At 34.1% G+C, this 72,089-nt stretch overlaps 1 protein-coding gene across 1 annotated transcript; it reads left to right on the forward strand.

The window, feature by feature from the left end:
- Positions 1-13,900: 13,900 nt before the first annotated feature.
- LOC145662600 (venom carboxylesterase-6-like) lies at positions 13,901-51,108 on the forward strand. Its single transcript, XM_081728316.1, has 10 exons — positions 13,901-14,148; positions 27,291-27,440; positions 35,054-35,207; positions 35,828-36,013; positions 37,627-37,817; positions 40,939-41,104; positions 42,192-42,376; positions 45,348-45,501; positions 48,217-48,349; positions 50,138-51,108. The coding sequence occupies exons 1-10, from the start codon at positions 13,954-13,956 to the stop codon at positions 50,436-50,438; spliced, it is 1,815 nt and encodes a 604-aa protein (XP_081584442.1). The 5' UTR covers positions 13,901-13,953; the 3' UTR covers positions 50,439-51,108.
- The last annotated feature ends 20,981 nt before the right edge of the window (positions 51,109-72,089 follow it).

Here is a 72,089-nt window from a genome sequence, read left to right on the forward strand (position 1 = left end):
GGGAGATTTTGCATAGGACATCCCTGAAATCATCACTATTATATAACCTAACTATATAGCCATGAAGAGGCTCTGGCATATACGTATTAGCCCCTATAAGATACAAACTGGTACGCATGTCACAATATATGTAATACAGTAATCGTAAAAATACACTTATTTTTGTAAGTTGGCCACTTTTTCAATGGAACAATGGTGGCCAACATAGACCGGCTTCGCTGTAATAACTGGTGTATTGAGTGTTAGATACTTATCAGCCCTATCCCATTTTTTCCAAAATAGTTAAGAAATCAAAGAATAAATTGTATATTCTTTGTGTACTATAATTTCTGTATGGGACTTTCCGGAGTACACAAGCTAGTGTTTAGCAAACTACCAAAAGTTTCTGAAGTGTTCTTCATTTTCGCTTAGTTTTTATCTAAGCTAATGGAAACATAATTTAATTGAAGATACATCCTTTCAGAATTAGGAACACATCGCCAACACATACTATTCCACTTAGTGGTATTTTCTATGTGCTAAATAATTACCTGGAGAAATTTTAGGATTAATTTTTACTTTCCCAATACAATAATACAACCTCAATTTAACTAGTTGCTTGTTGATTTTGTATTTATCTTAATAAGACATAAAAGAAATTTACAGTATAAAAGAAAGACTCACTAAGATGTGTGATATGAAATGTTAACATTTTAACCTATTTTGGTTTCTAAAACAATAAGTTTGTATGATTTTGATTGGCGCTTTTAAGAATTGTTCATTTACAAACATTACAAAATTAAGAAGTTTAAATAACCTAGAAAACATCGTGCTTCAAACAAATTGATCACACGTTTGGGTTTTCTCTTTCAACTTTGTAAATTATATTTACGTTTTCTAAGAAGGAATCAATAACATGTTAAAAAACTTGAAGATGACCTGTAAAGAGTATGGGATGAATATAAATGTTAGAAAGACATATTCCATGGTGATTGAAACGAAGCGCTCGGTGTCAAATATAGATATAGGAGGGTCCATCGACCGCTGGAGTCACCCGCTCTCCTCTCGATCTAAATTGTCTGTCGAAACAACGATTCATAGCGTACGACAAAAACTAAAAATTGGCCGCTAGGTGGCAGGGACAGCCCAGGCTTGTTCTCAATTTCAATGTAGCTATAGGGTAAACCTACCTAACTTCGTAATATACCTTATTTCGTGATACGAGACAAATTATTCTTCACAGAGAAAGGTATGCATTATATATAGAGTTACAGCGGTGCTCAAGGGACGGTAGGAATACTGACAAGTGGTGAAAAGGTTTTCCAGTGGCAACTGTTACCTTGCGGACGTCACTCACGATGTTAGTTGGTGCACAGGGTAGAAAGCGGTTTTCAGTCAACCGAACTTCGAAGATCAAATATTTTTGTGTCTGTGTACGGTGTTATTGTGTAGCTTTTGTTACAGACGTTTGCTCTAAAAATACTCTGGTTGTCATTTTGTGTGAAATCTTGAAGAAGTAATGCAACTGTAAAGCAATAGACGCTTATCAAGTTGCATAAATTTTGATGGCTCATGGTCGTTTTGAGTTTCACTCTCTCTTCAACTTTTCCTTCATTAAAGCATTTTCCGTAAATAATATCATATCTGGCTTCACTAAAACGGAAATATTTCCTCCGAATCCTCACACAGTATCTAGTGAAGCACTTACAACAGCCCCAAGACGTCTCGATTCCTCCCTGAACGCAACAAGGTCTGTATGCGCTTAGAACAGTAGTTCTACATCACCGATGGATAGTTTTCTCTGTGTACCGAATTTAATCCTGCTGACAAAAACAATACTGGGATAATCATAGGACGGTACACTGATATATATATATATATATATATATATATATATATATATATATATATATATATATATATATATATATATATATTCTATTGTGTTGAAATTCTGTACACCGGCATGAGAGGCGGCAAATACTTTGGTCGGTGTCGGGCGGCAAAACATTAAATCCGACACCGACTCTACATGTATTTTTTAGCGAACGACGCGCTCCACTCACTCCAAATCTCAATAATAATAATAATAATAATAATAATAATAATAATAATAATAATAATAATAATAATAATAATAATATACGAAACATACTGGAAATTGTTCAATACTCATTTTTAGAGTTTCAACTTTATTTCTGGAAATGGGTTTGAATTTGAAAGAAAATCAAAACTTGTTTATGCCTTGTTTATGCTTTCTGCATATGTTAATAATAGCTTCTCAAATTGTTTCACAATTATTTCTGGTAGCAGCAATTTGTACTTTTCTTCACTGTGATAGTTCAACAAAGAGCATTCCGCAGAACTGCAAAACATAATGGCTCATGTATCTCAGTGAATGTACCGATTTCTTGAAATCCGGTATAGCAGCCTCAACAAAGTCTTATTCCTTTAATGAGATGAGCGTAACACAGCTTAGAGTATGGAAGTTCACCTTTCTAGGTGGTTCTTCTAGGCGTCTATTACTAATATTCTGAGAACACATTGAGCACAGACTTGTTTCAGCTTCTGAACTTTACACTAAAAAAAATTACAGAATGTTGACAACAAACAACAAATCTGTCTGGAGAAATTCAGCTACTTTCCTTCATATCACCATGTCTTGATATTTTACTTAACCATTTTTCTGTAGTTGAATACTCGATGGTATTTGGTAAAACGATACCCCAACGTATTCTAAAATGCCTCTTTGTGCCTTAGAAAAGGGTATACAACGGTAATACATTTTAATTTGCGAAAACACTGAACCACACAATATATTTTGAGATTTATACAAACAAGACCCGCTTAGTGCTGCACTCATGCGGTGGAATTCGGAAAAATATTCGTACTGTGATCTCCATGTTATTTTAGTGGCCACGGTGGCTGTGGTAGAGCGTTCACCTCTGGTGTTTGGGGTCCCGGGTTCGATCCCAGCCCCTGCCAAGTGAACTTTGTGGTGGACAAATACCGTGTGCGTTGGTTTCCTCGGGGTTCTCCCGTTTCTTTTCACTTTCTTCATTCCACCATTTCATTCATTACTCATCATCACTGTCTCCTTTGACTTAACCGGCGTAACCGTGGGACGTAAAACTCAAAGATTTCATTTCATTTCTCCACGTTATTTTTTTGGTGATTCGACAAGCAGTATAGAGGATGGAGCGGGCGGTGGGAGGTTCAAAGTAGAAAAGGTAACTATAGTTTTCGATAGTGAGGTAGTACTATTAGTGATGATACGAAGTACGAACAACGAATAAAAGCAAGGATAGGAATGGGGAAAGAAGCCTTTAGAAGTAAGAATGTTATGTGGGGCGTTGAATAAAGAATTGAGAAAAAAAAGGCTCATAAAATGCTTTTTGTGGAGTATTGTACTGTGTGGGTCAACAAAATGGACATTACACAAAAGTAATGACAAAGGACTGGAAGCTTTCGAAATGTGGATGTGGAAAAGAATGAAGAGAATTCGAGCGGAAAAGGAATGAAAGGGTATTAGAAATTGTGGGGGAGACAGAAACAATTATTGAAAAGAGAAAGAGAAACTGGTTGGGGCATTGGTTGACAAGGAATTGTATCATGAGGGTAAATTGACGATAAATTGATTCAGAAAAAGATAAACATCTTGTCACTATTTATTGCTGTTTATGTTCTATACCGATGAACACTGAAACGGTAAATGTTTAATTAACACGATTTCCGGTTTGAATAGAGTTAATTGAGAAAATAGAGAAACGCTGAATCGAGTTTAAACGACCGCTTCCGCTTCTAGCTATCTCTTACCGTTTCTGTTCTATGGAGATCAATATTGAAAACAGGTCAATTTCTACTGCTTTGGGTGTTAGTAAAGAGATGATGGTGAGGATGATATGTTTCCTTGAGATGGTAAATTGATTCTTAAAACAAACTGTTGAGATTCTTATCTATTACCATTTTTGTTCTATAGCGATCAAAGTTGAAATTGGAAATTGCTAATTTCTACCACTTTCGATTTGCATAGGGAGTTAACGGAAGAGATGGAATCTATTCTTGATACATTGAATGATTCCACGTAACCGCTTCTCGATATTAGTTACATTTTTTGCTCTGATACCTGTCAACGGACAGAACACAAACGAACGTAGCCGTTCTATAACATTTCCTATACGTACGGACACTATGGTATAGAAATCTAAAAGGAAAAGTTCATATTATTACTGTACGAATTCTCATACCTGGAGTTTTGTAACGCTGCCAGTGACGGTTCTAGCCCGGGGCCGGGTGTAAGGGCGCCGATTTCTCTGTAACTTTCGGGGGCTCATTCATAAATATATACAAACGTGTGCAAATTATTAGACTAAAGTTGAAAAAATGAAGAATCTTAAACATAATTTTAAATAAATCCGGAATTGCTGCGTTCTTTCACCTTGTTACAACCTACTAGTATTTTGTACGCATTCCTATCGATTTTATCACCATTTCTATACACTTTGGCATACTTCTCATTAACTTTACACAAGTATATTTCGCTTCCTCATCGCGATGCCATATTCTGATAAGTGCTGCGATGAAATCAATCTTGGTAGTTATCCTTTCTCTCTTCACTTTTTTCTTAACAATAGCCCACAAGTTTTCGATAGGGTTTAAGTCGGGACAATTTCCTAGCCATGACAGAACCTGAACACCATTTTCCCTTAGAAAATTATTTACAGTCATTCCTTTATGGTATGGGGCTCCATCATGCATATAAATAAAGTTCCCATCCGGAAACCATTCCATCATTTGTGGTTCTAGCACCTTTAGATATTGATTTTGTTTCATCATGCCTTTCACGAGATACAGTCTACCAGCAGCATACACTGACATACAGCTCCAGACCATGACTGACGGTGGGTGCTTTACTATTTGGGAAACACAGTTTGGTGAAAATGTTTCATTTGACGTCCTGCGAGGATATTGGGTACTTTCCTCACTTATGGAAAATATTTATTCATCAGAGACACATGCCTGGAAATAGTATAATGTATATCAGTGTATTGATTTTAAATTTTATTACAATATCATAAACCAAACATCATTTTCGGAGGAGCAACTCCTCTCATAAATCTTTGCACAATAAAGTTAAAAAATATTCAAGTGTACTACAACCTCCCAAAGATGTCCCAATTGACAAAATATACAGGATAAATATGTAAAGTTTGGTACTTTACCTTGCTCCAGTCATCCTTGAATCTATTTTTCATTTCCTTTGTCCATTCCAACCTCTTCTTTGCCATTGCTGGAGTTAACTTCGCCTTTGTGCAGGGCCTTCGCGCTGGTAAGCCAGCTGCACACAATTGTCTTCTCGCTGTAGATGAAAATATGTCACATCCATACGCCTTTTACTGATTTGACAAATTCTTGCTAGTAGCTCTTCTATTCGATTTGGTCATCTGTAGTAGTTTCCTTTGAACACGAGGACTGATTTTCGGTTTATGTCGACATTTATCTCAACGGTTTTGTGTATATGATGCACCGAGCTTCAATGCCCGACTTATTCGACTGACTGTGTTTTGAGAAATAGACAGTTTCCTAGATATTTCGTGCTTATGTAACGTTTTTCTTGCACAAGACATTCATTTAATGCAATTTTACGTGGTGATGCGTCTTTGGTTTTGCCCATAATTGTCACTTTCTCTAAAGCTCAAAATACAGAACGAAAGAAATTTCAATACTTTTTTCCCCACAGATCTTCAGCTAAAAATAACACTTAAGAAAGCAAACATGCATGTGTTTTGCACCTAATACACATTAAACTATTATTTGGAATATTAAAAACATAATAACATTGAAAGCAAATTTAATACGACGTATAAAGAAAGAGCCAACATGTGCTAATATAAGTATACAATGATGCAGTTGTTTACCATTGTCACCAGTTTCTTACCACTGTTGACAGTAAGGAATAAAAAGGGTCATTATTTTCTATTGACAAGGTATATATAAAGTCCAGAACATACTTTAGGTTTAAAAGATATCAACTATACACAATACAAATGAAAAAAAAAAATTCATCGAAAATCCTGAAGAATCGACATTTAGTCTAATAATTTGCACACGTCTGTGTATATATATATATATATATATATATATATATATATATATATATATATATATATATATATATATATATATATATATATATATATATATATATATATATAACAATACATATAACAATGAAAATACACATGAAAAAATACGTATTCATAAAAATACACAGGGGCTTACATGAGCTTTAGGGGGCCGGGCGCCCTTGGCCGGGGGCCTAGGCCCGCCAGTTCTTACAGTACCTAAAATAATTTAAGGTATTATTTACGTATATATTTTTAAAAGTTTATAGTGAACTCATTTTATATCTATCATAGCCTTGGTTCTGGCTTCCCTCGTCCCCAGTTTTTACCTTCTAGAACCGCTACTGACGCTTCGTCTAAATTTCTAAACATTCTATCGTTAATAAAATAGCAACAACTATCTTGAGATCTATATCTATAATAATTAAAGAATGTATTATCCATTTGAAGTTAGTGATCAAGATAATTGTAATAGTTGGTTTAATTGGTTAATTAAAATGTAACTTCCTTTTAATGCTCTCCATATTATTAACGAAATAATTTCCTGTAAATAATATGATACACAAACATTTGTGTAAAGAATTTCAAGTTCGCATGATACAAATAATTTTATTTCATTTCTTCTCATACTGTTATTAGCGTTACGCATCTCAATTAAACAACACTCAATTACGTTTTCAAAATAAACAAGGATAAACGCAGTAATGCGCAACGCGTGCTATAATTTGTTCCTGAAACGGAAGGAAATTTTTCACTAAAAATAATATTCTAATAAATGCACTTGACCTCTGTGAGACGGCAATACTTTAAGCCATAATTGTTTTACTACCGGGAATCCTTGTGATGTTTTTTCCTATTTTGCTGTAACTTACCTATTAAACTAATTTAAGTTTCCATGGTTAGTGATAAATAAATACTAGGTTATTTGTTAAAAAACAACTGCCAGCAAGGTTTTCTTTTACACCAATAATTATTTGGAAAAGTTATGAATATCGTTCTAATGAGATCAGAAATTTTAAATTAGATTTTTGTAACATGTCCAACCGAAACATATAAGGAAGCATTACAAGAGTAATTATTTTCCCAAAATATTATATAAGCTTTTTAGGAAAATGAACCACTATAAATGCTACTTTAGTCGTTTATATTATTGTTTCGTTTATGCTACACTGTCTTCAAAACGTATGATGTTGGGTGTTGGATTAAAAATAAACATTTTGAACACTAACCAACAGCGTAGGTTTCAGATTAAAGCCTTCGTAACGGTTATATGTGCAGCAGAATAACAGAAACTGTGAGTCCTGAACATTGGTGATGCTAGAGGGGGCAAGAGAGTATGCGCCTCTCCTCAGGTTTTGTCTTCCCTCCCTCCCCCCAGAAAATGTTGTATACAACAAGTAATATAAGACAATTAATTTCGGTTTACAAAAAATAACTGCTCCCCCAAAATATTTCTCTCCTATACTTTGGCCTCCCACCTTAAAGAAAATAAAGCTAGCGTCGTTACTGGTTCTGAATTATATTAATCATATCAAAAGTTGTAAAATCATCTCATCAAAATTTAAGGAACCTGTGTATTTCAGTTCCAGCACCGTGTCTACCTGAAAATAGTATAGAAAATAATGTTCCTTTCCTTTTGACTGAAGACGGTAGTTGAGTCATTTGATTTGTTGGTGACTTTTATTGGTATTCGTGTGCCTCACTTAGGGTTACTACCCATCCGTGTTTAGTCGGAATAATCCCAATTTCTAAGAAAATGTTCTTGTTAAAAGAGAGCAAAATTCGTTTTAGTCTCTTGAGCCAAATACTACTCATGAAGATTTGTACTCACCTATATCAACTAGTGCAGCTGAAGATCTATCGAGTGCTATATGTTTTATCTCGTTATTCTTTAATAATATTATAGAATTTATTTATTTATTTATTAGCAGAAATGAACAGTAAGCAACATGCAATACAGTAAAAATAATTTACTTTATTAAACTTGAAGGGTTTCTGAAATACTCTACTCTTTTTGAACCTCCGGAACATGTGACCCTTCTTAATTCGCCTGGGTTTGAAAATGGAAATAATTGTTTGCTACGCGATTAGATCTGGTGAAGTTCTATCTGTGCGCAATATTTGATAGCTCTAGTTAACTCGTTTCTATGTGAAAATCTGATGACAGAGACACATACACACAAAGACACAATACTTTTAGAACTTCCAGAACGTTCCACCCAATACAAGTGCATGCTAGGTATGTGTAAAGAACGTTCCTCTAGGTACATTGGAAGATACATGATAGGTACTTGAATAGAGAAATCATGTAAAAATCAAATGAAGGGAATAAGGTTACTTCTGCCCTAAAGTACGTGCTTGACACTTATCGAGGAATGTACCCGCTATGTGCATATCAAGTACCGGGAATGTACTTGACACATTTACTGGCATGTGCCAGAACTGTACTAGACATGTGTCAGGAATATTCCTTTAAATACGAGTTCACTCGTGACTAAGCGGTTAGCATACGCGTCCTTGGTGTGGGAGACCCGGGTTCTATTCCTGGCGGGAGCTCATGTGGTTCGAATTCCACGTTAATCAGTAGGTCCACGTCTCATATAGCCTCGCTGCTGAAATGGACGCTAAACTAAACTAAAATCAAATCAAAATCCTTTAAATGCATAGGTATATACCTGGAAGATACCAAATAAAGAAATTATGTGCTGTACATGTGCTAGAAACACCTATGTCCACTCTAAAGTACAGACAATGAATACAAATGAGTGTCGTAATGCGAAGCAACGTACGCGCAACAGTGCTATGGTACATAAGGTATGTGCTATTCACGTTCCTCACATTCCAGTAAAGCATGTAAATACCTTTCAAGAGTAAGAAATCCTCGAAGAGTACTTATCTAGCGACACATGCTGGGAACATGAAATGCACATTCCTCAAGTATCAGGTACGAAAACGGTTGGTATGGAAGTTACATGGTACGTGCCTAGAATGTACCTGGTTGGGTGGGGTGAGATCCTCCCCCAATCGCTGTTTGAGTGTAAATGGAAATAACAGCTTTGTATGTGATTTAATCTGACGAAAATTTATCTGTGTACAAAATTCAGTGGCTCCTGGTGTAAAAATCTGATGACACACACACACACACACACATTATTTTATGTGTTAGGATAAATATAGATAGTGGTTAAACCTCCATGACACATAACATGTGTCCACCACACTACCAAATTGTTTCAAAACTATCAATGACCATGAATAAAACTTAGTGTAACTGTCCCTCACAATATCTTTGCTTTATTATGGCTTCGTCTCTGTCTGATCTCCGAAAGATTTCTAATATTTTTGTATAGGAACAAATTAAATCTGTAACGAGTGAGTTCGAGAAATATAGGATGGACCTGATATGATTTCAGGAAGTTAGGTGGGAAGGAAAAGGAGCCGTGGAGACCGGAAACGTTATGTCTTTTTATGGAAAAGGAAATAAACAGAACTAGAAACAGAGTTTTTCGTTCACAAACGGATAATAGCAGCAATTAAACATATTTAATTTCTTATTGATAGACTTTCTTTTATTACTCTTAAAGTTCAGTGGCGGATATTGTCGTTCTAAATGTAAATGCTCTAACAGAAAATCAGGATGACGATATTAAGGACAATTTTTACTTTCTTCGTAAAATTTATTTAGCCAACTTCTACGATATATATGAAAATTTTATATAGGAGGATCTCCATGAGAAAGTAGGACAAGAAAATATTTTGAAACCTATAATAGGGAACGAAGGTCTATATAAAGAAAGTAATGACAACGACGTTATTTCGTGAACCTGGCAATGTACAGAAACCTTATCGTGAAGAATAGAAAATTTCCGCATCGTGATACTCATAAATTGAGTTGAGTTGATTTCTGTACGTTGCTTTCAGCAGCGAAGCTATATGAAACTGGACCTAACGATTAACGCGGAATCCGAATTACATGAGCTTCTGCTGGGAATCAAACTCGAGCCTCCCGCGCCAAAGGCACGTACGCTAACCGCTTAGCTAGGAAGGAGCTCGACACTCATAAATATCCTTGGACCTTGCCAGATAAATATATATATATATATATATATATATATATATATATATATATATATATATATATATATATATATATATATATATATATAGTAGGACGTCAGTAATCCAAACGTCAAAAATCCGAACGCGGTCCCTAAAAGCTAGTGACAGTACACTAATTCAATTTTCTTTGCGTGAAATCAGTGTTTTTGCAAAAGCACATTCATATGTAATTGTTTGTCATACATATTTCTATTTTTATTTTCCCTGAGTCCTATACAAGTTAAGTTTTAAGTGTGAGTTACAAGAACAGTGTAATTTAGTGTACGAGCAGGTTCCTCAGAAACATTAAATGTAAGTAGCCTTACGTACGGTACTGTAATTACTATATATACTGTATAATTACCATATAGATAAAAGAGTGTACCGTACAGTATATTTAAGCCGAAATGGCATTTTCTTGGTCATTTTCATTTGGAAATCCGAATTGCCTGTAGTCCCAATTAGTTCGGATTTTCGAGTTCCTACTGTATATATATATATATATATATATATATATATATATATATATATATATATATATATATATATATATATATATATAATCAAATTGGTCACGTTTTAGTGATACAAGGAGAGAGTTGATGTTCCTTAGTTTAGAGGGGCTGAGCGTGACACTGATTACTACCCGATAGTAGCGGTTATAAAAAGAGAGAGATTATCTTTGAAAAGAGAAAATATTCAGCATCTGAAAACGGAGAGATTTAAACGGAGGTGACAGGGGAATACCAGATTAAAGTATCGAAAGAGGACTCAAATTCCCCAGTGTTGAGGATATTTGGGTTACAATTGTGTAATGGAAATGGAAAAGGCTGAAAGTGCCACAAAGTAAAATTTCCAGTATTCAATAAAAACTTCCTAAAACTGTACTTTATCCTTTAAGGTGCTGCTCCTTGCGAGTGCTCTAGAAACTAGTAAGAATTTTTCTGGCACTTTGGACCTTCTCTAGGTTATTGGCGATGTCGTTTACAACACATTCCATGCAAAAAATCGATTTTTTATTTTTTGGCACTTTCAGCCTTTTCCATTTCCACTACACAATTAGGGATACCAATAAACTTTGAGCAAAACAGAAATTAGTACATGTGGAAATAACATAGAAACAATCCATGATTTGATCAGGAATGCACCAAACTAGCAGATAAGAGAGAAAAAAAGAAAAAAAACTGAAATGGCTACAAAATTCAAACAATAAAATTGCACAAGCTTCTGCTGATATCAAGTGGAAAATTTCCGAAATCGTTAGAACAAAAAAACGTGATTTTTTGAAAGTTAAAATTATTAAACTTGAAGATAATAGTAAAAATAAAAACATTTGGGACATGTATAAGGGTATCGATCAATTTAAGAAAGGCTACCCACCTCGCGCTTCACAATTTCCATTGAAGAAAGCAAACAAACAAACAAAAAAAAAAAATATATTGATACGGATAGTATTTTCAATAGATGGAAACATTTCTTTGGCAATGTATTTAATAGGCAGCCAAAAAAATCATATTCCTGGAGAAAGTGATATGCGGACATCAGAATAATATATTCCAGTTTAACCGAAAAGAAACAGACATTTTTGTAAAGAAATTAAGGAACACAAACCTCTGGGTATACCCGAAATTTCGGCTGAGTTAATTTTAGTTCGGGGGGGAGGGGGGATTGTGAAACGAGACTCAGACACTTATTATCTTCATCTGGAAAAAGAAAGAATTTCCACAAGAAGAGAAGGAATCAATCATTATTCTAATTCTCAAAAAAGGCGACAAAACTGATTATAATTATTATCGAGGCATATCTCCATTGTCAACATTCCATAAAATTTTCTCAAACATTTTGTTAGCAAGATTGACAACATACACAGATGAAATCATTGAAGATTATCAGTGCAGATTTAGGCGAAATCGATTAACTATCTACCAAACATTTACCATTCGTCAAATACTCGAAAAGAAATGGGAGTACAACACCTTGATACCGAACATCAGTTATTTATTTATTTCAGAGAATCGTGCGACTCTGTTAGGAGAGAAATATTATATAACAAGCTTACTGAACTTGATATTCCGAAAATGTTAGTTAGATAATTAAGGTGTGTTTAAATAAATCCTAAAGTAAAGTCCGCGTAGGAATATACTTGTCTACGAGCTTCGATGTCAAGAATATCATGAGATAATATGTGTTGTCGCCATTATTATTCAATTTTGTTTTGGAATACGCTATAATGAAAATCAAAGATAGCAGAAACCAGGATTTAGAGTAGAATGGACTCACCAGGTTATAGCGTATTTCAACATTCCCCCTCTTACGAAGCGTGTAACAGTCAAAATGAAATGATAAAGACATAGCAGTTCTAAAGTGCTTAACTATGTCAAAAAATTCATTCAAATGAATTCACCTACTTCATGGGAATCGTTAGGCTAAATTTTAATGAATACAAATTCGGAGTTTATAATATCACAGAATTTCCCCTCTCTTTCCACCTTTAGAAACGGAATTTTCGATAATATTGAAACATATTCTCAATTATTTTTAACGATGACTTTATACGTATCCCGATGAAAAGAATGAACCCCCTTCCCATCATTAGAGTGTATATTCCAATTACAGTAAAACGATAAACTCCAAGTTTGATGTGAATAATATAAAAATTTACTGTAAACGGTTCAGATGTTTTCTCACATTGTGTTGTATAATATCGGAAATTCAAATATAATACCTAGAAAGATATGAATTGCTCCCTTCCCTCCTTTAGAAACGAAATTTTCTAAAATGCTTTCACTTAGTTTTAATGAAGAGTCGAGTTTTATCTGCCAAACTTGAGGAACTTTTAAATACTCGAGTGTTACCATACAGCTTAAACCCTCTTAGCTTCTCTTAGAATGATAATTATAAACCATGATTGAACCAAGTTCTAGCCTCCGCCAAGTGAACTTTGTGGTGGACAAACACCGTGCTCGTGGGTTTTCTCGGGGTTCTCCCGTTTCCTCCCACTTTCATCATTCCACCATTTCACTCATCTCTCATCATCACCGTCTCCTTTAGCCTAACCGGCATAACCGTGGGACGTAAAACTTAAAGATTTCATTTGAACCAAGTTCTATACTCAAGAACTCACTTCAAAAGGATAAGCCATTTTCTCTTGAAGAGGTGACATACAACGTCCTTTCCATTTTTGTTATATAGATCCTTTTTTTTTTTCATATTCACGTTAGTATGTTACTGAGTCACAAATTCCATATATGTACGCTTATTTGAGCAATATTCTTTCCACGTGCACCAACCCAAATAAGCCTCATATGTGTTGTAAAACTACAAATTTCACACGTAATAAACAAGCTGATTTTTATTATAACAAACGTCAATTATAAAATTCAACAAGTGGAAATAATTCTTAAGTAACATCCGTTTCGCATAGGATTTCAGAAGAATTCCCTTGAACCCGTCAGTTAACAAGATACAATACATTAATATAACAGGTGAAGAACATGCCAGGCGGAAGACAGTACCAGTATCATAAAAAAGCGGAAAAACTAACGCAGAAGGTTAAGACAAAATACATTTTGCAATTTAGATTAAGGACGTCTCACAAAAATTATTGAATGTGAAAAGTGCAAGGAGAATAGTAAGACGTTGAGAAATTCATTTTTGATTAGTTTTAGTATAAAAGCAGCTCCATCAAAGTATTCAGTATCATTTCTAGGTAGTCGTTGAACGTTTATATTGCCGGCTGTAGTGTGTCAAGATGAACTACTGTCTGCAACTACTTTTGTTAGTTTTGTGTAGTCTTCTTGCAGCAGGGAGAGAATTATCACCTATTGTTAAAGTAGCTCAAGGCGATGTGCAAGGATCTGTTGAGAGATCGTTCTCCGGGAAAAGATACTTCGCTTTCCGAGGAATTCCATATGCTAAACCACCCGTACGAGAACTTAGATTTCAGGTACGCTATATTTGTTTAATTTATTTAAAATACTACCATAATAGTGACTTTTTTTTTTTTTAAAAAAATAAGGTTTGAAAATTTTTTTCAGTCGCCTATTAGCTTTATTGTCCTGTTTACTTGTTGCTCAAATCTTCGTGATTGGATATGATTATTAATATCGAAAGTGTTATGACATCATTGAAAGGTAAATCATCGTTGATTTAAAAGCTCCCATCCGCTACTCGCTTCGATATGAAGAATGATGTCAGTACCCTTCGTCCTCTATGGGTCTCGGTGGCTAAGTGGTAGAGCGTTCACCACTGGTGCATGGAATCCTGGATTCGATCCCAGCTCGCCCCAAGTGAACTTTGTGGACAAACACCGTGTGAGTTTTCTTTGAGTTCTCCCGTTTCCTCCCACTTTCTTCATTTCATTCATTTCTCATCATCACCATCTCCTTTAGCCTAGCTGGCATAATCATGGGACGTAAAACTTAAAAAGCTTTCTTCTTCCTCTGCCTTTACCTTACGTCCCATATTCCATTATATCCCTAATAAAATATTTTCTTTTAAAATAATCTCTTTTCCTATCTTTTCTATCTCATTCCTAAGAAGATATTTTCTTTTCAGTTAATATTCTAATCAGTTTATTTTCGTTTTTTATTTCTATTTCATTATATCCCTATTAAGATATTTTCAAACAATCTTCTACTCAGTTTATTTTTCTTTTTCTACCTATTCCATATAACTCCTAACAAAATATTCTCCATTCAAATAATATCCTTATCAGTTTATTTTATTTTTTCGTCTTTTCCATTGTATACCTATTACTTTCTTTTTAAATAATATTCTTATCAGTTTCTTTTCCTTTTTATATTTACACTATTATATTTATAAGTTATTTTCTTTTCAAATAATATCCTGATCAGTATAATTTCCTTTTTCTATGTAATTATTTATTCATGTCCCTAATAACATATTTTCTTTTCAAATAACATTCTTATCAATTTCCTTCCCCGTTTTCCATATACTCTATTATATCCTTAATAAGATATTTTCTATTCAAGTAATATCTTTATCAGTTTATTCTCTTTTATTTATCTATTCAATTATATCGTTAATAAGATATTTAAGTTTCAAATAATATCCTTATTATATTTTTTCTTGTTTCCATCTATTCCATTATATTATTAATAAAATATTCTCCATTCACCTAATATCCTTATCAATTTAATTTCCTTTTTACTGTCTATTTCATTTTGTCTCTAATAAGATATTTTCAATTCAAACAATGTCCTTATCTGTTTTTTTTCTTTTTCTTATCTATTCCATTGTATCCTTAACAGGGTATTTTCTTTCCATATAATTACTTATTAGTCTCTCTTTTATCTATTACATTAAATTCTTAATACGATGTTTTGTTTTCAAATAATAACTTTATTATTTTTTCTTTTATGCATTCCACTGTACCCCTGGCAAGATATTTTTATTTTCGAATAATATGCTTATCAGTTTATTTTCTTTTTTCTATCTATTCTATTATATCTCTAATAAGATATTTTAGTTTTAAAAGAACTATCAATTTCTATATTTTTTCCGTCTATCTCTAGAATAGTCCCTCTCTTTTCTAGGTTTTGTTAATATTTTCTCCCTCCCTTTTTTTTCTTTTACATTCTTCTTCAGGGCTACTTTCAGAGTTGTTGATTTTCAACGAACTTAAAAAGTTTGTTACTGAATTCTCTATGTCTCTCTCTCTCTCTCTCTCTCTCTCTGTGTGTGTGTGTGTGTGTGTGTGTCTGTCTGTTATTTGCGATTTTTTTCAATTTTGAGCCCTCCATTCGATAGAGCATCAAAACCTATTTGAAAAAGTGATGGAATTTTTAGCGTCACTCTTACCGTTCCCGAGATATTGGCTAAAAAATGTCTGATTTCCAGAGATTTAAGAAGCCATATCTCGGGAACCACAAGTTATAGAGAGGTGATTTTGGTGGCCACCACTTGTCCAATTGTGGCTACCACTTAATATTGTCGAATATTTTCCGTCCTCTTAGGTATTGATTAACGCTAATATCATCTCTCTATGACTTACCATTCCGAAGATAGTTGCCAAAAAATAGTTCGATTTCGGAAGATTTAAGGAGCCATATCTCGGGAACCTGGCGAACATTTTGGTACTATATGGTAACCAGTGGCCACTGGCCAACTGGCTATCGTTCCCCAGATATTGGCCAAAAAAGTTCGAATTTCAGGAAATTTAAGAAGTCATATCTCGGGAACCGTAAGTCATAGAGAGATAATATTTTGCTAGAAACAGAAGAAGGTACGGATAAAAAGATTTAGTTTTACACATAGGAACAATCACAGTTATACTTCCCTCTCCGTCTCTCAATTCTTTTTAAGTTCATTCTGGCATTGCTCTTGGAGCATTCTCAACTGGTTTATTATTATTATTATTTTCATTGATCTTGTGTAGTGTCTACGTTTCTGCTATAATACAATACTCAATACAAATGAATATGAACTTACAGTGATAGTTAACAAGTAGATTTTAGTGGAAATAAAAACAAAGAAGTGTCTTAATTTCTAAAACAAATTTATTCTTACCTTATAGTGGGAGCAGGGATAGATCATCGTGTAGTGGGATCATAGCTAGAAATAACGAGCAGGAATTTTTCTAAAAGAAAGCAAATTAATTGAGTTGAGTTGATTTTGAGTTTAACGTCCCGTTCAGCAGCCAGGCTATATGAGCCATGGACCTACTGATTACGTGGTCAGAACCACATGAGTTCCCACTGGGAATCGAACTCGAAAACAAATTGACTTGTTTGACCATTAAATATACATGGATGAAACTGATTTCTGGAGACGTTTATACATAATTATGAAATCTCTTAGTCTGCATTTTGAATTTTGGAATTTTGGAAAGCAAGTATTTTCTTTTGATTTGATTAAAACTTGACGGCAAAAAAGGACCATCTTGATTTTTCCCTGATGAAACCGAGGAAAAGCTTTCGAAAAATTTCAGTCGGAACAACCGAGTACTGAATTCGAACAGATTGTGAAACAAGAATGTCAACTACCCATTAAGTTTCATTAAGCAAACTTTTTTTTTTTTTTAAGATTCGCATAAATTATTAACAATATTTTGTATTGAAATACTATAATCGAATTAGAAGATTTTGATTACGGCTTGGGTTTAATTCGTCTCAGTTTTAATACATACTATGATGAATCCTTCAGAATTTGGCTAATCAGAAACTAACAAAATAAATACAATGGGACCTCATTAATAATCTTAATAATCCAGGTTCCAACCCTCGAAACAAGCAAGGGAAATAGTGGCCTGTTCTACTGCAGGAAGGCACGTACAAATGCACTATGTATTAAAATTATGTATTACATGTAGACACTGTAATTGGGCAGTAATGCCTGTTGTGTCGATAAATAAATAAATAACTCGAAGCTGAATGGAATAGATAAAAATTATCAATAATAGCTAAATAGATAATTCTTGTCGAGTTTTTCGAGTAAACAAGACTCGAAGTTGCCACAACAAAAATTCGAGATACTGAGGTTCAGCGTTCCGCATGAAAAGTGACTATAAAATCTCCATAACTCGAAATTTATTCATTCAACCTCTGTAAGTCGAAGTTGTGAAAGTCCCTTAAATTAAATAAGATTACTAGTAAAATTAAATACTACACATAAGTAAAACACAATTACAGTAAAATGGCAATTACGTAAAAGCAAAGAGCAATAGCTTATAGTTATCGAGTTCATATCAAGAGAAATTCGACTTATAGAGGTAAACTTTGACTCGTAAAGGTTCGCAGATACGAAAATTCAAGTTACCGAGGTTTTTAAATATTATTATGAAACCCTTAAAATTCGATTTATCGAGGTTGCAATGTTTAAACATTCAACTTATATCGATTATTTTAACATTAAGTGTTATAGAAAGTTCAAGGAAATGTTAAAGTACAAGATTCGAGTTATCAAGAAATTCGAGTTATCGATGTCCAACTGTAATTGAATATGAAATCAGGCGTGTAGGCCTATACTTGAAAGAGGAACAGAATAAGGTTTAAAGATGTACCTTCTTGTGGCCGAGTGACTTACACACGTACTTTCTGTAAACATGGTCTGAAGTTCGGCTTCCGTTGAAGTTACTAGCCTCGGATATAAACCCGAGTAGTGGTTCGAATCGTACTTTGAACAGTAAATCACATCTCATAAAGCTTCTATGCTGAAACTAGACGTTAAACTCAAATCAATCCCATCTAACAAGGTTTAAAAGCATTGGTAGTTCAAAATCTTAAAATCGAAAATTAATTCAAGTACTCTCATGTAATGAATGTAACTGATATGGTAGAAATACGATGACTTTTATAGCAATAGTCATTGCTTTCTCGTTATGTATGAGCATAAATGGTAAATTGGCGTTGTTTTGCAATTAAGAAGTTCGAATTATGTAGCCGGCAATTCTAACAGTTTGCTTTTTAGTGTTTTTCCCCTGAGTTTCACCAGGACAATAATGCTAACAACCTAAAATATAGAATCTGGCTGTTTTCAAAAATGTCCTTCCCACTTCCCACTATGTATTACATCATAAACTTCACTTGACTGAACAATTCCATACACTTTCCACTGCAGCGAGCACATTAATGACCTTTCATATAAAACATTATAATTGTTTTGATTCGTACTTTAACGTCTAAGATCCGTTAGAAATATTATTGTGGATTCTTCTTCCTAACGGTGATCTTTATGAAGTAAACTACATACAGACATGAAAGGAGAAAGTGAGAAAAACTTTATGTGTTTCCATGATAGTGAGAACACGTAACAGATAATTCTCACACTAGAAAGAAAACATTTTTTTTCCTTCTCATTTATTCTACATGCTCCACGTGTATGATACTGTTGATGAAATATATCATAAAAGTACGTAATTATTTCTTCGTAAACATAGATTGAAATAACCAGTGTTATGTGCTTGTCTTCTGACTGTGTATTCCATTTCATAAGCTCTTTTGATTAAGTAATAAGAACGAACAAACTGATTAATTCACAATCCAAAAGTGCATATTTCGTCAATTGTCAATAAGTGTAGAGGTAATTCCCTACAGGATATGATTCTCAGATATGCTTTCAATAGAGTTTTCAGATATACCCTGATTTCAAGAAGGGTCCAAAGTAGGCAGGAGGTAAACCTTGACAACAATGGACAACCAATGCTTCGGAGAGCAGGTGGAAGTGTTAGGAACCGGAAGCTTAATGTTTCTTTGTATTCGGAATAATGTGTGATGATATGTATTTCGTCATTGTATATTTCACGTTTTCTTCACTTATAAGCGTGAAAGAAAACATCGTACCATGCGTTTTCCCGAGTACGAGAGACCGTGCTGCTGACGATCCTTAACACTTCCGACATTGAGCCAAAAGATTTCATGTTCTCTGCTATCAACGTTTATCCATGTCGGTCCCTGAGTTCCCCACAGGGGACATAAAATATGAAGACATTATTATTTCTTTACAAATTTAAAATCAGACTGGCAACATTGAAAACTGTTTACAGGGGATGATCATAGATGGATCAACCCTTGCAAACAGTTTTCAATGTTGCCAGTCTGATTTTAAAGTTGTAAAGAAATAATAATGTTGTCATATTTTATGTTCCCTGTGGGGAACTCCGGGACCGACATGGTTATAGTTTGCCTACTTTGGACCAATCATAAAGTCGGAGCATATCTCAAAATTCCGTTGATGGCATGTCTGGGTATTTCATCCTGCAGGGAATGCTCTGTACACCTATTGAACATTAACCCTTAACAGTTCACTACCTTTAAAAATTATCAAAAAATTATGATATTTGCAGCATGTCGTCTATTTGGTTTGTATATCATTTGAAAGTAGTTTTCTAAATTTTCTCGCCAATAGTTTTCGAGAACTGAGTTGTGTCCAAATGGTTACATTGCACAGTTTTCCGCAAAGTGATTTTTGAGTACTTGTAGCCATATAGTAATAAAGAAAAGTAGTCTCATAAGAAAGGAGAAATAAATGAAACATGGTAAGAGTTGTTTACTTTATAGGATTTAATATCTAAATCTCGAATATTAATTTATAAGAAAATGTAAGGTACTATCTATGAGTCCACATAGAAAAAATATTTACATTTCGCTGAAAATACAGATTGAATAAATATAATATTCAAATATATGCGTAGTTTTATAGAATATTCTTCTTTTTTATACAATTTTTTATATTTTTAAATTTGAATATATCAACGTAGTGTAACAGTGACTTAGGGGTCTAGAAAGGATATCAATTACCAAGTGACAAAAACATTCCTTATCGTGATACATATACTTACAGATGGAACTGCATAAAGGAATTCTTCAGTGAGATTGTTACTCCCGACTTACAAAAACGACATCTTCCCTTAGATGTGTAGGCTCAGTGAGCAACAAAATCTTTCCTTGTATCATCATATGGTCACGCAGCAACAGGTCGACATATTTTCACTTGAGGTTCGCTCAAGCTTTCTAAAGATAGTCTCCCTCGTTTAGGCTTTCTGCATGATACTAGTGCAGATGCAGTATCAGCCTGAAATACTTTAAGATGTCTGGATGATTTCCCAAGTACTTTACGCTCTCTTTTGTAAGGTAACCAGCTGTTTACAACAACTAAATCTAGCATGTACCCAAAAATTCTAAAACACCATCAATTTGATTTCATTGGTGTACGGCAGAGTTCTATGAACATGTTTGACTTGTCTACACTTCTCATGTGTTTGCTTCAGAAGATAAGAAAAAAATATTATCTTCTGTCTCCTAAACGATTTTGTCTCATTGTTGGTAGAGTTGAGATTTTCATTACATCCTTCAAATATTGCATTAACTCACACTTGTAAAAAGTTATCAATGTACACGACTAAAAACTCACACTCCTCTCTCTTGAATGAGGACGGTGATTTCCCATAATTTTTCAGCAAGACGGAGCTCCAACTCACTATGCCTTATGTTCACGCCAATGGCTCGATAGACCATTTCCGGGACATTGGAATGGGCGACGGAGACGGATAGAGTGGACCAGATTTTACGCCACTAGAGCTCTTCCTCTGCTATCATCTGAGGAACCTTATTTATCAAGAATCCATCCATGATATTCACCATCTGATGCAGAGAATTTTGCAATGTTGTGAAACCGTTGACATGCTGTTGCGAATCCATGCGGATTCGCAGAGGCGCTTTGCAGCTTGCCTTACTCAAGGATAGCACATAGAGCAAATAATGCTGTAATGCCAAATTTTCACACTTTGTGGCAAAATAACTTCTGAACCAATAACGGTAGGTGAAATAGTCTGTATCACTGTTTCCCTGAAATTGAGGTCATGTCAAATGATATCCCACATATCCCCTTCCATTTAAAAATCCACTACTGTTGGATCCAAGATTACGGCTACCAAGATGGCCACCAGGGCATCCATGTCAAAAAATATGGTCCATTACCCACGCGAAAAACATATACCATGAACCAAATGTGAATGCCAAGATGTTCCTGTGCTACAGGAGTCTTAACTGACTGATGCCTCACTCTGCACAATATCTCAGGTATATAATCTGGATCTGAATCACTGAAAGTAAGATTAGGTTCTGAATCCGAGGTTCCGAAATCCGATAGATTAGAAGAGAAAGAGATCACTACTGTTGGTCTTATGCTTAGTTTCCTTCCATAGGATATATCAACGGTGGTATGTTCTTCACCCATTTTTGATGAAACACAGTCACCTGCAAAAATGTAAATAGCCTATCACAATATTTCTCCTTTGCATCTGACATGAGATTTCACAGTAAAACTTATTTATACACACATATACATTTACATATATATATCCCACAATGAGCCTCTGTATGAAATTTAAAATTTGACTAATAAACAGAGTACTATGTTTATTTTTTACGTTAGATTTTCTATAAAAATATCAAAAGATACATCAATATAAGCTAGTCCAATATTTTGTATTTTTTCCTGTACAAAGTATCCGTTTGATCCGTTACTGAACAATGTAACCGAATGGTTACGTAGTATATTTTTATCGTAAATAGTAATCAATTTTTGACATTATGACGTTTTCATACCTGCACATTGTTGGGCAATGACTTACAAACAAGAACATATCGAGAAAAATAAAAACATAAACTGCTTACCTTCAGTATTTAATATTTTCTGTCTGCTTCCATCACTGCTTGCAAAACAACAACATATCCACACACTACTTCCCGCATAAAATTCACCAGAGTTGTCACAAGGGGGCAATAGCTGCTCTCCCATCGCAGAAAGTATGTACACAAATAACTACAACGAACAATACCGAAATATAACACTCTTCAACCCCATAGGCAAAATCAAAAAATGTGTAACCAAATGGTTACGAAAACTCGTTAAGGGTTAATGAAATATGCATTTTTGGATTGTGTATGCGTAACTTCTTTTACGCTGATAAGGACCACCATCCACAGTCTCTCTAATTCGAAATAGGGCCTCTTGAAATTTGGCTTTTTCGCGTTTTTGGACAGCCCTAGCTCTGAAACTATGCACTTTTCGCCATAGGTCCATATGAACTTTTTCTCTTATTTTTTGGTGAGGAATCAGCTCTTAAAGTTGTCGGTATAGTTCATTAACACCCATTGTATATATATATATATATATATATATATATATATATATATATATATATAGATAGATAGATAGATAGATAGATAGATAGATAGATAGATAGATAGATATAGATATAGATATAGATATAGATATGGATATTCGTTCATTCACTTATTCTGTAAAATTAGTAGTAAAGGAACGTTTCGTTCCAAAGATTGAGAAACCTAAAAGGTCAATTTCACACACACGGTCTTCTAAAAATAAACTTTTTAAATATATATTTTCTCTGAAACTGGTCTTATAATTATATTTTATATATATCTTATACTATGAATGACCCTGCAAAATGTTCTTATTAACTTATTCCTTAAAATATCCAGAAAAAGTATTTAAAATAATAGGTGAATTGTATTCATAATTGTTTATGACGAGGACAAATAGCTAGCTACTGCCGTCCTCATTCTTTCCCCCAATCAACCAAACATCACTTAAGATTTGCTCGCAGTTAATGTAACGAAACAGTTGATTCGTTACATTATGATCTGTTAGAGTTGTTATAAGACAAAGGTATAATAATTCTATTGTGAAGAAAAATCATACATACAGATGGGATGAAATGTAGAAATAGGACAAATATATGAAGCATTAGGCGCTCTTCTAAATTTGAGAGCTAAGAACTTAAAGTATTAGAGGCGACACTTAACCCTTTTAGGATTTTTGGTAACTTTTACCATGGCGTACTATCGTCTTCGATCGCTTATTTAGGTTCTATAACAGGTGTTTAACCCGGGCTTTTTTATTGGTAAAGGATGAACCAAAGAACACCCCAGATGCGTTTTGGAAAGGGATGATCAACTTGGCGGCGCCAAGTGGGGGCGGTGGGGCATGACTTTTTTATTTTTCTTAAGGCAAATTTCAAAAATTTTTCACGCCTTTAGTTTTCAAGATATCAGATTGAAACTTTATATACGAATTGTGTGTACCTTTAGATATTTCTAATTTTTTTGAGATTTCTACGTGAAACCGGGCCCAGGCCCAAGGAGCACAAGTGTTCCGATTGGGTGACTTTTTCAGAAAAAAATCCGGTTTTTCCCGATTTTTCTGCTGCAGGTGTATGATACGGACATGTGAGTGGAACTGTTGCAAAGGGCCAGTTATGCTGAAGAAAATGATGTTTCAATCATGACTCTAATGGCGTAGTAATTTTTATAATATGTATATTTATGTGTGAGTATATGTGTATAGGGCCCAAATTCAGACTTCTAACAATTTTTCCGTCCTTTGTTTTCAAGATACCAGATTGAAATTTTGCACATATATTATGTATATTACAACGTTAAAAAAAAAAAAAAAAAAAAAAGAAATTCAGATCCCTACGTCAACCCAGACCCGGGCCCGAGCCCGAGGGGCAAAGCTTTATGGCGGGAATTTTAAAAAGAATTCCGGGTTTTTCCAGAATTTTCCGTTTCAGGTGTATGATATGGACATGTAATGGTACCGTTGGAAAGAGCTCGTTATACCGAAGAAAATGGCGTTTGAACCATGACTCTAGGTCAAATGATAATGACGCAGTACATCTTTCAACTATTTTTATACGAAAAAAATGGCTCACCTTCAGACTTTCAAAAATTCCTCCCGACCTCAGTTTTTAAGGAACAAGATTGAAATTTTTTTACACGTATTACGTATATAACAATGTATTTTCTTGAAAAATTTCAGGTTCCTACGTGAACCCAAGTCCGGCCCAGAGGGGTGCAAAAATTTCGAAAAAAAAATTGAAAAATCTCCCCGTTTTTCGATTTTCCCGTTTCTGGTGTATAGGGCAGCGTTTCCCAACCTTTTTCAACTTGCGGCACACTACAAGTGTAATTTAAATTCTCGCGGCACACCCATATATATATATTACTATTATTATTGATAATATAAAATCATTGATATTATTGATATTACTGATAATCATTTTTATGTGATTACTGATATTCTTCTTACAAAGAAGAAAGCTCGATCACTGATTTTTTCCCGTGGTAAATCATTATGCTTATTTTTCATCCTAATTTTAAATTAGAAAACAATTGCAATGACATATAGGACTTGGGTTTTTAAAAATCCACTTTCTCTTTCGAAAACTGTATCTAACCTTTAACTAAAAGGGAAGATCACTATATAACGAACAAATAAATAAATATACTTTTAAAACACAAATGTAGGTAATTTGTATGCATGTTTACTTTGTTGAATTTATTGAATGATATATTAAAATTTCAAGTTACGAAATAGTCTGCAACAATAAAGAAGCAATAATGGTCATGACAATGATAAATACGTTTTTCAACATTAAAAATGTACAGAAAAGTAACACAGTATGAAACTTAAAATTGTACATTTATAGTAGAGGTTCATAGTAATGAGAAATACAAATATACATTTTTCCCTATGTCTTGCAATTTGGTTCCTATAAAATTAATAATTTGTTTCGATTTCCTCGCGGCACACCAGCAGCCCATTCGCGGCACACCAGTGTGCCGCGGCACACCGGTTGGGAAACGCTGGTATAGGGTATAATACAGACAGGCAAGTAGTGCCGTTGGAAAGTATGCTCTATCCTGAAAAAAATTAGGTATGAACCATGATCCTACGATATATAGCAAGGAAGAAGTAGCTGTTTGAGTGAAAGACTAAAATTTACCTGAAAAAGTATAAATCCTAAAGGGGTTAAACAATATATCGTTTAACCTAATTCCTTTAGAGTTCCATTTCTTTATTTAGCCAGCAAAATTTTTTTCCTTCTCAGTGTATTCTATAAAGTGCTATTTCAAAACATGCATTATTATTATTATTATTATTATTATTATTATTATTATTATTATTATTATTATTATTATTATTATTATTATTATTATTATTATTATTATTATTATTATTATTATTATTTACTCTTTAGTCTTCATTTAATATCCTGTAATCAATTGTTTAATATCCTTAAATTCAAAACACTATAAAATTTCGGTGTATGAACTTACTTTCTAAGAACATTTTACAAGACTTCCCTAACTTTCCTGTTAAAAATGCCACATAAACGTCTCGGATCAGCATTGAATCGCGTTGCCAGCTATTGCAGTAATGATTAATTAGTTATCCTTGAGTACATCACAAGATGTTAATGAACTATACCGACAAACTGTAAGAGGCGATTCCTCACATTAAAATAAAAGTTCATATAGACTCGTGAGGAAAAGTCCATAGTTTCAGAGCTAGGGCTGTCCAAAGTTTTCGAAGAGCTGAATTTACAGTGTTATTTCGAATTCAAGAAACCGTGGGGTAGCAATGCGTAATGCAATTAGCATAATGCAATCCAAAAATGCATATTTCATCAATGTGCAATGGGTTTACAAGGGATTACATTCAGGGTATAATTCCAATGTATGCTCTGATTTTCATATGGGAAAGACAGAAATATTAGGTAACACTAGCATCACGGTCCTTCGTGTTCGGAATAACGTGTGCTGCGCGATGTTTTGTTTTACGCTTATACGTGAAAAAATGTTAAATGTACCGTAGCAAAATATTGTCACGGTATATTTCAGGGATCCCTCGCACCAGAGGTAAGCACTCTACCATTGAGCCACCGTTCTCTCCCCTCGTAGAAATATTGGTATAAGCGAGATATCACAGATATTAAACATACAATAAGTACGCCGAGCAGTTCCTCTCAAAAACCTTCACTTCTGACACAAATTAACGCAACGTTAATCTTAGTAGGGTCTCCGTTACTTTTGATACTTTGCAACACGGAAACAAGTCGTGCATTAAAAAACAAAAAGAAAGAAAAAAGAAAGTTCAATCTATTCGATGTACGAAACTATCTGCACGGGTTAATAATTAAATTTGCTCTTGAAGGAAAAATGTGAGATTATAAACTCTCGGATTGGAATCATTTGATTTTCTTCTCAGGTTTTAGGTATAATTCAGACATTTTTGCTTTCCCTTTTCCAATCTGTTTTTTTTTTTTTTTTTTTTTTTTTTAGTGGCTTTTAAATCTTTCTGGTGATACTGGGTGATTTTGTCATTTTTCTGGTGGGGAAACGTGTAATGTGTTAACAACACTGTGTAGAAAAACGTATTGTTATACGTTCAGAATAACAAGTCTACTTAGTATGTAGAGCCTGAAATTTAAGTGGCAAGGTTTGACATTAATCAGAAAAAAAAGTGACGTAAAAATGCGTGTTAATAGCTTAAATCTTTATTTTGGTAATATTTTTAATTACTGATATCAGTTTTATCTTACCAAGCTTTCCTTTTTTTCTTTCTTTCTCAAACTAAGTTTTATTTATTTTTCCTCTTCTGTACCTGGCCACAAGTTTGGAGATGTTAAGCTACAACATTGACATAATCTGTATTTATTAGTTATATGTATATCTTTGAATCTTGGTAACAGTACATTAATCTTTTTGTTTAACGAAAGGATTTATCTGAAAAGTAATTTATATAATATGATTACAGCCACCGCAGCCAGCTGAGCCTTGGCGTGGAGTGTTGAACGCTACCCACAACGGAACCGAGTGTTTACAATACGATTATAGCAATGAAGTAGAATCCAACCGAGTCATTGGAACAGAAGACTGTCTTCACGTCAACGTATACACACCACAGGTCAGTAATTAACATCATATTCCTATTTATGGCATTTATTTTTCTTTCAACATTGTGTTATCTCTGTCATTCTTCCTAATAACTCGATTAACGCCAACAATTACACAAACACTTCATTAATTTCAGGAAGCAGTCATTTACATAATTGCCAGGTGTGCAATTCTAGCACGATCCAGGGTTGCCAGAAGTTTAAATTTGATATTAAGCAACCTAAAGTACGTACAGTATATAACCACCAGCGTTTTGTTTTCTTTTTCAAAAGTGGTTTCGCATCACAATTTCCTAGCCTAAATCACAACTGCAATACAAATTAACTATTGCAAATCAAAATACGATGCATCTATGATCTTAATTTATTACTTAAGTGAGATAGTTTTTGCGAGAAAAGAAACGTAAATGGTTCTCTTTGGATCTCACATAATTATAGTTCAAATTCAATGATAAATATACATCTTCCAAAACCTGACGTTTAACTTTTGGTAGATCTTCGCTTCTTAGTAACACAATTAGTGGAGATATGGGCACTGTTATGGGGGAACCACGGGGCCCGAGCCCCCCCCCCCCTTCCTGAACTTTGCTTGGACCGACGTATTTGTACTAAAAGTTCTCAGTCTTGTAGAATATATCTGAAAAACTTGGATAGACCCTCCAAAGTTATACAGAAATGAGCACCATTGCTAGAGACTGGCCGTAGAGATCACAATAAGAGATAACATGTACAGCTGTGTACCTGCATATTTTGTAATATCTAGGGAAAAAGAACCTCAAAGGAGTTCCAAAATGGAAGAACCCAGTTTAGAAACTAGATGTTATCAAAAACTAGATTATCAAAACTTTGCGGAAACTAAAAATTATCAAAAATATGGGACTTCAGCAAGTATTCCCTTTCTGCCTTTCTATCTTTTCATAGTTGTTTCAAGCTCCGATAATGGGTTCAGAAATGTCACGTGTAATTGTCTCATATCATTGGCCAAGAAATATTCTTTAAGCAACGTAAGAAAAGTGGTGTTCAGTTTAGAAAGTTTAGACCAAAAAAAAAAAAAAGAAGAAGAAGAACTGGATCCGGGATGCATTTTGTTACAAAATGAGCTAGGAAATAACAGTTTGTTTGAAGTTGAATTATTGTGCTTTGATATATATATATATATATAAAAAAGTATGGAAGTTCATTTCATGGACTACGTAACGACAATTTCCCGTTTCTTGATGGTATTACGCGTTCAATGTTTAATAATAATATAAAAAAGTTGAATATAGACACATTTGAAACAAGCTACCAATTTACACAATCTGTAGAATGACGAAGTTTATATTTTTGTAAAATATATAAAATTGTCGTTACTTATTCTCTACTTTGATTTTCGTTTACATGCTTATTTGTGTCATATACAAATGTTTATTTATATTGTATCATGTCCACCAATATAGTGAAATAAAAAAAATGAAAAATAAACAAATAATAAGGGTATGCTTCAGAAACAAAGTAAATTCATGATAAGGTAATGAGATATTATTATTATTATTATTATTATTATTATTATTATTATTATTATTATTATATGCCAAAAATTCTATACAAATCGTAATGAATTTAATTCTTTTAGCAGAAAGCAAAATCTAAAACAGAAAGACTGGTGTCCACATATTGTTAAGTATTTATTAACCCTTTGTGTTCTTCAAGTGTGAATATATCCGCATACCCTCAAGTTCAAAGTAACAAGAAGTATTGCAATATACTTCTCATAGTGTGTTATAAATCACGTTTTCTTTTCTTTTTTGTTTTGTTAGAAGGTATAAATAGTGAAGTTACAGCATTCTAAGTAAACTAGTGCACGCAGCTACTGTCAGCTCATGTAATATTCTGGTACCCTTGCCTGTATTGGGAGATTTTAATTTGATATAAAAAAAAGGATTAATCAATAATGATATGAGATGAACAAATGTTGGAAACTACATAAATAGGGTTATCATATATCTGCTTTTTCAAAGCCGGAGTAATTTAGTGTAGGGAGACCGTATTCAAAAATGACAAAATGTGGACACACTTTTATTTGGCTAAATTGTTTTTTACAAAGAATAACTTTCGAAACAAGAATGATAAGTTTTATTTTCTACTTTCAAATTTGATCTTTAAATATTACGAAAATATATTAACATGGATGAAAATAATTAGACTAACTTACATAATGTCATATTAACTTTACCCTCTGATCTTTTCTACATTGGCGCCAAACATTTTTTTTAAAGTGGGGAATGATCTTTACTTAAAAGTCTTAAGACGATCCAATTCGTTACTTTTCGTTGTCTAGCAATCCTTAGTCGCTAATTAACGTTAAACACTTTGTAGTAGGTTATTAAGCATAATTAAATCATAAAATATTGGAGGAAAATAACTAAAGTTTATTCGAGGAACGCATGTAAACAAATACACGTGGTGATTGTTTGATTTTATTGGTTAGAGGGCCTTAGAACACCCATGCGACAGAAGAAAATAGTCCTTGCTTATAAGGCTCATTACCAGAATGCCTTAGAATTAGACAACAGAAACAACACTTTATCTAAGAACTAAATTGAATTAATGCAATAAAAGAGAATACGCATGCATTGAAAATGGTTTTGACCCAACTTTAGCGCGAATCACAGTTAACAATATGGCCACATGCGGGGAATAAGTAAAACATCGACAGGGTACAAGTAGGTGCTTCTCGAAAGAAGCGCTGACCGATAGCCAATCATCCGATGACTGGCGGAGTAATACAATTCTGCAATGTTTACATCAGGATCAGAAGGTTCGTTGAATGAACTTTAGTCTTAACACTAACATGACCATATGAAGTCAAAGTTAAATCCATTCCCCGTATTATTATTGTTAACGCTTTACTGAGACCTTAGCTTCAGACGTACTTTTATGACTTCGTCATGGCAATAGATCTCAGGTCAGCATCTTGGCAGTGATAATAGTTCTGTTAAGTTTCCGGGGTTATATTCGACATAGACTGAAGCAAATCCCTCATTGTTATAAGCAGGACCGGATCTATAATCCTGCAGGAGGCGCCAAATGAAGAAGGCGCCAAACTGGAAAATGAATTTTGTGTTTATATGTGAATATTTATTAGAGAAAATGTTAGGATGAAAAATTTTCCAAACGGCTTCAAATAAATATTGTACAGACTGAACTATAGATAAATTACATCAAAAGGACAATAAAGTCGAATATTTGCGTGGTTGGTTATAAAACACCCCTTTACAATTGAAATAGATTCATACATCAATTGGCGCTAATGTCACACTCACAAGTGATGCTAGTTTTAGGAAAATTTCCCGCGAAGCAGAGAAATTTAGGAAAGATTTTTTAAAGATAGTAAAAGGGAGATTTACTACGGCTGTACGACTAATGACAACTGCATTCTTTCACATCATATGCACAAAATGCAGATATAACAGACTCTTCATTCTTCTCTCTCAACAACTATTCCGTGACCTTCGTTAAGAATATAACTGCCAAATATGTCTTTAAAATAGGAATGGATCAACAAACAACACGAAGTCAACTGCACGTGTTGCATGTGGATTGAGTAGCGTTATTACAGTAGAAAGTAATGTCTTCAAACGTGCTCCGCCTTGTCATAAACAGTGTCCCCGTATAGTACTTCGGTTCAATAACCACAGTTACGTGTTGAGAAAGGTCAGTGTAAATGAAATGCACATTATCGAAATTGAAACGACTAGGCTTTTGATGTCCTTGGTCCAGGGAGGAGGACGATTTACTATGAAAAGACGGGCGGAACATATGGAATTTTTGATCATTTCTGAGGGAATTTTTAATTTAAGTTCCTAATATCAGTGACTCACAATCGCTGTCCACAGCTTAATGCTCACTTTGTTAACGTCTATTAGTCCATTTGTCATTCGTCAACATTTTCGTTTCTGAGCTTTTTTTTTTTTTAATTTATTTATAATGATATGTGCTTTCACTTTTCACTAGTACTTTGTATTTCATGTGATAATGATAGAAAACAAGTAAGCATTTTATCGGAAAAGAGAGCTCCTTTTTGGCTAAGCGGTTAGCGTATGCGACTTTGGCGTGGGAGACCCGGGTTCGATTCCCGGAGGGAGCTCATGTGGTTCAGATTCTACGTTAATCAGTAAGTCCACGTCTCGTATAGCCTCGCTGCTGAACGGGACGTTAAACTAAACTCAACTTGATCGGAAAAGAAAACTACGAAACTTGAAAAGAGATGAGATGCAAGCGAATACTCTAAAATGTTTCTTTCGACTTCTGGATAAAATTTCGAAAGTGATAACCATACAGATGTTGTAGTGGGGAAGTTGTCAATACCAGTTACTGTTAACTAAGCATTTGCGAATCGACCAAGTTTTGAAATTGTAAGTTTATTTTACTTGATTGTAGTAATTTAATTGTTAAATTAAAATTGAATGGATATTGCCTTTTCGGTTACGGATCTGAATTCAATTTAATGTATTTCAAAATGTGTTTGAATACAATTAGTTTTCACGTAGTATATGCGTATATAACTCGAAACGGTAACTATAATCGAAAGGTCATTAGAATTATAAGCAACACGTTTTTCTTTAGAACTTTCACTGTCAATCACAGCATATGCATATGGTCGTTGTATTATACAGTGTAACAATCATTTTCAATCCATTCTCTCATATTAAATTTAGATGGAGTGATATTTTTAAACATTTGCTAACAATCCTAGTGCAAAGTAGGGTTTTGATTATTAGTTACTTGTGTTCAGGAATGCACCGGCGGAGGTAGTCCGAGAGTCTGAATCCCCCAGAATTTTAATTTTTAAGAAAATTAGCACAATTCCAGGGGGCAAATACATAATATTATTTGAATTTTGTACAGGGCCGGTCCTAGACAATTTCCAGCCCCGTACAATGGCATCATTTGTCGCTGCCCTTTCTCCAGAAAGAACAAATCTTAAAAGCCACTATTTTAAGTGTGCTACCCTATCATGAACAACGAAGGGGAGGGAAAGAGTACTCGCACTCAGAAAGGCATAGACACTACAAATACAATCTCGGTTTGTTTGTGTTTCGTTAAATAATAATCTACTATGTCAGTGAAAGATGAACCAAACGCACCTTTAGAGGAAAGATGGTAATGCTTTTTATAGAATTCAATATCAAGCTTCAATATCAATATATCAGTTTGCAATTCCAGTGCTACTAGCTCTTTTATCTCTATTTCTTGATTTTCCTTCTATATCTGTTTAAAAATTTTAAAAAAATACCTCCTTCAATGATAAGGAACTTGTTTGTGACAAAGATATGACTAGTTTTCATATAAAAATTGTGGTAACTTACTAAATGTAATAGGTGTTCGCTCCTCTTCAAGAACTGAGTTCTTGTATTTGATAGCAATTCATGTTCGGATTTGTTTGATCATTTGCTTTAGCACTGTCCATGTGACCTTAAACTAATGCGACCTAAACATGATTTATGAATTAATATTCAAATATTATACTACATTAAATTTAATACCATCATCATAGAGTGTTTCTAACAAGAAATATTTATTTTAAATAATATAGTTATAACAGATTTTGCCGCCCTTGAAACTATCCGCAACGTGCAAATTCACGTTTTCCACATATGGTAGAGCCGGCTCTGATTTTGTAGGCTGTTCCGAAAAATCTTCGGACCCGAAAGAGAAATCTTAAGTGCGTCACTGCTTGTGTTTACTCATTGCCTGATTTGAACGTCTATCTGGGAAAGATACATGAAAGGAATGAATTGTTTTATAAGCCTAAGGGGGCCTGAAAATATTTTTTCGGGAGGAGGAGGGCCTGATTTTAAAGGTCTGCAACTGGATCGAAAACAAATTAGATATCGATTAAGGCACGCACTTTTGTCATTTGTTATGTATTAAACAAGTTCAGCTAAAATTAAGAAAGAACTATTTGAGATCAACTATATCTCAAGAACGATAAAGTGGACTAGTTTTGATGGCCACTGAAAATGATATATTCAATGAAATGGATACGGATGCAATAAGAGATTTTGCCAAATTGAAAGCCAGAAAAGTGTCTGTAATATGAACTTTTTAGTAATAAAGAAAACGAGAAATTAAGCTAATTACCATAATCGCATCACTAGAAAACATTAAGTAAATATGCTTTTAATGAAGCATAAGACCATACCTCTTTGTCAAAATCAAACCTTTGTTAATATTAGAGTTGAAGCTTATGGGTTTTATTCTGTTTAGACTTTTATGTTTCAATTGTGCTTGTCAAAATACATCTTATATCTATATTAGTTGTGTCTTGTACTTATTTACTAAAAATGCTATTAATTACTATAATTGGAACTTTGTTCAGTATTCATCCACAGTCAATAAGTTATAATTTCGCCATTTTTCGTTAATGTTCACAGGCAGACTACAAATATTGAAGAAACTTGCAATTGAAACTATTATTTGAAGAACTTTTGTCCATTACAACTTTCTGCTCTTCTATTATAATTTAGGTGGGGGCGCCTAAGTATTGTTTGCTTACACTTAAGAAATGTCTAGAACCGGCCCTGATTATAAGCACCTGTCTTTGTATTCGAGGGCCATCTCGAAAGTAGTATCCGTTTTATATTTTTGTTTTTTAAAAGCAACAGCAAGGATCTTCCTTTTAAGAAAACAATAAAACAGCAAACTTTACCACACTTTTCTACATAGTTACCACGTAAATTAATCCATTTGTCATATTATGTAATAAATTTTTGTATCTTTCCGTGAAATTCCTCCATCCGTAGTTCCTTGAAGAAAGAAATGTCCTTCTCTTAAGCCTTTATCACTATGAACGCATGATTTTTACAAAAATTTCTTTCAATTTTGTAAAAAGGTAAAAAAATTAGAAGGAGCCAAGTCGGGAGTGTAGAGTGCATAGTCCAAATTTTCCCATTGAAATTGTTGAAGGCATTGTCGTGTTTTCTACGCAACATCAAGTTTGACAATATCATGGAGAAGCACGACGCTAATTTGATTTGACAGTGAATATCACATGGTTGCACATTTCTTTAGTTAAGAAACCGAATTAGAGATTTCAGTTCATCACTTCACAAGTGGCTGCCTTTTCCTTTTTTTTCTCTTCCTCTCCTTTTTTCATTTTGAACACTCACTAAAAGAAGAAAAACATAGATAGCGCAACAAAAACTTACGCACAGTGAGGAGAAGATAACTAAGACTTGTTAATCCTGAATGACGTGCTCCCAGCGCTGTACACGACCCGAATAGGTACTATTTACTATTTTCCGGATAGCCTCATATATATAATTTTCATTAGTTTACTTGTGTAAACAGGGAACGGGACATTTTAAAAAATACATTGTTTACAAAATAATAATAGTAATAGTAATAGTATTAATAATAAAGTGAGTGAAAAAATGTTCGAATAAAAATGTGAACACTGGTGCTTTGACTTCACTTAAACTTAGTATTTTGCTGAATAGTAGTTGGCAATAGAAGCTATTAGTTTACAACAATATTACCAGATGATAAGCCAAGAAGTTCATTTTCTTTAATATGATACAAGCTACCTTAAATTAAAATTTTCCGTTAAAATAATATATGACTTGTTTTATGTTCATAGCTTCCTGAAGGGGGAAATAGCCCCAATTTGGATGTCTTTGTATTTATTCATGGTGGTGATTTAATGATTGGAAGTGGAAGCTATTACGGTCCAAACATACTGATTGATAAGGATGTTGTTTTCGTCACCATAAACTACCGTCTTGGAATATTAGGTAGGTAATTAAAACAATTTATTTCATAATTATTACTATCTAAAAAAAAAAAGTAAAGTAATACATAAGTAACTTCAATGATAATCTTTCAAAAATACACTCTAATTTCTCGGTTTTGCAGACCTTGATTTATCAGATTTTTAAAGCAAAAGACAAAATATGGATCATTCGATTCAGTTTGAAAGTACTGAATACTGTAGTGTAGTGTATATGTTGAATTTATTGTATTGTAGAGTATATTTACAGTTTGAAAGTTGATTTTAATTTTAAAATGCTTTAAATTTATCGTATTCTTATTTATAGTGTACCAGGTATTCTACATTGTCATAGTTGGAGAGTATATGTAATTGCAAATACAATACAATATTATCCCTGAATACTCATTCGATATAAAATATCATATCCGACCTTTTCTCGAGCCAACCCGCTTTTATTATGTTCAGCTGCGTATGCTTTTTTATTGAATAAAATAACTAACATTTGTAAATTGTTATTGAAAAGGCTAATTTAATGTTCTTAATATATCAACCTCATTATTTAAAGTCATTATCTGCCGTTGAGTAAGACACATTAATGTCACACTTTGCTTATATGCTGTATATTCTTTTCTTCTCTATTAGGATTTTTGAGTACTGAAGATGATGTGTTGCCTGGTAACAATGGATTAAAGGATCAAACCGCAGCTCTTCAATGGATAAAGGAGAACATAGCCTCGTTTGGAGGAAATCCCAATAGTGTCATCCTTACAGGAGCTTCGGCTGGATCAGCTGCAGTTCAATTACATCTCTTATCACCATTGTCAAGAGGTCAGTCATTCATGTCGATTTTTAATTACTAACAGACGAAAATGATAATTTTCTACTTTATGTTTGCATGCAAAGTTATGTAAGATAGATTTCAGTTATTTGTATAACATAGTTAGACAAAGCACTATGCCATTAGAAATGGATTTCGTAGTCAGTTTCCTTTTTCTGTGATTTAAGAGTATATGAAATCCTATAGAATAAATTAAGGAAGTGTAATTTAGGGTAGATGAAAAAATGGCAATACAACATATATAAGAACTGCTAAATAATGGCCATCAGTGGCATGTCATAGTTTTTTATGTCTGTTACTTTTAATACATTATTCTGAATATTTAATGGATTATTCTTGATGTTTTGAATTACTCTTGATTCATTCTTGCATAATTTATTTTAACATATTATCGTTAATGTATTATTCCGTTTACTTAAGGGAAAGCGAAATTTCTGGAGTTTCCATGCACGATAAGTCCGTGATGCATACATTACTAAATATTTGTCAATTAATTTTCATACAATTTAAGACTCTTCATATATTCAAGAACCCAGATTTAAGACTGTTATTGTAAATACAAGAACCTAAATCTAAGAATGTTAGGTTATATTCAAGTACCCAGATTAAATACTGTTATATTCAAGAACCTAGATTTAAGACTGTTATATTATATTGAAGAAACCGGATTTAAGACCTATCTTAATTTCAATAACCCAGATATATTTCATTAGACTATTAGCCAATACAGACTGTCATCTTATATTTAAGAACCCAGATTTAAGGCTGTTTTCTTATGTTCAAGAACCCAGATTTAAGACTGTTATCTTATATTCGATAACCTTTATTTAAGACTTGTATCTTATATTCAAGAACTCAAATTTAAGACTTTTATATTATATTCATGGACCCAGATTTAAACCTACTATATGCAAGAACCCAGGTTTAAGAGTATTATCTTATATTCAGGAACCCAGTTTATTATCCTAAAAGCAAGAACGCAGTTTTCAGACTATCATCTTAAATCCAAGAACCCAGATTTCAGACTGTTACCTTAAATTCAAGACTAAGTTATAATACTGTTATATGCAAGAAAAAAGATTTAAGACTGTTATTTTAAATTCAAATACCCAGATTTAAGACTGTTACTTTATGTTTAAGCACTCTGATGTAATACTGTTATGTAATGTTCAAGAATCCAGATTTAAGAGTCTTATACTTAAGGACACAGATTTAATAATGATATCTTTTATTCAAGAATCCAGATTTATTGACGTTATTTTAAACTTAAGTACCTAGATTTCAGTCGGAGAGACCCGACTATCAAAGCCCGGAGAATTAGTTGAAATAACATAGTCCTTAGTTGCCAAAACGAAAGAGAGAGAAAAAGAGTTGCGATAAAAAAATATTTACTCCGATTTAAATTTATTTAAGCCTATTTTCCTGTGTATTATATTATACTATGTCATTTTAAGATTTTAGGACCCTACGATTCGAAGTCCTTCTCGTGGTGGGTTCTGCAAGTTTTCTGCTGGGTAGTCCACGCTTCTGAAAAGGAAACATTGTATTACAACTGCTAACCAAATACTATAATTATATATGTGCATTTTCTTTTTATATCCAGGTCTGTTCCACAAAGCGATCTCTGTAAGTGGCTCAGCCCTCAATCCCGGAACTTTGATGGAGGGAGCAAGGGAGAAGGCCCAGAAATTGGGAATCAGCCTTGGATGTCCCACCGAGGATTCTCGAAGACTCGTTGATTGTCTAAGACAGAGTCCTGGCACTAGGCTTGTGCAAGAATTCAAGAATTTCTTGGTAAGTGTGAGACGTAATTAATAAATGAAAAAGTTTATTTATTTATTTGTGATGAAATAGGAGCACCTAATCATCGAATAGTTGCATGATTCAGTTACTAAATACGATTGCATGACGTTGTGTGCATCCACTTCACAGTTAAATTACAAGTTTTGAGCAACTTTTTCCTTATACTCTAAGCGGCTTTGTAAGGAAAAAAAAATAGCTATTTCGTTTGTTTTGTTTGTTCGATATTTGCAGTTAGTGGCTGTATTTTTCTGTAATATCTGGTCCACAAGAACAAGACAAGCTAGGAACAAACGGTCTCCGTGTTAAAAATCAATGCCCTCACTGCACGTTCAATGACAATGTTTCCATCGACAGATATCTATTGTGCGAGCAATCGCGGCTTGTGGGCGGTTACATCGATAATATACAGGGTGTTACAAAAATGTGCCAGAATAATTTGGGAACAGAGTAATAACATCAAAATAAGAAAAAAAAGTTCATATGGATCTGTGCTCAAAAGTGAATAATTTCGGAGTTATAGGGTGCCACAAACATGAAATAAGTGAACTTTAAAAGTTCAAAACTCCACTACTATGAAACCTATCGTAGTCGGGTCAAAACATCACTGAAGAACAAGTATGTGAACTATCCAAATATCCATGTTTAAGAATGCTCCAGTACTTGCATCCCAATTATTAGAGAAGTAGGTGGAGAGTGATCAAGTACTCCCAAACAGCAAAAAATGACCGTGCAAGTGCCGGAGATTTTGAAAGATAGATATTTGGATAGTTCACATACTAATTCCTCAGTGATGCCTTAACCCGACTACGATCGGTCCTGTAGTACTGGAATTATGGATCTTTAAAGTTCTTTTTTTTTTTTCACGTTTTCCGCTCCTTACAACTACGAAACTATGCACTTTCGACCACAGGTCCCAATGATTTTTTTCTTATTTTAATGTGAGGGATCTGTTCCCAAAATATTGTGATAATTTTTAATAACATCCTGTATATATTATCGATGTAACTTCCCCCACAAGCCGCTACTATTTCCGAGACCTGTACTAGGGATGGTGTTAGGCTGAGTAAGAGGCAAAATATACAACAAAAACCATTGCAGTGAGAATTTGGTTATATATTTGGACAACGACAACCGTTACAGTGAAGGTTCGACTGTTTAATTCGATTAGTCTGAAATGCGAATTGCATACGGATTCGTCCGAATTTACGATAAGCAAAGATTAAATTAAGGAGAATTGAGGAGGTTGAGACCCCACACCAATTTGATAAAGGGCACCGCTACCTTCCCCCTACCAAAATGTTCAGTGAAAACTAAACGCCACATGTCTAAAATACTTATATTAAAATATGTAAATCATCAGACACTTATGTGGATTATTTTATTGTTATTGACTGTTTTGCTCCATTCCATATATACAATATTTATTTAATATTTAATTGATTAAGATCCATAACTGAAACATGGCTGCATGATTTAAGCTACCCTCTTGGATCAAGGTAACATTTGATCGAGTCCCTCCATCGATCTCATTAGAATTTAATATCTACCTGTAGATCCACCTTATTTTATGTACAGTAATTACTATGCTAAGGCACAACGTTTATGGTATTTGAAGGCGGCGTTCCAAGTTCTCTTTAAATGCTGTTAACAAATGAGAGAGCTACGGTGTTGCTACGATGTATCTCTCACTTGCTCATCTGCTCACGGTATAGTACGCTTACTTACCCATATTCATTTACCAAGCGGCAACGTCGTATCATAGCCTTTGTTGTATTTGCCTAGCCCACATGATATGCTTATATCCCATGTATTACCATTAGTTTAAGTGAGCGTTTCAAAACCAAGAATTCTCGCTTTAGCAAATGACAACTCCAAAAATGTATGCAGGAAATCTCTACGTCAGTTCTTTCTAACTGGCCAACATATAGCACTGGATGAGCACTGTTTTACGCTTGGAATAGCAACTGAGAGCAACAGATAAAGCAAAAAAAGGGAAGGTAATGAGACAACAGAAAAGGGTTTGCAGTATATGTGTATAATCATATATCAACGAGTGGTGTATATCTGCAAAACTCGCAATGTTTTTCTATTTGTCTGTCAACACAGCCTTTATCAAATCAACAAATTCTTTGTCTGAACTCCTACTGATCCTGTGTTTAGTGAGAATGGAGAGCAGCAATCGGTGACGTCATAAATGATTGTCGAATTGGAAACGTTCACAAAGTAAATAATGATACAATCCACAACAATCAAGGTTTGTACAAATATCTTCAGTTAGTTGAACAAACAAGGTACTGTACGTATATGTAGAACTTACGTTTTCGTGTATACAACGTTCTTCAATAAGAGAATTTACGTTTTGTTGCAAAGATCTCTGCTTGAAAGAACTGTAGATCTCTAGAAAAGGGAAATTATATGCATACCATGGGTTTCAGCTGACAAAAATGCTTCATGCAGAGGAAAAATACGATAGGTCTCGTCATCAATGTTAATTAAACGGTTTATTTTCTCTTTGGCACTTTTCTACGTATACGCGACTCGACTTATTAAGCAAAACGTATTGACATTGTATAGGGAAATACTGCACATTTAACATTTTTATAAAATGCCATCATTTCAGGCTTCAATAAATATACTTACTGTGTAACAAAATTTCCAAGAGCTTTCGGCGCAGGAGACCTGGGTTCTATACCCGGAGAGAGCTTATGTTGTTCGAATCCCACGTTAAGCTGTGCGTTTATGTCTCATGTAGCTTTGGTGCTAAAATGGACGCTAAATTCAAAATCAACCAACAAGTTCAATATAGCAAATTTGAAACATACATCTATCTTATTCACAATGAAATTGGAAAGAAAGTATTTTTTAAAGAACTGAACGAAGTTCCTACCTCTCCTTGCAGTACAACGAGAAATACTCATTTCATTTGTTTCGTTCAATTAAATTCCATTAGTTGTATTCTTTGTAATAATTATTTCTATTCCCTGCTAAAGACTAAGTTACAATATTACACACATAAGATATGAATTCGAATTCATTTTTTTAATAAGCACAATGATTAGCCAGATTTGTATTATTTCTGTGTAATGGCTGATAATTTAAACTTTTGTTTTAGTCTTGGTATATCCAACCAGCAGCTCCTTTTGGCGCAGTTGTTGAAGTTGCAGGAAACCGAAGATTTTTGACAAAGAATCCATACGATGCATTAAAGAATGGAGAGATGGAGAACTTGCCATATTTGACCAGCTGTACAACAGCAGAGGGACTGTACCCAGCAGCAGGTAATAACTGATTTCATAAATTTATCATCGCTTTTATGGAATGGAAATTATTTATTTTTAGCTTGTTTCTTAGAGTTTAGCGTCTCTTTTCAACATCGGCGCTATATAAAGCAGTGATGCAATGTGTCGTGGGTCACGACATTTGTTCGGGTTATCCGCTCCTCAGACTCAACATGATCTGGCGATCCGGAAGCAACCGAAATATCATCTTCGCAGCATTACTGTAGATTTCTATATCGTTGATTAATGATTTCAGTACTCGAGCTCGAACATTGATTTGTTTGATTCCGGGTTTGACAGCTCCTAGTCAAGATACCATGTCTGGAATATTTCAAATATAATTTCATGTTTATTTCGTTTTTCTATACAGGAAAATAATACGGTGTCTTTTGAACATAGAATACACTTTTTGGGCTTAGTGACATCTTTCATATTTTAAATAACAAGTTTTACGTATTCGTTCAAGTATAGTTTGACGATTATTCATAAAAAAAGTAGCTTATCTTTTCTGTTATTCCCATGCGTTCATAGTATGATAAACCTTGTAGTTATCTTTCAGTCCAATGTTGATGCACATACATGGAGAAAGAGAGAGAGAGAGAGAGAGACGCAAACAAGGGAAACACACATGGATACAAACAAGTGAGAAAGGAAATTATAAATTTAGTGAGAAGACAGAGAGATGAGGGAGAATCGTATTTGTCAGAATTACATTAGCAGCCTCATCCATACTCTCCATGTATATGATGATGTTTCATCCTCCGAATCATACCGGTCTGTCCGGGTCAAATAGGGTCACTCTCATTAATGGGTCTGTCCGGGTTGGAGTAAGTCACATCGGATCTGCCCGGATCACTCTGGATAATAAGTATGTCTAGGTTGGACTAAGTCGCATCGGGTCTGCCCGGATCACTCTTGATAATGGGTTTGTCTGGGTAGGACTAGGTCACATCGGATCTGCCCGGATCACTCTACATAATGGGTCTGTGACAAATTAATGCAACTCAGATTTTGTGTGAAGTAACTTATACCAGATATAGACTAAATGATTCTACTTTAATTGCAAAATAATTTCTTATTGTTGCAGATTTTGTAGCAGACTCTAACAGGCTCCAAGATTTAAACAGCAACTTCGAGAGGATCGCCCCATTCCTCTATGACTACAACTACACTGCACCCAGAAATCAATTTAGTGAGATTGCCAGCAAAATCCGTCAATTTTATTTCGGCAATAAGCCTATCAGCAGAGAAACTACAACTGAACTTATCAAGGTAATGTATTTTTTAAAGTAAGGCATCGTCACCGATTTAATAAACCAAACAAGACTGATAGCTGTTATTATTATTATTATTATTATTATTATTATTATTATTATTATTATTATTATTATTATTATTATTATTATTATTATTATTATTAATGTATCACAAATCACATCATGAATAGTGACTGAAGAAAACGACTCTGTAGGTTTCAAGGATCTTATAAATAGAGGATCTGCCCTTACAATAAAATCTTGAAGCCATACGTCACAGTATCGCTACCCCTACTCTGCTCACTCCGCCCAATAGGATCGCAATGTTTTGAGCCAACTAACATGGCGAAAACGAAAGTAGCCAATCAGACGATGTCGGAAACGAGAGTAGCCAATCAGACGTGCCGATGCTCGGTTGTTTTTTGGCTTCATCGATTTATCAGGATGAAGATACATATGGACAGATCCTCTATTTATAACATCCTTGGTAGGTTTGCTATTTTGAACAAAAAATGAGACTCGTTTCATATTGCAAAGTTATAGTGAATTCAACAACATAACCAGAAATAGCAGATCCATAAATTCCGGCTAAAATAAAGTGATACGGTCAGACAAAGAACTTATCCTTGCGACGCTGAAACCATATAAAATTTCGGTTACAGTAAAGAAATAAGGTCAGACAAAGGACTTATCTTTTCGACGCTTAAACCATATCAAATTCCGGTTAGAGTAAAGAGATCAGATCAGACAAAGGATTTATCTTTGCGACGCTGAAACCATATCAAAAACCATTAGCGTTTTCGCTCTAAGTAGATCAATTGAAACTGAAAATTATAGTGGGTTTCAAGCAGATCTACTTTCGGTTTTAGTAGATAGTTAAGGATGAAGATGGAATCTGTTCTTGGGACACTAAATAGATGGTAGAAAATCGCTTCTCACTATCTTTTATCTTTTTGCTCTGATCCTGTCGGCATACAGACGGACGGACATTGCAATTCTATAAGGCTAACTTATGCATAGATATTTGGGGAGGTTAACAAATCTAACAAATGAAACCATTTGTAGAAACAAAATGGAAAATGAAATATCTTTAAAATAAAAGATATTATAAAGCAGCCACACAATGGTATGCCTTCGATATACGGAGTGACATAAAAAGGGAAGAACGCCGTGCCTACAGCAGGGCATAAAGTACACCCTTTTCTTGCCATTGATCAAGACCAAACTTGCCACTTTAGGGATATCTTATTAGGCTATCAGAAATTTAAAGGTTCTCACCTACAACGAATTAAAACGTGGAGCTAAGAGAAGAAATCTAAGAGCCAAAGAAAATGATTTAGATAATATGAAATCTTAGCTGAAAGAAGTGACTGTGTGAATGAAATGACTGGTTTTGTAGTTGTCAATAATACAAAATTAGATCCATTAGAATCAGTGAATACAGCCCTATGCCCCATTTTAATTAAAGACTTAAGTGTATACATAAAGAGAATACTTATAATTGATTGCCCTACAATATTCCGTCTCCAGAATCCGTCTTTTGGTGGTCACTGGTTCTGTAGGAATCTTATATAATTGGCACACTTGAAAGAAACGCATTAACTAATTTATTCTGTTCTACCTCTTGATTGATTCGCAATTCCTCCTCTGAAGATGGAGATCAATATATCTGATGGTACGATCGAAACATCCTTAAGATTGTATATGTGATTTTCAAGGGCATTAAATCTTCCACTTCTCGTGAGACTGCTTATCGGAAGGACAATGTCTTAGAGAAATCGATTAATGGAGGTGCTGCGAGATGGAGTGATTCCTAAGTATTTCATAAAGAAGCGTATGTATGTAATGCACTCAGTGTTAAGCATTTTTAATTATTGGTTTGAGAAAATGCGTTCGCCTCAAGATGTGGTTTTAAAAATAAAACATTGTCTGTTATACAAGGGGAATGAGGGGGAAATCTGCTTTGGTTATAGCAGCATCCAGTATTAACAAACGGGATTTCCCCCCTCAACTCCTTTGTAAATCGCACACTGTCAACAGATGTAGACACGAAGCGTCAAGAACATTTATTACACAACGACTGTCGTCAAGGGCACCGATCATGGGGGGCCCGTCCCCCCAAGCTCATGTGGGCCCCATGTATTTTTATGAATATGTAGTTCCATATGTATTTTTGATTGTTACATGTATTGTTGTATGCATTTTTTATGAATGCCCCCACCCCCAAATTTACAGAGAAATCGGCGCCGTTGACTGCCGTAACCATAATACAACTCGTGATATCAGTATATATATACGGAATAGATTAAATTTTCTTGCTAGTTAACATGGAATATTGAAAGAATTTACAAGTGATTTTAAAATTTCTATTGTTTTATTCATTATAAACATATGGTGAATTAATATTTTATTTATAGTTACAAAAGGTTACTTTATTAGTTGAAGCAAAAACAAAATAAGGATTGATCGAACGGGTATCGAACCCGGGACCCTTTGCATACGAGTTGCACACTTAACTCTCTCTGCCACGCCGTCACTTGATAAATTTGCTCGTCGAACAGTATATGTGGCGAGTAGAAAACTTTTGAAGACGGTTTTTCTCCCTTATTTTTGCCCATTGCGCTCTCCCAGTTTGTAATATTAACTCTTTAAATGTGCACTACCTCCTTGCAAAAAATGGCCCCGAAGTTCACTTACCAAAGTCTGCCTTCTCCTTGTAAGATTTATAATTCAGTTCATAGGGGCTTAGCTACCCATCGTTTCATTCATTATTACTACAGCAACGTTTATATAATCAAGGCAAAATAAATTACCTATTAGTCAATTTCACTGTAAAATCACTGCTCATATGTAAAGGCCGCCTTTAATAACACGTAGATTACTACAACTGTAAGATGATATGTATTTAATTCAATGTTTAACGTTTATGTAGAATTTTTAATTTTCCATACCTTTGTTGTGATTTCAATTTTCATCTCTCTTGGCAGAGTGTTTCCGATAGAATATATGTAAATGGAATAGAAAAAGGAGCTAAGCTTCATGCCTCAACTTCTGATGCCCCAGTCTACTTCTACCAGTTTGACTTCAGAGGAAGACATAGCAATTCCGAATTTTTGAGCGAAGGCTCACAGGAGGATTTCGGTAAGTAGATGAGTTCTTTCTTTATGAGAAAAAGTAAGAAGAAAGATGCAAATAAAATAATATATTGTTTATTTATTTTGCTATTTATAATGGTTGAATTAAGAGAGTCTCTTCTGTTCCACTTTTCACTTTCGAGTGTCCAGATTAAAAAACAAGATCGAAAATGTCAGTAGGTGATCAGCATTGAGTGGTTATAATCAGCTGCTTGAATAAGGAACTATAATGGTTTGAAAGAAGAAGTTGCCCGTCTTCCTTGTTTCCTATTTTAATTTTCAAGTAAACGAATAGAAAATCAAAAATTTCACAAAAGCACTGAGTGATTTTAACAAGTATCTCTAATACAAATATGAAACAAAGTCTATCGTGAAACACGTTTGAAAAATATTGAAACTATTTACTTCATTTACAATAATTAACCACACATTAATGGCATAAAATTTAGTAAATTTAGGATAAGGTAAGATATGATAGGGTGTAGTGTGATAGGTAGTTTAAGAAAGGTTACGACTGGATATTTTCTGTGAAACTTTATCCTTAAATTCTTCAAGGGAATGTTCACCAATCGTACTTGGAGCATCTTATCGTTATCAAATAAATTATTATTCATAATGTAGACGAAACTAGTTAAAATGTTTTGCCTTATATAAAACTAATGTATTTTATATTCAATGAAAATTCTAAGACAATATCTTCATCTAAATTACTGAATTAAGCAACGCCAATTAGCCAAAAATATATTTATCAACAACATTAAGACTGCCAAATATCAGTATTATAACCTCAGATATTTAACTTTCAAAATAACATGTAAACCTTTCATTTCTAATATATATCCAATAAATAAAAATTACAAATTTACTTCTTCTTTTAACTCTATTCTACCTGTCCATGTTTATTTTTCAAACAATTTCTTGCCAAATCTTTGCTAATGTTAATTCATCTCCTCAAAAGAAATGTTAGGAGGTAGAAATAGCTTATACATGAAGCACTAAGATGTAATTCAGGACTAGACAATAGAATATTGAATTAGTAGTAAATAATAAACATATGTCGATTAAGCGATATGATGCTAGATTCAATAAGAGTAAAATATAAATATGGAAAGTGAATATAATTAAATTATAAATGAGAGACATGTGTAAGGAATGTTAAGTTGAATATGTGCATTTACGGTACATAAAGACAAAGTGACGATGAGTTATTTTGGTTTGTACTATACGATACATAGCTAGGAATGGATTTTAGTAAGGTGTAGTTACTACAAGCACTCTTACAATATCTTGGAAGCTAACAGCTAAAATATTTTTGCCGGGACAAGGAACTCTGTTGTGTTACTATTACAAAAGAAGACTGTTAGAATAATTAGTGGTGTGTCCTTCAATGAGCATAGAAATACTCTATTTGTTCAACTAAAGATAATGACTGTAATTAATCTTTACATTTCTTTAGTATTGATCTACTCAAAACGGAATGTTCCAGCTATGATATATAGAGAAAATATACATACATATAATACAATATCGAGCAAACTATTGATACACCTTATAGTAGATTATCTAGTTAAAGACAGTTATGCTATTGCTGGTATAGCATTTATGAATATGCTATCAATTTATATTCATTATTTGCCCCTTGATAAATTCAAAGCTAAGCTTTATAAATGACTATTAGTATTGCTTTTTTATAATATTATTGAATTTTTTGAAGCGCAAAAATTATTTGTCCACTGGTGATATCTTAGAATATTAAATTTATTGTAATAAATATATGTATCTACTGTGAAGTATGAAAGTCGCTACTATAATATTTTAAAGCATGCATGTATAATCCTTTAACGTTGTTCATTGCCTAATCATACGTAGGCTTAACAACACTAAAAAATATTCTATTCTATTCTATTCTGTCCGTATTACGAAAGTGTCCATTAAGGAAGGTTTCACTGTACAGCCGTCTTAATAATAATGGCAGTGGGATATAATCTGCCCTCTTACGGCCGTTCAATAGTAATAAGTAAAAGAGTTAATCTGTAACAAAAGAGAGGTACAGTATGTTCGTATCCTTTTAGATCTCTATAGATGTTTTCTAGTCTGTGCAGAAGACCTATCAGTATATCGAATGCAAAGCTTGCCTTGTGTACATAAAGTAATTATAAAAACTTCTGCAAGCCGTACAATGGATTTGATGATGAATATTGCGTTTCACAGTTGATTTTTCAACTATCTGGAAGTATGATTACAGAAGCCTTCATCAATTCGAACATATCAGTAAATAGATAGCTGATGTATCTTGCTCATTATAGCTTTGGCATAAGTCACAGTATTAGTAAAACAAAACTGTCCAAAACACTGAATATATATTAATAATACATGTACAACAGTTCTGGCAATGTGACCCGCCTTCATGACGTGCCTGATGAAGACGATGTTATTTTGCCGATATTGCTACATAGGTATTATTAATATAAATTTGGTCTTTTGGTCAGTTTTGTTTTATTAATGCTAAATAGAAGAGTGGAAGTATGCAAATGTTATGTTTCCGATTTTGGATAAAACTATTTTTATACTTGGTAGACCTATGTTTACGTTCTAAGCGCATAGACAAGATGCTAAGCTAAATTTTGCATATACTATTTTAAGTTAGAAATACTTTTAAACCAAAGTAATCACAATAAGTATCATAAACAATAGTTCTTACTAATCCCTTTTTCATAATTAGGTGTAAGCCATGGAGACGATTTGCGCCTTATCATTGACTCCCCAAGAACTGTACCAAACATTGAAACTTCAGGACCAGAAAAACAAATGTCAGATGTTCTTGTAAATATATGGGTTTCTTTTGCCAGAACAGGGTAAGATAACAAAATTATACAATGTAATGTTCTAGTTGTATATACTGATGGGACTCAATTTTTGCAAGTCTTGCTTGTATCTTATGGACCAGTGACAATTTTTGCATTATAGATATAACAGTATTTTTATTGATTTTCGTATATTCCGAGATCAGAATATGTGAAATTTCAGATGCGTACCTAATTTTGCTTTCTGTAATCAAGATAAACTTTGTCCAGGACTGGAAAGAATCTTTCAATCCTCTTATATTCTTCGGTTAATAACGTTGGAACACTTGGTTAATTCGAGTAGAATTTTCGGTCGAGATTGATGAAAAAACTCATTAAAAAATAATTCTTTCTACTGTGTAGTCAAGTTCTACCGAACTTGCTATCATTCAAGTAATTTCTGTAAACCACATGTGGTAAACTATCTATCCGATCCACTTGTGCCATGTAATCACGTAATATTGTATCATAAGATAGCGTAAAGCAAGATACGACACTTGGTATTGTAGAAATCTCTATCACTAACCATATAAGTTGCTCCCAGAATTATAATACGTACATATAATTATGTACAATATTCAACCACACATTTCCTCAGTACTAAAGAGTTTTAATAATTATTTTCTCCATCATGTGCCATTTCTACTAGTTTAGGTCGCATTGATAAAAACGTCCTAATTTGGGAGGTATTTTTTTAAAGTTGAATATATAAATAAACCTATTAACACGTATGGATCGAAAAGAAGATTATCACAGGCATTAGCGGAATTAAATTTTTCTCTTGAAACTTTAGATTGAATAAATGAATTAAGAGCAGTTAATGTCAAAAAAGAAGAAAAGAAAAAGAAAGAGAGAAAAGGTGAATCATAAGGTGGCATCCGAGCGTCGTTTGCGGTATTTGTCACATAAGCGAAGCAGTTGAAGCCAATGGTGCTTCTCGCTAGCACAGGTATAGGTAGTTTGTACCCTGCTGATATGTACCATGTGTCGGTACCTGCCACTTAATACAAGCTTTTCAAACACAAGGTGATGTACTGCGTTGGTGGAATTATAACGGTATAACTCACTATCGAAACTTCAACTACAATTTGTGATCCGAACAAGTGAAGCGGATGACTGTCTTTGTGCTTAAAAAGATCTGCATTGGTAAACAGAAGGTGAGTCCTTCTGCAGCAGGAGAAACCTAAACCCCATACCTCTCGAACGGGCCGAAATAAACTCCGAAAACTTTTTGCCACATTCAACATATAGTACTGACCTCGCGCTCTCAGATGATTACTTGTTTCTATCCGCGATTCATTTTTGAACTCTAACATCGCGATACTTTAACAAGCAAGAGGGTTTAGAGGTTGAAGTGTTCTTTATCACCAAAAACAAACAAACAAAAAAAAAACGGAATGTGGTCATAAAACTTGCCAAATAATGGCTTCAAAGAGTGTAACATGATGCCTTTACTTTCAGAGCTTAGCAGCCTTTGTTGTAACTTAATTCATAAAGCAAGCCAGCGACCGAAATATTGCAGAGTTTTTGACTTATTCTTATATATCAGGAAAATCTGTTTGATTAAATGTTTTTATGATTACGTGTACTTAATATCAAAAATTGATTTCAAATAGGAGGCTGCAAGGTCCAGTGAATACGTTAAATGTTATTTTGGTATGAATGTTCATTTGTTTTTTAGTTCCTTTCAACTTATTGATTAAATTAGTATTGACATAATTAAAGTAGTGATATAGAATATTTTGTTGCAAAATCCTTTTTAATATAAATTTTTGTAAAATATTTCCTTTTGTTTTTCAGCGAACCTTCCACAGGCAGAAGAGAAGAATGGGAATCTGTACCTGAAAATGGACCTTTGAAGTATCTATACATTGGGTCACCCACTGATATCTCAATGCGAACTACTGAGGAGAGCCTTGGAAATCCTGAATTTTGGGAATCATTGCCAATCAACGATCAAGGTGATGAAGACGGATCTTCATCTTCAAACAGATCTGGAAACCAATCCTCGAACAGATCTTCAAATCGATCTTCCAACCAATCTTCGAACCGATCTTCCAACCGATCTACCAACCAATCTTCAAACCGGTCTTTCAACTAAGGTACAAGCGGCTCTTCCAACCAAGGTTCAAACCAATTCGCTTCATCTAATCCAATATTGTAATTCATTTCTCAAAGTTGATTGAAGGATCTTAAGGGCTTCATATACTACATAATGCAAAGGAAAAACTATGTATGTACATAAAAGAGAGATATTTTCATTTTTCACTTTATTATTTGAGTATATTTCCCACGGAGTTCTACATTCTTCGTGATTTTACATTTTTCTTTGTTCATACAAAGCTTTGGAAGCACTACTAATACTTAAATATGTATTACGTTATCAATTACATATTAATGTATCAATTACTTTTATGAGTTTAACTTTTTTTAAACTTCAATTATTATTAATGCTTAACAATTTTATCCTGAATTAGTTGCAGTTCATTTTTCATGAACCTTGTCCTTTGTTCAAACACTGAAACTTTCGATCCTTTAACTTCACAAAAGAAGCAAGTGTCATTTGCTCCCGTTTCAATCAAGGATAATATGCTTGTTTTACGTACATTTTAAAGGTGTTTAATTATTTAAACTGCCTGTATTGCTATGTGTTAAACATTCAACTTATGTAGAGTATGAAGCATACAGTTTTTTGCGACCACCATGTCGCTATTTGGTGCAAAACACACACACACAAAAAAAATGATAAATACTCAATAAAGTTGTTTCAAAAATTATATTTGGATATTTATTTCTTGACTCTTTTTCCTTTACATTTAATGTACAGTGCAAGATCATTTAAAAAAACAAAAACATAATAATCCTTCTTACATAACTTTTTCTGATGGTTGAAGGTTGTTTTCAAGATATTTTAAAATTCACAACTAAGTATCATTTTCTCATTCTTTTATTTATTCAGCCACAAAGCGTTTCCTCGATGTCTTCTTGTATTTAGGACATTGTGCTTTGAAATAAATTTCGACAACTTCGTTTAATAGTCGGAAGAGAGAATTTTATGCTCTACACATTCGGGATGTTCTTACCATATCATAAGTCAATGGGGAGATACAAAGCAAGAAAGGAAATATTAAGGACAAAATATGTCAGTTTTTAATGTTTATGTTAAATTTTCCGAAAAACCCGTTGGGACTGTCCAAAGCATGGATAGACAAAATCGTAAATCACATCTTACAGATAAATCAGGAAAAAGAAATTTATCAATATTTAGATTAGTTTCGGAGATATAGCCTTTTATTAGAAGCCCCGGGCCCTTTCTCAGCACGGGCTTTGGACCGGCCATGTCGGGGATGATTTAGGATCACTGGTTGCTTTTACTCACTTGGCTTGATCCAACTCCTTATTTTGGAGACTTTTCCAGATTCTGCCTCCCGACTATTAAAGGGTTTCTTACATACTTATTTTTAAGACGTTTGGTTTACCAAAATTTCTTTATACATTTACCCTGTTTTGTTCATCCAGGAGAGCCAAAATCTCAAAACTACTTGATGTCAATTTTGGCCACGATGTAGAGGGTCAAAAGTTAGGAATTGAGTTCGCTGAAGAAGGTGATTCATCCAGTCGATCACCTGGACATGGTGCCAAGACATGGATCATTAAAAATTGGTTCCTCACCGGTTCGATACCTTCCCATTTATAGTATGCAACCCAATTGAGCCTAAACGTCAAATTGTTGCATGATTTAATTCAAATATCTTCAACTGGTATACTGTCAAGTAGTCCAATATCTTCAAGAACAAACAAAGGAATATAGAGTAGAGTGGGACAAGAGTACACAGGTAGTTTTTTGAGTGCTCATATCTCTGTTGCGAAGAAAATTAGAAGCTTGTACTTTGCACCTTACAATCTTCATAGATTCTCTTTCTAGTTTGAATATATATTTCACATTAATAATTTTAAGATTCTGGTTGTAATAAACGATAAATTGATCAACGGCGAAAACAAACTTCCACCCCACCGGTGAGACGAGAAAGTGTAAAAGTTTGCATGGGGCAACAAAAATACAAATCTATTAATACTATAAAATATAGGGTAAAAGTGATTCAATATAATATGAAAGACAAATTATTAAATATTACATGTATTACATTGTTTACAACATGTGTCTCCTTACAAAACCGGAATACACAATTTCTGATCCATTTTCTTCTGATGATTCTTGCAAAAATCGGTAAAAACTGGAACTTACCATACGTAAATCATATCGTCAGCAGTTACACAAACGCATAATTCCTAAATTTTGCCCTATCTTGGTAAAACGATAATTTACACTAACCCTTTATTTACGACAATTTGAAACAATGGGATTAGACATGAACTTATGAGGTGTTTTTGCTTGAATTCGGCCACAATGAAATATTTTTGTGTAATAATTGCAAAAATTTCGTTCCTGAATTTTTGGTGATCCCGTTGACTCAAAAGTACCGTCAGGTCAGAAATATCAATTTTCCAAAGTGGAAAAGATATGAGGTAATTGTTATAAACATTACTTTTTTTTATATATTTCTTTAGGAAATTATGACATTGTAAATGAACATTTGACCTTTATTAGCACTCAGAAATAAATTTGGACATTACTAACAGGCCAAAGTAGCCTAAGTACCAACAGCAATAACGCCGAACTTAATATGTACATCATTATTAATTTCGACCATATTTTGAACCTACAAGAATTACATGAATATCGTGCAAGTACACTTATTTAGCTACTGGACATTTAAATAATGCTAGATATTCCCACTTGCAACCTTCCTGCCGCTTGGTTCCATACGTCATTTTGATTTCTAACAAAGAATGCGACATATATATTTCATGCAATTGTTAACAATTGACTGGAGTATTTTATACTGAGTAGCGCTTGGTATTTGTGTCTCTGCGTTTTCAATATTAGTAATAGGGAATTTTCTTAGAAAAATTGTTCCATGCCCCTATAGATACGCTATTCTTACACCCAAGTTATCCCTGTTTCCTGCCATTCTTCACAAGAAGTTGATAATGTATGGTGCACCGCAACACTTCTTCAAATTACAATTATTTCCAAATGTATTAACAATTCTCACAATTCATCAGATGGATCCAGTGGTATAAACGTGTCGCAAAAGTAACGGCAAATTTCATTCACACCGCTGGATCCATCTGATGACTAGAAAAAAGGTCTATAAGAAAATATGGAAGAATGCCCCATTCCACCCTCTATCACATGCATCAATTTACGACTAAAAATATGAATATTTACTTTCATTTATCTGAAACCCATCACGTTACATGTTTGGTATCCACTTTTCAGATTATTTCCAAATATACATTATATGTGATAAAAAAAATATATATATGTGGAGAAAAATGACCCTTTACCCCTACCTAAGTGTGCTACCGATTACATCTGAGTCAGATATATGTTTGCTTCAATTATTCAAAGCAGTTTCAACTACAATTCGTGGAGAAGGGTGCTCTACATTCTTCCTTTTAAAAAATCAAAAAGAAAGTAAAAACAACCATAAATTATACATTTCTGCCCGGACGGTACTTCTGACTCTAAAAAAGCAATTGGTTTCTCACACACAACACTCAAAGGCAGTGGCGGATCTAGCCTAGGGCTCGGGGCCCTAGCCCCCCCAGTTTTTGAGTGACAAAGGTAATTTAGCCTATTATTTATATATTTTTGAAATTTTGTAGTAAACTCATGATATACCTATCATAGTCTGGATTCTGGCTGCTCCCCACCCCCAGTTTTTACCTTCTAGATCCGCCACTGCTCAAAAGATTCCGAAACTTAACAACGAATACATGACTACCAAGCGTGTAGATAAAAATAAAAAATATTCAAGCACCTAACTTTATTAGATTAAGTTAGCGAGTCTCTCAAACACTGGATAGTGAAAACAGAGACTCACCCCTTTTGCCTATCTGAAACAAAATGGCTTTAGCGGGAAATATCTTTCTTCTACATCATGCTATTAGTCGATTTGCAAAATAGAGAAAATTGTTACCAAGGAGTACCGTTGAAACACAACGTACGAGTCCTTCCCCATAATGATTTCTTTCCGGTGGTACTTTAAAGTACCGTTGGTAAATAAAGGGTTAATGTGATATACATACTTTTGTTCCAGCACAGTGAGCGCACTTTTGCCTTTTTTTTTTTTTTTTCTCTACCAGTAAATACTACTATCTATCTACAGAGAACAATTAGATTCATCAAGCACTTCATGTCACACATCAAACATGACTTAATCAGAACATCTAGTCGATTACTCACTTCTGTTTTTTTTTTTTTTTCTTATCAATACAGAACACAGAAAAAAATGAACATATTACATCAGAACGATCAATACCAAAACATATTTCATAGTTTCCACGTTGTTGTTCCAGCTGCCTGTAACTTCGTCTTATAGCAACTTGTAAGCTGCTATTAAGAAAAACATAAAATCATATGAAAAGACTTTAATCTTACGCAGTGATTACATGAATAAAAATATAGAAACTCTGCCTGCAACATTTATTCGTGAATAAACGCCTGAATAATGTAAAGGGAGCACATTCCTCTGAATATTTTGTCGAGCGAGCAAATATACAGATAATGTAACCCAGCGTTAAGAGTACATGAAAGTGTGATACAATTCATTGTCATCAGAATAGGAGGAGGGATGGAATGTTCTGATAAGGGTTAAAATATCAAGCGGAATTATAAGAAAACAAAATAAGTATATAATTTCTTCACTAAAATACTATAAGAATAGTTAATTGATTGTGGTAGCAAACAATGATAGCATTTTCACTTGACATATAAGATTTCGTAAAAGAAATTACAGAAGTTATATTATGTTGTAAACATGGTAGGTCATATAGTATTTTAGCACAGTTTCTTGATCAATATTGTATTTTTTTTTTTTTAGAAATTAGCAATTGCGTTACATTTCGAAACAATAAAAATGTTCAGTTTTTCATCTTTTCCTGTTTGTTTCTAAAACTGAACTGAAATGAAATCTTTAAGTTTTACGTCTCACTATTATGCCGGCTAACTAAAGGAGACGGTGATAATGAGAAATGAATGAAATGTTGGAATGAAGAAAATAGGAAGAAACGGAAGAAGCCCGAGAAAACCTATGCAAACGGTGTTTGTCCACCACAACTCTCACTTGACCGCCAACTGGGATCGAACAAGAGGTGAACGCTCTACCACTGAGTTACAGTAGCACATGTGTTAGTTTCTAATTATACAGAAATGACGACAAATTAAGTGATTTCTTCATTTAAAGAACAGTTTAGTCGCAAACCGGAATTTTTCTTCATGCCCTTAAAACTTATTAATCAATCTATCAATCAAAGATGGTCGCTACACGAATGATAATGGCTTGGTCGCAATTCGCACCGAATCGAAAACTCCTGCAGTGATATTTTAATGGTGGGTGTTCATTTTGTTTGAATGAGTTTCTGAAAAACAGCTTCAGTAACTTTTTTATATTTCCTAATGAGCATAACCTTACAATAATACACATTTTTTTTCTCAAAAGAAATCGGAAATGTTATAATACTGGTGGGTAGTTTTGTTTGGTCCAAGAAAGTCTATAACGATTTTGTATGTTATAAATAAAATTTTATTCAGTCTTTCAATGAATCATAATTTGTTTCTTTAAATGAAAGAAGAGAAAGATGACTTACTGAGAGATTGGATTTTCTCTGAATATTTTTTTCGAAAATGAATATCAAAATGTTTATACGAGAATATCACATCAGAATATTGTGGTAGTACCGATCTTAGATTTTATTTTCAAGTTAAATCTGATTCTTATTTTTAGTTTATGAAATGAAAAGAAAATACTAAAATAAGTTCACTTGTAAACAATTGTATCTAAAAATATTAAACTACAATGTAAACTGAGTTATACAATCATATTTGTAAATTTGTCTTATGCGCTTATAACAGCTTTATTTACATAATTGAACTCATTACGAAAAGCTGGCACAAACCTACCTTTTTTCTTCTTCTAAATTACGAAATTTGTTCTAAAACTTCTAGAACTCGGACTCGAAATATTTTTATTACTGCACGTGGCTTTTCGTCTCATTCACGAACTTTTAAATTATCAACCTCAGCAAAAATCCTAATATAAAATATAAAATCCTAATATAAATTAATTTTAGAGAAAGAGGCATTAGAATTCATCTAGGAGTTCATACAGTTTTAAAAGATTATGGAATATCGTCATCATGGACATAAAAAGTTTTATACTCTTTTCAAGTTTAACACCGCCGAATAGGTGTTCAGCATAAGCACTATACTCGACTACTAAACATTGTTCAGCGTAAGCTCTAAACTCCGATAAACAAAATATTTGTATCCTTCCGCTTGTCACAAATACGATTCGCTAGTGATGTATCACTCCCACTCCCCACGAGGAGGAGCAAATTATACACGTGCATTTTGACAATACTGTCTCGTGTTGTCCAGATACTTACAGTAGGGTTGTTCCGATAATCGAGTAATCGATAACAATTCGATAAAATTTCAAAACCGTTTCATCGATAAATAATTTTAATTTTATCGAATTATCGAACTTTCGAGACTCCCGAAATGTTCGAGACTCTCGAAATGATCGAGACTCTCGAAATGATGGAGACTCCCGAAATGTTCGAGACTTTCGAAATGTTCGAGACTCCCGAAATGTTCGAGACTCCCGAAATGACCGAGACTCCCGAAATGTTCGGGACTCCCAAAATGTTCGAGACTCTTGAAGTGTTCGAGGCACTCGAAATGTAAGAAACATTAGACAACTTCGAGACACTCGAACTCTTCGAGAGTCTCGAATTGTTTGAAAGCAGCAAATACAGAAATATATCAATATGATCGCATTTGTCGAGTCGCTTGAATATTTTGAAAAGTTCGGGATTATCGGAGTGTTCGGAAGAAACAATGAATTCGAGGTTATCATAGTTGTATATACAGTAATATGTATTACATATATGCAGAGTGTTTATTTTAAAACTTCTCTCCTTAGCAATGAAGTGAAGGAAAAGTTTTTTCCCCACAGATCTGTATAAGTTTTAAGCAGTCTGTCAGAAGAGAAAAAGAGGAAGAGAAAACATGCATCACCTGAATGGAATTGGAATCCAAGACACCATTAGTCTACTAATAGTCACTTTGCCGATTGCGCCAATAACGGGGTAGGCAGAAAAATAATTTTAATATGATTTCGAGGGTTTAATTTAAAGTTCTGTATAGAGAGAGCTACTGATATAGGTAGAGGTAAGGAAAGTCGATAAGGCTAAAGACTTATCAAACTTCCGTTTCGAAAATTTACTCTCCGGTGCTCGAATGCCTTCGAGTATTTGAGATTGTCGTGAAACAAACCTTGAGAATTTTGGGTGCGAAGCTCCCTATTACAGGCCGTCCTGTCTGTCTGTTTGCATGTGGCATCCGACGATAACTTTCGAACGGATTGTCCGATTTTGATGGAACTAACTAAGACAAGTTAAAAAAAGCAAGCGATATATGGCAGATGTTGTTCATACAGTTTTCTCTCTAAGGAATACAAAATAATTTCTAAACTTTTATCGTAAGAAAGCTAAAACATATTTAGGAGTCTTGGTCCATCTCTTATAAAATTTCTGATTATTTTCAAAGATTTCTACTTGAAATCATACTAACATACGAAAATACCACAGTTTCACAATATATGAAATACAGTATAAACATTTTAAAAGAAAAAAATACTAATAATGAATCTAAACAATATGCTAAGGATCCGTAGGTTCAATTTGCAATCATTTCTCAATATATAAAGACTAGTTGAACATATAGATTACGTAACAACATAGACGTGTTCAGTTGAACCGGACAGAATGTTATCAAAGAAATACGCACCCATGAGATCATATATTAGTATTCATGGGTTGAACCAAAATGTGTATGATTATGCCAAATTTTTTACATTTTTCATTCCCTTTAACTTCCTTTAAAAAATCTCGATGGCATAAAATCTTATCATAAAATTCTACGCATGATACATCTTTCATATTGTACAAGACCAGTAGTAATAATTTGACAGTTTTTGCGTTCATCTTGTTTCTGTCATCTGCCCATTCGCGATTGAGATTGACACAGAAATGTAGCGGTTTACGTTGAATATAACAACACTTTATCAACAAAGTCGTCTTAGATTTTTCTCCAATCCGAAAAAGCGGGTGGCTTTTCATGATTAAGAGATGATTAAGCGGGGGACGAATATAAGACCTGAAAATCTTGTGGTATCCGCTAAAATTAGGTAATGTGGCAACCCAAACGTTGGCGGTGTTGTTTTGAAACACTCTATATAAAATAATGCACCACGTTATTCTAAATTGATGCAAAACTCTTACGTTTTTAAAACCTACATTATTCGTCCAGGAAGCAATCTGCCTCCACCAAACGACGCTTCTGAATCCGCTAGTGTGTGGATTCATCATAATGTACAAATCAACTGTATAGAACATATGGTACACTGTATATTCACTGTCGAGGAAATAGATTTATTTCCGTTTTTCACCTTCATTAAACTTAGTGATGATTTCAAGGTTTCCCCCGCGTAGTCTTATCATACGTTCTAGATTCAAGCCCGATCCTGAAAATTGTCTGGGATTAACTAATGCCCGAAATTTTAGGGAAAATGGAAGACTGGGAAATTTCGCTGTGTTTGGTCAAGTGCTTGGCTTGCAATTCTGTGTGCTGATATTTATGAAAAAATCAATAACGATAAGGTGTTCTTCGCAAGAATACTTTACTCAGGAAAATAATTAAGACAATAATATAAAAAATATATTTTAAGTATAGAAAATGAGCATAAGCATTTTAGGAAGTTAAGATTAGACTTTTCTTAACTTCTCAATAAACACACACACCATTCTTAAAAATATCCAGAAATTATGGTAATCCTACCCCGGGAGATTTTGAATACACGGGGGGTGAAAGTAGCAAAAATACTGGTAAACCACGGTGAATATGATCAGAGATATGTTTGTGGGGAAATATTCCTCCTAAACAACCCCTGAAATCACCACTGATTTGACTAACATTTATTTTACTGAAAGGCTAAAGGGGGAGTTTGCGCCCAAAGCATCATCATATCTGATTGCGGCAATGTGTGAACTAGTGGCCGTTAAGAGAAAGCAAACACGACAGAAGATAATACATTTGGCTTAAAAATAAAATTTTGCTATAACATTTTAGCAACACCGTGCGTGATTAATATGGTTGAGGTGTTGGGCGTATACTATATCGTATGAAGAGCAAATTACCCTATTTGTACGTTTAAGACCGTATCTCTGGCAACACTAATACACTAGCTGTTAGCAAATAACAAACAAGAGATAAAATTCAGGGAAAAATGAACGCTTTCTGTGTGGGGGGGAGGGGACGAAAAAGCAATCCCTTTGTGCACGCTTTCTTTTCTCCTCACAAGTACAACTTTGCAATAACTTATCAGATAAGAAAAAGTTGTTTGACTAGTTTGGCTGCAAGAAGGAATCATTGGAAAGGTGAAGGAACCGAACTGTCCATCACTACTTTTGATAATACCCGAAACTTCGATAATACTCGAAATTTCGATAATACCCGAAACTTCGATAATACTCAAAATTTCGATAATACTCGAAATTTCGATAATACCCGAAACTTCGATAATACTCGAAATTTCGATAATACCCGAAACTTCGATAATACTCGAAATTTCGATAATACCCGAAACTTCGATAATTTCAAATACTCGAAAGGTTTCGAGTAACCGATGACAACTCGATAAATTTTCAGTCCCGAAATTCGATAGGTCCTCAGCCTTATCGAACACCCCTAACTTACAGCAGCAGCAGAAAAGAAAGAAAAGAAACTCGAAAGATTAAAAAAAAAAAAAAAAAAGTATTTGAATTTTGCTCGTAAACAATTGTTACTTAGTGAGTAAAGGTTTGCCTTGTTGGTGTTTCACCACAACACTCGCGGAGCAGGGATTCATTACAGTCATCTTTCAGACTTTAAAAGCAGAACACCCATCCACAGTTGAGTTGGCACCATAATTACTGCGCATGCTTAGTGTTTATTTCTATTGTTTCATTAACCACACTCGATTGCAGTATTATTAGATAACTAGTATTATATGTTTGTCATTTATAATAATATAGCAGTTTTATATGCAGCTTCATAATAAAAGTAATAATGCAATCACATGAACTATTTTGCGGAGGAGTACAAGAGTCGGTAGGACAACAGCAAATCAGCGAGATTTAGTTTCACGTGGCTTTGTTTATCGCAGTTTAAAGCTTACGCCGAACAATGTTATAGTCATATAAAAACTACTAGTCATCAATACTGTTTCCAAGGCAATAATTCAACACAAAAAAATCAAGGTTGGAGCCAAGCAACAATAAAAAGCATAAAATTAAAAAAATCAACCTCATCAAAACTAAGTATGTGTCGAAAAAAAATCTGTGCTAAACTTTCCAAATGCATAAAGCAATTCACTAACCAACGCATAAACCCACATTCAAAATTAAACTCTATTAAAACACTTTTAAATTTAATTTATAAAATTTAATCACAATACACACCCAAATTAAAACCTTAAAAATAATCTCATATATCAACAATATTGTCAGTGTCGTATTTCACGAATAAATGTTCCAGCAATAATTTTACTGTTGCGTGGGAGACCCGGGTTCGATTCCCGAAGGGAGCTCATGTGATTCGGATACCACATTAATTAGTAGGTTCCGTCTCATATAGCCTCGCTGCTGAAAGGCACATTAAACTCAAAATCGACTCAATTTTACTGTTTCTGCGATTCGTCGTTCTGATTTAAATATAGGTGTGAGGAAATTTAGAGCGGTGACTTGTGCTTTTTACTCAGTTACAAGTTCCGCATTGTTTCTTTATTCTACGTCAAGATAGATTGCACTAATTTACAAACATCGGTAGAAACAAATATTCTGAAGATTTTATATAAAGTATAGTATTTTCTTGTGTCCAGACTGTACAAGATGACACCACTAAGCCAACAGGCCAGTCGAACCAGTCACGTAGCCAGGAAAACAATGGCGGAGAGCTTCTAATTGTCATGTCGAAGAAGCACATACACAGGCATATATTGTATAACTCCATGCATTATATGTATACACTAAGTTGTTGCACTCACAGAGGAGGAGCTAGGTTAGCCCTCAATGGACCCCCCAGGGCTAAATGAAACTAATATTTATCAAGCTTCAAACATCTATGAATCTGATTTAAGATGTTAACATGGAAAAAAAGTAAAAATTCAAGATAGCAGCCAGCCGCAATATCCATTACGTTTAAAATAACTGTTTTCTTTAAAAATTTATAGAACGAAAACTAACAATAGTAGAACTATAAAACATACCTTGGTTTGTTTGGTATATAACAGGCTATTAAGAGCGTATATAGCTGTTCCCACATGTGTTTAGATTTAGAAGAAAAAGAAGAAGAAATATCAGAAATATACATTTTTCCCGTTCCTTCAAGTTTCTCTTGTCGCTTACAGAGACGCCACAGTTACTTGGAAGTGAAATGTATTACCAAAATATTCTATCATATATACTCCGACGACGTACCAAAATCTGTGAGCAATACTTGATTAATTACGGAGAAAAAAAACTTATACGAAGTAAAACAAATCCTGGAGAAACCCTTGAGTTCACAGAAAAAAACATATTTTATAGAAAAACAGTTCGTTTATCTTCAGTTTAAAACAATACATACAAGATTGAAACAAATTGAAATTTCCAAACATTGTTTCTTTCATTCACATTCACACCTTTTGAATTCACAGGAAGAATAATCTTATAAAAAGTTCATTTATCTTTATTGTAAGACAATATACTGTATACATGATTCAAATATATTTAGATTTCTAAAAAAGTAGTGTAGAATATTAGTTTTCTTTCCAAGATCACCAGCTGAATTCACAGTAAAAAAAAAAAAAAAATAATTTTATATATATAAAAACGTTCGTTTATCTTATGTATAAGACAATACATAAAATATTCAAATATACTCCAATTTCTAAAAGAATGGGTTCCTTCCCAAGATCACCTTAAAAGTGCTTCAACCATAGGATTTAGATCCGTTTTGTAACATTAAAATTATTACATTTTTTTAAAGATATGGAGATGGATAATGTTGCATTACGTAGGTATATTCAAAGATACTCTATATTTCCCCTACCTTTACATTGATTAATTAGATTATATTTTATTGTGAACAAGAATTTGTTGATTAAAACGGAACTATTGAAGATTCTAACTACTACTGAAACTAATGTATAGTTTCAAGTTCATGAAAATAATACATTGTTTGAATTACAATTGACAAAACATTTACAGGAAGGAAACGTGGAGTGATACATGGTAAATTATATATAACTAACATAACGATTCGATTATATAAAGACAAAAATAAATGACGTTGCCATATCAAGTAGTTAAATGAACATGTTCCAAAACTTTTCCAAAATATTGAATGTTGTGTAAAAAGCGCTTTAGAATTATTTCTATGGTAATTTGCATTGTAATTTAACGTATAAGTATTTAAAGACATTAGTTTACACATATTTGTAAATTTTCACTGGTTTTGCTCTTTATGTAATGATACATGTTTAAGACTTACGATCGCAATACGGCCTATCAAACTACGCACTCATCTTCTGAATCATCCGAAATATCTGATAAGCTGCCTACTGACAGGAGATCAATATTATCGGCGTTTCCATCGTCGTCAGCTAAACCATGAGTACTGCCATCCATACCAAAATGTTCAGTATAGTTTCAGGCAAAACTGGGCCCTCTGACTACACTGGTTCTAAAAACATATCATAAATTTGCCAACCATGTAGAATTGGGCTTGGAATGTCTGGATTTGACATATGTGATTGCTTCTATATACCACATCTGTAATTTACACGTTTGATATGTGAAGGTAGCAAAAGTTTGCAGGGTGGCAACTTGGAGAGATCTACTAAGAACATGTTATCAGTTCATCTTCACCAACCATTTTCTTTAACATAAATATCCGAACTTCATCAACGTCTTTCAAGCTAGCATGTCCTTACATCAAGGAAGTAAATTCATTGAATTGTACTGTCAATGCCTCAGAAACATCCATTTAGTCTCTGAAAATTTTTGTTCTCCGTTTTCTTCTAATGTATCACTTTACCTTTCCCCTTATAAGTGCAGTTGTAATATTCACCAGTGAAGCAACGCAATCCCAAAAGAGCATCACGAAAACCTTGGCCAAATTTCCTTGCAATATTGTAAATATTTAGAAGTCATCTGTTTCGTTCATTTCTAATATCCAAATAAACTAGCAAGGGATCTAACATTTATGCATACTAAAACAAAACAAAAAAGTCACTTTCGGGGCTTCGAACCACTGCATTCTTATAATTATTTTCTTTCCCGTAGATGAGGAACAATATTACTCTAGTATCTGTTTCTTCTTGAGTAGAATGAAGGGATTCGATCTCTTCTCTTCAATTGATTTTCCATGTGATGTCAAAGGGAAAACTTTTCCTTCAACAAGAAACATAATTTTTTCAACCAATAAGCCGTGTTGCTGCTGAGTCACTCTTCCACACACGATGCATTAGGTCCACCGATTGCTTCTATTTTCACCGTTTTGCAGAAAAATGTGGAAATCTGGGGGTTTTCTGGTTTCAGGTCCTGAAGTAACAATTTTCACTACATTCACAGCGCAGACGTTCTTGAGATTTTATAACTCTCCACGTAAGGATCAGTTGAAAATATTACATGTACTTTACAGCTATGGGAGTGCAGCACTTTCAGACAAATTTCCCCAAAAGTTGGTGGCAGCTCCTTCATTGCATGAAACTGGGCATTGCTATCTTCAATGAAGAAGGTTTCCTCTGTAAGAAGAGGATATGCGGCATCTAACGTTAGGACATCTCTAGTAAGGTATTGCACTATTTTGCTCTTGTTTGTTTTTGCCATGAATCCATCAGGTGTTTCCAGACTATGAAGAACAGGTGTTATACAATATGTTATGAGCTCATCAATGCTCACAAGTTATTCTTCAAGCTGAGATTTAACATGTATTTTGAAAACAATATCACCCTGTTCTTGATATTTTATAAGTAGCCCATGAGATGCTTTCAACTTGATCACTTTATTTTAGTGAGCCATGGATTTTAGATTAAGTAGTATCAGTCTGTCAAAGAAGTTTTTCTTGGGTTTAACCCCACCTTCTTCAACCTGAAGCTTTTCCTGTAAAAATCTCATTTTCTCTTGTTTTCCTGCTTCTTCAGCAGCCAGAACATCGCATGCAGTATCTGAAGGAAAAGGAGCACCAGATGAAATTATGTAGAAATTATCTTTATCACCAACTCTAAACGGATTAACAAAACACTGTAGTGCTTCCATTATACGCTGAACTGCAACTACTCTTCGACAAATTTCTGATGATGAAAGTTCACGATGTTTGCCATTTTTAAGAGTGTCTTCACCGTGAACCATACCGGACATTTCCAGTGGCATTTCATAATACTTGTTTCAGAAGTTGTACGGATTCAACGTTGGTAAGCACCAGAGTTGACCATAATGCCACTGAGTTCAGTTCCACCAGAACCGATACGAAATTTAGCAAATCTCATGAATGTCTCCTCCATAGTCTCATCAACAGAGCACCTGTTATCTGGAATGAATGAACGAGCTACTGAAATTGCCTCTTTATTCAACAACTGGGTGCGTAGTTTCGATATTTGCAAGGAATACATCAAACCGTGTAAGGTAATGATAATAGTTGTGGCCATTAAAACTGAAGAATAGCTCGACCATATACCCCATAGATTTATGAAAAACAGTAAGATTGTTTGTCCTAACTGCATGTAACACAAGTTGAAAATAAGTTGAGCATGGCCCATAAAGCTTAACCAGAACTTAGCAGTTTTGCCTATTTCACCATTTCTAACCTTCACGTGAAGGAGAAAAATCTTTCATAAGACGTTGCATAATAGAATCTTGGAGTCTGTGTCAAGATTGACGGCATTGCAAGTTTTTACTAGAGTTTTAAGTAAACGACTGTTGAAACTCTCATCAGTTTAGTCACTTTTTGTGACAGATACACGTCAAAAAGTAGACATTCCAATGCTACACTGACTATCTTCAAGCACTACATAGATTTGTTGTAGCTTTTCAAATTAAGGACACATTTAGGCACCCGGCAGAGACTAGATTGGCTTTTAATATTATTTCGGATCCTAATTTCGGCTAATTCTTCCATCTTGCGGTCAATCATATTTAAGTAGTACATTATTGTATGAAAGGCTCCAATAAGCAATATATGATTTTTATATTCTTCTGAATTGCTCCATATAATTGAAAGTGCTTACATACATACCCCTAGATCAAATGTTGTGATTCTGTACATCTGACCTACCTCTGCTGTAGTTTCTTCACACCGTTTAACGAGTTCTTTCACAACATTGTACTCCGAGATAGGCTCTGCGATTGACGGATAATTCTCAGTAGTTGTTAGGCGAGTTGGTGCCTGTCCGGTTGCTGATATGAATCCTGTAAACTAGGTACTGTTTGTTGCTTTGTACTGCCAGTCCAAATCATCGAAGTGCCTATATTATGTAAAATAACTTTATTATTATTTTAACTTTGCTCTTACCACTACTCAAACGGAAGCTATCTTGAGAAGGAAACCATTCTTTTAGAAATTTAAATGTGTTTCAATCATGTATGTATTGTCTTAAACTGAAGATAAACGAACTGTTTTTCTATAAAATATTTTTTCTGTAAACTCAAGAGTTTCGCCAGGATTTGCTTTACTTCGTATAAGTTTTCTTCTCCGTAACTAATCAAGTGTTGCTCATAGATTTTGGTACATCGTCGAAGGATACATGATAGAATATTTTGGTAATAAATTTCACTTCCAAGTAATTGTGTGTCTGGAAGCAAAAAGAGAAACTCGAAGGAACGGGAAAAACTGTATATTTCTGATATTTCTTCTTCTTTTTCTTCTAAATATAAACACAAGTGGGGACAACAATATATACTCTTAATATCCTATTATATACCAAACAAAACAAGGTATGTTTTATAGTTCTACTGTTGTTAGTTTTCGTTCTCTAAATTTTTAAAGAAAACAGTTATTTTAAACGTAAAGGATGTTGCGGCTGACGGCCATCTTGAGTTTTTACTCTTCGGAACACTTTTTTTCATGTTAACATCTTAAATCTGATTTCCGGATGTCTGAATCTTCTGAAAACACTAGTTTCATTTAGTCCTGGGAAGGTCCATTGGAGATTAAATTAAATTAGCCTACTATCAAGCCTTTGAACCACTGTAAACTATAGGTTAAAATAATACCCAATTAGAAGCTCTATTAAAAACACAGTTAACAAATTTATTTATTTCTCGGTTTCTCACTAACCACCCAAAATTCCATACAATACTGTTTATGCAATTGCTCAAGGACAAGAATCCAGCAAGTAGCAACATTTGTTAGCGTCAAGCAGGCAAATGATTTCACACAGAGCGATATCTATTAGCGCAATTGCTTACTATTAGATTTAGCATAACACACTGAGACGTTAGAAAGTCATGGTTTTATAATACGTTCTTTTCAGCATAAAACCAGCTTTCCAGAGATGCTATGTATTGGGGCCCATAACGTACTTGAAAAGGGAAAATGGGGTTAATGTTAGGAAAATTCTATTCAAAAATCAATCTAATCAACTTTGGCCTCTCTCTGTAGTGGGCCCAGGTAAAAGTATACATAAACCAATGTATCTCGAAAAATACTACAGGGGCTAGGAAATGGGTGTACCAAGTTTGTTTTTGATAGGCGGAATAGGTATGAGGAGAAAGTTTGCATACCAATACGCTCTGTACAGTCACTGTAAGTACCTGGATCCCTGACTGTTATAATACCATTACAGGGGGTCCAGGTCATTTGCAATTGTGAGAATGCCTAGACAGATTCAACCCCAGTTACACGTAACTTTTTTCGGCACTGACAGGAGTTGGTAGCCCTGATCCAGGTGTTTATGCAGGTAAAATTGTAAAGTAGATGACTAACGAAACAATTCTTCATTCTAAGATGAATCTCTCGTATATTATTCTTCTGTCTCTGTAATCCATCTTTAGATTCTTCAGCGCTCTGAACATGATATTCCAATCTACGTTGTCAAAAGCTTTTTCTATATCTACAAATGCTATCACAATTGGTTTGTTTATTCGGATGTGCTGTTCCATGATCAACCATAGACTTAGTATTGCTTCCCTTGTTCCTCTTTCCCTCCTGAATCTAAACTGGTCCTAAGATAGCCATTCTTCGATTTTCCCTTCCATTCGTTGTACGATAATTTTGCACAGTATTTTTGATGCGTGGGAAAGCAAACTTATCGTTCTGTACTCTTCGCATTTCCGTGCGCCCTTTCTTTTCGGGATGGGGATCAATATGCTTTTCTCGAAGTCTCTGTGATTTTTCCCGAGATGTACATTTCATTTATAAGATTAAATAGTTTCTTCTTTGTTGCTATTCCGAGATTCTTCATCACTTCCGTTGGTATGTGGTGTATTCCTGGGGCTTTACTATGTTGCATTTTCTCCAAAGCATTGTCAAATTCGCACTGTAAAATTGATGGTCCTAATTCATTTTCATCGACGTCTTCTTCCTTCTCTATCTCTTCCTCGTTCACACTGTCTCCTTTGTAGAGTTCTTCAATGTATTCCTTCCATCTTGTTATCTGCTCCTCTTCTATTATCGTTGTCCCGTCCTTGTTTATGATCGTGTCTGTGTGTTTCTTTTTCTCACCGAACTGTTTTCTGACCTTTCTATATGCCGTTTCTGTATTGCCTTTGACTATATTTTCCTCAATTTCCTTGCACAAGTTGTTTATCCAGTTTTCTCTTGCCTTCTTTACTTCTCTGTTGATGTGATTTTTGCACCTTCTGTATTCCTCTTCTTTGTTTGTTGTCTTGAACTGTCTTCTTTTCTCCATCATTTCCAATATTTCTGCTGTTATCCAGGGTTCATATAGGGTTCTCGATTCTCTTCCTATGTGCTCGTCGGCTGCTTTTGTAATTCTTGCTTTCATGGCTTCCTATTTCGAGTCGATGTCATCTCCTGGTAAAGCTACCTTAGACGTCTCTTTGTCTGTCGCATTTGCAAATTACCTTTTCATGTTTTCATTTCTTCTTAGCTTGATTGTGTTCCATCTTTTGTCTGGTGCTACCACTCGTTTCCTCTTTAGTCGGAGTTCACTCTTCATCAAAACTAAATTATGGTCTGAGTCAACGTCTGCTCCTGGGTAACTCTTACTGTTCTTTCGTTGATTTCTAAATACTTGTCGGACCAGTATATAGTCTATTTGGCATCTTTCTTTGTCTACTGGCCTTGTCCATATGTATCTTCTTCTTAGTATCTCTTCAAAGAGCGTATTTGTTACAGTCAAATTATGGCTTTTACAGAATTCAACTAATCATGCATCTCTCACATTCCTTTTTCCTAGGCCGAAATTCCCAGTGACATTCTCTTCTTTGCCTTCGCCGACTACTGCGTTCCAGTCACCCATGATGATTAAATTGTCCTGGTCTTGGACTTTCATCCAAATTCTCTATTTTATAACATCCTTGTAAAGGACTCAGATACTGAAAATAGTTCAAGTGATGACTCAAGTAGTGCTAAGGATCTCGATTCAATTTCTGATTATCAGATAGATAAGTAATAGAAAAACTTTTATTTATTATCGTTCAGTTGTTTCTCTGTTCCTAATCTGCTTTCTTTGATAATCACGCACGTATAAGAAAATAGCCAAATCATTCAATGTTGAGTGTTTAGCCTACATCAAATCCGACAACATGCAGGCAGTGTGTCTAACTCTCTCTCTCTCTCTCTGCGCTGTGTCGGTCTTTGTTCGTGGCGAAGACATAGGCTTATAGGCTATATTTAAGTTTGAATCTTGAATTTTGAATGTGAGTGCGTAATGTTTGATGTTTATTAGTCACTGAGTTATTCACTTACAAATATTACGTATGATAATACTTAAGGAGAGGAACTGCTTATAAAAGCACCTCAGATCAAGAACACACTTGTACTCAATTTTTAAAAGCTGTACCACACGAGGTTGTACTTAACATTAAATGCTTTAAACGGTAAATACATGTGTGCATATTTGAGTTTTAAACACTGAGTACAAGGGCGATGTCCGTGTGAAATTCTTTGCTAAACAGTTCATCTCTTTAGGTATTACCTAATCTAACATTTGGAAGTAAATAACACAGTAATTAATAAAACCCAAGATAACGAACTCGCACTGAATATAGAAGGATACAAACTTAAGTACTCGATCAGAAAAACATTTCAGTGGTATACAGAAACATGTTTTGGGGTGACAAGCGGCGCGCTGTACTAAACGAATGACAAATTCTATATTTTCTATTTCTGTATTCAAAAACGAATTTCATACGCTAGTAGCGTCGATAGTTTGAAGAATAGGACGGCCTTGTTTTCGGGTTGTATAAGCTTTTCTCTATCTGAAACGCTTTTGGTGATATTTTCAGAACTTGCTCTAAATTAGCAAGAGAATCTGTAAGAGTGAAATTCATCTTCCTCGAGGGACGGATATAGTACGAACGGGTGCACCGACATTGCGCAAATTTTCCCACGCTTATCTGTTGACACAGATAAAGCCTTAATGAGCAGGCAACAAAATTGGAAATTGCGAAAAAAATCTTGTGCAACGTTGCCATCATTACCATAAGTATATCGACTAATAAAAACAGTCACCAAAATGCAAGTCGTTTTAACAAAAAAAAAAAATACAAAGTAATGGATAACAATAGCATTTTCAGTCATCTATATTATATGTGTGCAATGGCGTCGTTAGAGAGGGTGACTGGGGAATGTGTCCCAGTCATTCATTTTCCGTATCATATCTAACTGTAAGATTAAAACTGTAAGAATATAGTTATTGAAAGCAAATAGTTTTGAAATACTGTAAGGAAAACAAACATATATAAAATAAACAATATATATAAATATTTCTAGAAGTTCTCTTGAAATATCGTGAACAGACGTTCGACCAATCAGAAATAAAGATTTGTCTATATCTTCCAGTTTTGGCCAATCAGAAACAAGCACTTGTATACATATTTCAGGTGTGTCTACCACATATCTTAATAACTATCCTTTCACCTTTCTATAAATGATACTTAGATTTGCATTTGCGTCTTAGTTGTTCTTAGGTGCTGTGAGAAACATTTGTTATATATTACCTAGGTATTATCGTATAAATTGTTACAAGAATGAGTGGTCAGTGTATTAGAGATAAATAGGGCCCCTTGGCAAGAAAGCTCGCCCCCTTGAGTGATGCAGCAACTTATATCTACGTGTACCTCCTACATGCAGTTAGAATTCTAAAGCAGCATGTCGAATGTTGTGTCTCGCCGCGGTTTTCAACGAACTTAAAGAGTTCTGGTTTGGCCAATGGCCACCAATTAATATTGCTACCAAAGTGTTTACCATCCTCTTAGGTATTGATTAAGACCAATATCGTCTCTCTATGAATTACCGTTCCCATGATATTGGCCAAAAATGGCCGATTTCCAGAGATTTAAGGAGCATTATTTGAGGAACCGTAAGTCATAGAGAGGTCATATTGGTGTTGGTCAATATCTAAAAGGGTGGTAAATATTTTGGTAGCAAATAGTAACCGGTGGCCACTGTGCAACTGGCCATCAATTAATATCAGTACGAAAATGTTTAATGTTCTATTAGGGATTAACACTGATATCATCTCTCTATGACTTACCGTTCCCGTGATACTGACTAAAAAAGTTCGAATTTCTAGATATTTAAGCAGTCATATCTCGAGAACTATAAGTCATAAAGAGATGATATTTTGTTAATTTTTGCGAGAAAGAGAAGAGGGTGCGGATAAAAAGATTTACCTTTACATCTAGGAACAATTACAGCTATCCTTCCCGCTAGATCTCTCCATTCTTTTAAAGTTCGTTCTGGCAATGCTCTTAGAGCATTCTCAACTGTTTTATCCTGAAGATATTTACCGGACAGTGTACATTAGAAAGGTTTTGGACCTGAAATTGGTTTGTGGGCCTGAAAAGGGCCTCAGTTCTTTAATTACTGTGTATTTGCTTCACTCCCAGAGAGATAACAAAGCGTTTCCGTTAGCCGACTGTCGGCAAAGCGTGTTCAACGTATATGGCCAGAGCAAATGTTGAAAACATTCTCAAGATGGGTGCTGGTCCCTCCTTTGTTTGGACACGAATGAGGTTCGTGAACTGTACGTTTTGCTGTTTTAATGCATCTCTGATGTTATCTATGTTGGTTGTGGTTGTTATATATTAATACAGAATACAGTTGAAAATAGAATCTTATTCTGTTTGACTGAAGAATCTTAATTCAGTCACCATTCTTAAAAGCAAATAAACTGCTGTTCTAATAATGTACGAAATGAAGAAATTATAAAGCCAACAGTAAGATCCATCAATTTCACTACTTTCCCAATGCTTGCTTATTCTAACAAATTATTATTATTATTATTATTATTATTATTATTATTATTATTATTATTATTATTATTATTATTATTATTGCTTTTCTTACAGGTTCATGGATAAAGGCATTTTTTGGGTTGCCATATTTACATCCAACAGAAGTATCAGATGCCTT

Source organism: Thermobia domestica, chromosome 10 (assembly GCF_964235325.1).
Source record: "Thermobia domestica chromosome 10, izTheDome1.hap1.1, whole genome shotgun sequence".
NCBI lineage: Eukaryota > Metazoa > Arthropoda > Insecta > Zygentoma > Lepismatidae > Thermobia > Thermobia domestica.

Coding starts and splice junctions, on each gene's coding strand:
- LOC145662600 (XM_081728316.1), top strand. CDS start 13,954: ATGAACTACTGTCTGCAACTACTTTTGTTAGTTTTGTGTAGTCTTCTT. Junction 42,377..45,347: donor CTACAACTGAACTTATCAAG/GTAATGTATTTT, acceptor CTCTCTTGGCAG/AGTGTTTCCGATAGAATATA. Junction 48,350..50,137: donor GTTTCTTTTGCCAGAACAGG/GTAAGATAACAA, acceptor TTTGTTTTTCAG/CGAACCTTCCACAGGCAGAA.